Genomic DNA, 69,778 nt, shown 5'->3' on the forward strand with positions numbered 1-69,778 from the left:
TCTGATATGGGTTTGAAGGTTGGATCATCTTCTGATCACAAGGCTACAAGTTCCCTCCTGGGTGGGAGGAAGAGCGCAGAGGTCCTTGCAACTGGGACAATGGTTACATTTTCACTGGTGGTGGATGGGGACTGTGCTGAGGGGTGCGGAGTTTGCTGGTGGAGTTCTGTTGGCTTTGCCAAGAGAACAAAGGAGGACATAGTGACCACAGTGACCATGGGAGTTTAGACGCTAGCTTAGAGCTGCCAATGCTCTGAGAAAGACAGGGCAAGGTAAAGGGAGCAAACACCAATGACAGGCCACACGTGGAAGCTGAGATCAAGGCCATCTGACATCCTTGACAGGACCCAGATGAAGAACAGGAGGAAGCAACGGGCCGCCCAGAGCTGCTGAGCAGAGCTGAGGAGGCTGTGGACCTCAGCAGTCAATCTGCTACGCCATGGTTGGGACCCCAAAAAGAGTAGGATGGGATGCAGGAGTCAAGGCCCCTCGTGCAGTCATGGCCACCAGCTTTTCTGACCCCTGGCCTGAAGAAATGCCAGTTCCTCCTGAAAGATGGGGCTCCCTCCCCACCTTCAACTGGAGGAGTGACCATATATACTGCACTCAGCTGTACCCCACAACCCAGGCTGGCCATCAGAGGACATGCTGGGCCAGCAAGGAAGGACCAGGGCTTCACCCCAGAGGCACTGAGGACCCAGCCAGCACTGACCAGCGAGGGGGCCAGGGGTGCCCTTGAACTGGATCAAATGTGGGAGGAGTACAGGGTTAGCTAACTGCCTACAGAGGGTTGGCAAACAGGATCCCTCTCCTGTTGTTATGGACTGAATTGTGCTCCCCCCTTCTTCCCCCTGCCCAAACACACCCCAGTGTGACTATATTTGGCGACAGAGCCTGTGAGGACGTGACTAAGATAAAAACGAGGTCATAAGGTGGGGCCCTAATGTAATCTATGATGTCTTTATAAGAAGAGATCAGGACACAAAAGAAGAAAGGGAAGGAAGGGAGGGAGGGAGGGAGGGAGAGAGGGAGGGAGGAAAAAAGGAAGAAAGGAAGGAAGGAAAGAAAGAGGTGGCCCTGGGGTTTACTCTCAGGGCCTTGAACTTGCTGGACAAGCACTCTGGCCCCTCGAGCTGTGCCTCTGGTCATTTTTGCTTTAGGTTATTTTTCAGATAGGTTCTTGCATTTTTGCTCAGGGCCAGCCTTAGACATCCATCTTTCTACCTAAGGCCTCTGGAGTAGCTGGGATGACAGGCATACACCATCACTTCTGGCTTGTTTATTGAGATGGGAATCTCACTCACTCCTCCCCCCAGGCTGGCCCCAAACCACAGTCCTGATCTCTGACTCAAGAGTAGCTAGGATTACAGAAATAAACCACCACACATGGGCTGCATTAGTTAGTGACTTTAAGTCAACTAAATGTCAGTGAGGCTCAAGAAATTATTTAGGCTTCCCTTGGTTACACTATGAAGAGCTGGTGGGCTGGGTATTGTGGTAGCCATTTTGGCAAATTTAACCAGAATCCTAGGCCAGAGGCCCAACTCTAGGGACTCCAACATGTCAGGTCCTGCCATCTGCCCCACAGAAAGCAAACAGAGCAATGGTGAAAGGTAGGAAAGGATTTTAACCAACGTGGCTATGTTGGGAAGATGATGGAAACCAGCCCATCTTGGGGTACTGAACCAAGCTTTAAGTTTAAACAGAGGAAGAATGGGGGAGGGGGCGGTGATATGCATAATTAAGCAGTCTCATGAAAGTGTGGTCTAGTTGCTCATTACCTCAGTTCTGGCTCTGCAAATTGCTCCAAAGAAGTTCTTACTGCTTGAGGGGACAATCCAGCTCCCATGAGATGACTGGTCCTGCCAGACTACCATAGGGTCGTCTGTCTGCAAAGCTCTGCCTCAATTCCAAGGTGTCTGCGGGTTTAGGATAGTGACTGGAGATTTCAGGTGCCTTTTCAGGGTCTGCAATAGGACACATTAAAAGCTGACACTAAGATGCCTCAGTTACTCTTATCTCTGTGCCGGGGGAGGGAGGAGTTGGTGAGGTTTTCAGACAGAAGCTGCTTGAGGGATTAACAGCCTATGAAGAGTGCAGCAGGAGTCTGACCCAAAGTTGAAGACAAAGGAGACAGGTGCAAATGGAGGCAGAAATGCCGGGTTTTTATCCTGCTTCTAATTACCTTGGGGGCCCAATCGAGGAGTCAGTGCCTTTCAGCAAAGCGATTTAAGAACCTGTCATTTGAATACCGTAGAGCGGCACTGCTCTACCAAATAAACCCAGCAAAAGCTTATTTTCCCACATGTCACAGTCCACTGGGTTCCTGAAGGTCCTGTGTGATCCTTGGGAAACTCTGTCTACCACTGGGCCCTGTGAGGATCTCAAAGGACCCACCTTCGGGGTGGTAGGTGAGGACACGGGAGAGGCTCAGCTTGGAAGTGCAGCAATGCCCCGCCTACACCCAGATTTGAATGCAAAGGAGGCTGGGAAATGTAGTCCAGCTGTGAATCCAGAAGCAGGACAGGAGAGCACAGATGTTTAATGAGTACTGTCCACATCTGCCTCAGAGGGTCTTGCCTACTGTGGAGGTGCAGAGGGTCCAGGGAGGTGGTCAAGGCAGAGCAAGATGCCAGCTTGCTTGGAGAACGTGTTCTCTGGCTGTGCTTGCTGAGTGAATGGGCAAGTGACCACCACCTTGAATCAGGACCACTCTAATGGCCCACTAAAAATGCCAGTCGGGCCCAGTTGTTGGAATCCCTGGCAGTGAACCCCAGACGATAGACTCCTGCTCTCTGGAGAGGGACAGAGGTGACTCAGGGCATCACTCTCCCCAGCAGGCTGCACCAGTGTGACCTCACCACCTCTACTGGGCAGATGCTCTAGTGGGCACACGAGGTAGACCGTTTTCCCCTCACTTAACTCTCACTACCTTCTAAATCCACGCCTCCTTTATTATCTTCACCAGGCTAAACACCTGCCCACGCGCACCACCCAGGCCCCCAGATCGAATTCTCAAAGTGCCTGTCAATCTCGAGTCCTCCACCAGCTGAGTGAGCTCGGACCCAGCAAGTGCTGTCTCTGAACGCCACTTTCGATGCCTTAAAAAGGACACAACGATTCTAAAACAAGCCACCCGGAGATGAGGGGCTCTCAGGGACGGCTTCCCGGTGGCAGGGGTCCCCAAGCTGCGGGCTGCGCTGAGCTCCGAGCTGCAGCCCGAGTGCCGCAGGCGATGGCACCGCGCGGCGGGAAGCGCACGATCGCACTGCGCGGGACACCGCGACCGGGGACGCCTGGCGGGCTCGGGGTGCAGGTGGCTGAAGGGATGGACAGGGACCGCCCGGAAGCTGGCTATGGGGCAGGACCCAAACGGGAAGAGCTGGCGCCCCTCCCCGCCCGCCGCGCCGGCTCCTCCCGGCCTAGGGGCGGGGCGCACTCGGGACCCGGAAGTCGCCTGTCCCCTCCAGCGGCCGCCTGGAGCGTTGTCCCCCTGGCCGGCATGGGGCCGCTGCGCTGGCTGCCTCTGCTCGGGCAGCTGCTGCTGCTGCAGCCACCGGAGTCCCGGGCCGCCGGCCCCATCCGGGCCTTCGTGGTCCCCCACAGCCACATGGACGTGGGCTGGGTCTACACGGTCCAGGTAGGTGGCCGCGACGCTCCCCGAGTGCGCTGTACCATCGCAGCTTCCTCCTGCGGGGCGGGCGGCGGGGCGTCCCCCCGCAGGGGGAGGGGGGGCGCCGAGGGAGGAGCAGCCAGGTTCAAGTCCCCAGGTTCAGGTGGCCCCTTGGGTTGGTCACTTTCTGTCGTTGGGTCCCTGCGTCCCAAGCTGGGGAGAGAAGTGGGGTCCCTAATGTGGGAGATGACAGGTAACTTATTTTCCAGGTGAGCCTGGCGCGGGAGGGGGTGGGGCTGGCTTCAGAGCACGAGCAGGTCAGGTGACAGCTAGGAGACAGGCTGGTCCCCTATGGGACTGCACTCTGAAGAACAGTTCAGTCCCCTGCACCACCACACGGGACAAGCTTGCTGCTGGACCTGTGGTGACCTCTTGACTCTGCTCAGGACCTTGGGTAAGAGACTTTGCTTCCTAAGCCTCAGTTTCCCCATCTGTAAAATGAGAGCAGTAATTCCTTTCATACAAGTTGACACCTGGATGCTTTGGAAGTAGTGCGTATCAGAGCCCCATCATTGCCAGGGGCTGCTTGGGCAAGAAGTGGCCTGACCAGGGGTAGTAGGCCAGGCCTCAGGGCCCTGGGGGGAAAGGGAGGGAAAAGCCAGCATCACTGTCATCAGTATAAAAAATTCAGTGCCCATCAGGCATGTGGCCCCACACTGGTCACGGCATGCAGTGGTCAGTTGACCCCTAACTGAAGGAGCCAGAGTTATTCCCCACTCTTCTCATCGCACCCTAGCTGTACTGGCCTCCTTGTTCCTCCTCCACCTCCAAGATCCTCGTGTCTCAGGGCCTTTGCACTAGCTGTGCCCTCTGCCCAAAATGCTTTCTTCCCACGTACCTATAGGACTCAGCCCCTCCCTTATATTGGTGACTACTCAAAAGTCACTCTTGGGGTGGCCTTCCCATGGCTACCTCCTCTCCTCTTCTCCCCGTAGGTCACCCCTATGCCACCATCTCAGGGTCCAAGTGTTCTACTCACTGGTTCGTTGGTCATGCATTTTCCACTAGACTGTAAGCTCCCTAGGGAAGGGACTTCTCCCACCTTGTGTACTGACCTTTCCTCCCTGCGCCCTGCAGAAGGCGCTGCAGGATGTTTGTCAAATGAATGATTGAGAGACTGAGAAGAGTGCAGAGAGAAAATCCGTCCTGAGGCCTCTGGGTTGGGGCTGGATATTATTACCCCGGCCTCCTCCAGCTCCTTTTGGAGTGAGGAAAGAAATACCCAAGTCAACGAACAAATTCCTCTGTGATTAGGGAGGGCGGAACTGTACAGAGGATATCAATAAGTAATCATGGTGTTTTAAAGACAGGCTGGAAGAGGATTGGAGGCCAAGTGTTAAATACGGTCCTGGATGTGTTTGGTGGCCTGTGGGGAGGCCACCAACCTGCAGATGGAGACAATTTAAGGGCAGGGGATATGACCAGCCACTGAGGCCCAGAGAGGGTGGATGCCTTTCCTGAGGTCACTCAGGCATGACCGCCTCAGCCTGGCCCTCTGCCCAGTGCCTTGGCTATTTGGTAATGAGTGTTCTTTGCACTGGAGACCCAACTGGGCCGCCCCTGTGGCCCTGTCCCTCAGAGTGCCTTGCCTGTGGCCCCCAGGCCTTCAGGGACCACCTCCTCTCAGTGCCAGCTCTCACTACTCATGTCCCCCTTCATCTAAGCCCAAGAAGGCTCCTTTGAGGGCTGGGAGGTGTGGCTGAAGAAGGCTCCTTTGAGATCATGGAGTTGCACCCCCCTCACTCTTGGACTTGGCCATTCTGACCCACAGACCTTAGGGTCCAGCTGGCACACGTCCTCTAGGAAGCCGACCCGACCCTCTGCCCACGTAGCAGGTCCTGGCTGTTTCCTGCTCTCCCTACCCTGCCGCAGGAGCACATGCCCGCCAAAGTGGGGAGTCTGTGTCCTCTGAGTCCCAGCCTCATCACATGTTCATCACGGAGTGAGCACCCTCAAGTCACGCAGTGGACAGAGATGGAGATGAAAAGGGAAGAGCCCCATGCAGACACGCCCTGGGATGGCAGGACAGGGGACACTTGGTCTCGCCAGATTTTCCCTTTGCTCCTTGGGGCCCAGCCCCCTGGGAGCCCCACGGGCACCAGTGTGACCGTACCCCCTCCCCAGGAGAGCATGCGAGCATATGCGGCCAATGTCTACACCTCCGTGGTGGCTGAGCTGGCCCGTGGGCCGCAGCGTCGCTTCATCGCGGTTGAGCAAGAGTTCTTCCGGCTGTGGTGGGACCACGTCGCCTCAGAGCAGCAGAAACGCCAGGTAACTCACCACCAGGTGACTTGGGAGGACCTGGCAGGAAACTCAATGTGTGGGGGGTGCGGTGGAGGGGGGCTGGCTGTGACCAGGGCTGTGGGAGAAACCAGGAGGCCACAGCCCAGAGACAGGGTATCTTTCATGCTGTTTGGCTGTTGAAAAATTGCCAGCTCTGGAAAGCCAGACGCCCCTTCCAAGAGGCAACAGCGCTGGTACTGATGCCACCTGCTGACACTTGATGCCCACAGGTGCCCTGAATCCTTCCTGGCTCCCTGATTTACACTGCCTGCCTGGCCCTCCGAGCACAGGAGTTGTAGCCTATGATTGGGGTCCCTGTGGTTTAAGGGCAAGACAGCAGCTTACTTCACACCTCAGAGATTCCTGCTCCATGGCAAGGCAGCCTGGTACCTAGCCCTGTCACCATAGGCTGTGACTGGCCTTTGTGAGCTGTGGATTCCATTTCTATAAGCTAGGGTGACCTCCCCCTTTTCAGAGAGGTCATGCCACAGGTGAAGCTGTGACATAAACACCTGACAGACACTATGCTGGGGAGATCTGTTTCCTCCCCAGGAGTCTCCTTTCAGAACAGTTACTGAACGTGAAATTCAGAGAGGTCAAGCAACTTGCTCAAGGTAGTAAATCTACAGAGGCAGAGCGGGAGTCGGCTAGAGTCCTCTGGGAAGGCGTCTCTTAAACCTGCAGCCTGTCAAGTCATGTTGAGGAACCGGATGTTTGGCCACTTGTCATGTGGCAGGCATCGTTACCTAGCTTTATAGAGATGCTCTGGACTCAGAGAGGACAGGCAGCTGGCCCGTGGTCACACAGCTTATGAGTGACAGGTGTGTCTGACTTGGAGCATGCCTCTCCAGGGTGACTGGTGGGTGGGCCACACTTCTTTATATGGACACCACCAAATCCAGTCATCTGTGTCCTACCTGCGGAGAGGAGCAGGCCTGCATGTCTCAGTAAGGACCTGGGTAGGAAACTCCTGTGCCGGAACCTGGAGGCCAGAATTTTGTCTGCTTTGCTCGCTGAGGAATCAACAGTGCCCCATGTGTCTGGGGTGCTGTTAAATGAATAATCTAGAAATTCTACACCTTTAGAACACAAGCCACAAGTTCAGTCTGTGATCAGTACATGGCCTAACACCACCTTCTTGGGCCTCATTTCTTTCCATCTGTCCACTCACTCATTTATTCAAAACCTTTATCCGCTACTCATGAGGCAAACCCACATTGAAGGACAGTTGACAGAGTAACTGACCTGTCATCTTCAAAATTATCTCTCCCATGGGACTGGGGACACAGCTTAAATGGTAGAGCCCCTGCTTTGTAAGCATGAGGCTTTGAGTTCAAACCTCAGTAGTGCCAAAAAAAATTGAAAGAAAAAAAGACAGGTAGAGGAATTGTTCCAAGTTAACAGATCCAAAAGAGAGGTCAGAGTTTAATGCAATACATGATCCTAGGTTGACTCCTGCACCAGGAAAAGGAAGTTAGTGGATTATTTGCATCACATCTGTGGTTTAGATAGTAGTGTTGTATTGCTGTTAAATTTCCCGGTTTTGCTAGTGATGCTATGGTTACAGTTGTCACATGGAGACAGAGACTGTTAAGGCACAATAGGTCAAAAATGTCAACAGTGCTTGAATCTAAGAAAGGAGGTATGGAAGTTCTTCCTACTGTTCTTGCAGTAGGAAGCGCGAAGTTATCTCAAAATCAAAAATTTATTTCTGGATATAGACCGATCTAGACTTCATCTATGAGCCATGGGCCAGGTGAGCCGTGGTCCACAGCATAGACCAGGACAGTGTTCCGCTTTTATGGAATAAGCCAGGGTGAGGAGATTCACGGAGGCCCCATGAGGCGCTGCAGGCTTGGCCCTGACAAACTTGACACTTGTGACCTGTCTTCTCTCTGCCCACCGTGTCCAGGTCTGCCGACTCCTGGATGAAGGACGCCTGGAATTTGTTCTTGGAGGCCAGGTCATGCATGACGAGGCTGTGACCCATCTTGATGACCAAATATTACAGCTCACAGGTTTGCCACTGTGATAGTTACTTTTATTATTACTGTGACCCGATAACTTCGATAACTTAGAAAACCAGCGTAAGGGAGGAACGGTTGAGTTCGGCTCACGGTTTCAGAGATTTCCGTCCACTGCCCTTGGCTCTATTGATTCTGGACTCATGGTGAGGCAGAACATCATGGCTACAAGAGGTGGTAGAAGAGGAAGCTGTTTACTTCATGATGAACGGGAAGCAGAGAGAGAGAGAGAGAAAGAGAATAAGGACAAGATACTCCCAAGGACCTGCCCCCAGTGGGTGGCCTGCTTCTTCCAGCTAGGCCTTACCTCCTAAAGTTTCTAGAGCCTCCCAAAATAGCACCACCAGCTGGTGACCAAATGTTCAGCGCACTGTGGGGGACATTTTGTATTCAAACCATAACATTCCTCTCCTGAGCCTCAAAGACTCATGGCCATCTCATAACACAAAATGCATTTAGTCCATCTCCGAGAGTTCCCATGGTCTTAACAGTTCCAACATTGTCCAAAAGCCCAAGTTCAAAGACGCCCAAGACTCAAGGCAACTCTTTGCTGTGAGCTCCTGTAAAAATAAAAAAGCAAGTACATAGTTCCAACATAAAATGGCACAGGACAAACATTCCTATTCCAAAAGGGGGAAATGGGGACATAGAAAGAATGGATGGGACCACAGGAAGAGCAAAACCGAGCAGGACAAACATTAAATCCTGTCGCTCTGTGTCTGGTGTCTGGGACAGGTGGTTGTGTGACATGAGCTCCAACAGACAGGGGCAGCCCCACCCCTTTGGCCTTGCCATTTGCAGCCCACGTGGCCTCTCTCTGGGCTGGCTTCACTTACCACCTGCAACTTTCCCTGGCAGATATTGCACACTCCTGGCACCTCCAACATCCTAGGGTCTCCACTGAGGTTTGGACTTCACTCTCACTCTTCATGCATCATCCTCTCAGGGACTTCCTGCAGGGACTCTGACTCTGCCACACAGTGCCTGGCCTCTTAGACTTTCCTTTGAAATCTGGGTGGAAGCCTCCATGGCTCCTGTAACTCTTGTGTTCTTCATGTCTGCAAAACCAGCATGGCAGGAATAATGTCATGGTGTGCTGCCAGCAAGAGCAGTAGCTGGGCTTCCGTGGAGCATGGCTGCAGCAGACTCTCAGTGCCTGGGTGACTGAGCATGGGGAAATGAATCCTGCAGAATTCCTAGGCTACCCTTTATGAGTAGGATGCCTTAGTTGCTCTGTCTTCTCAAGGGAAAGTCTTTCAAATGAGTTTACTCTTTCATACCCTTGACACCCAAAGCCTGGGATTGGTGGGGTATGGCCAATTGCTGAGATGCCCTCAAGGCATCTTTCCTATTGTCCTTGGCTTGCTTTTTTTTTTCAATACTAGAGTTTGAACTCAGGGCTTCATGCTTGCTTTCTACCACTTGAGCCAGGCCTCCAGCCTGGAGGGAGGGTCTTACTTTTTGCCCAGGCTGGCCTGGACTGCAATTCTCCTATTTTGTGCTTCCCTCCTTCACTAAGATGACAGGTATACACAACCATGTCCAACTTTTTTCTATAGAGATGAAGTCTCACAAACATTTTTGGCCCAGACTGGCCTGACATCACATCCTCCAGATCAAGCCTCCCATATATGTTGGGATGACGGACACACACCATCATGCCCAACTATTGTTTGAGATGAGGTCTAGCTAACTTTTTGCTGGCCTCGAACTGTGATCCTCTTGATCTCAGCCTCCCCAGTAGTTAGGTTTATGGGTATGAGAGAGTGGCATCCAGCCCTTGGCATCTTTTTAAGGCCACTAATCTCTAAAGAGACCATGCCTTCCTAGCCCCAACTTCACACTGGCTTTTCTGACCACCACAAGTTTTTCTTTTTTCTTTTTTGGTGGGACTGTAGTTTGAATTCAAGGCTTTGCACTTGCAAAGCTGCTGAGCCACACCTCTGGTCTGTCAATTTTTCAAGTCTTTCTCCTCTGCTTTTTGCTTCCACTTGTCATGATAAACCTGGATAAAAGCAGCCAGCAACAACCGTACTACAGCTATGCTGTCTTAAATTTTCCTCCACCGAATTAGTTCTTACTTAAATTCAGCCTCACTCAAATTCTATGATGCGAGCAAAATGTAGACAAATTCTGTGTGGCATGAATGGCCTCTACTGCAGGTCCAAGAGTCCTTGTTTCCATCTGAAGTCTCCTAAGCATAGTCTTTATCCCTCATTCCTGTCGGCACTCTGGTCTTCTGAGCTCCTGCCAGAATCATCCACTAAGCTCTGCTCACCACATCCTAGGATTTCTCTGGCCTGCTTCCCCAAACTCTTCCAAATTCCTCCTCAAACCAGTTCCAAAGGCTAAAGAACCACACAGTTTTAATCCCAGCCACAGTCTCAATTCTCTCTTACCAGTTTTCTGTACAGTTACTTTTCTCATCTCTATAACAAAATACCTGTGAGAACAGCCCAAGGGAGGAAAGATTTATGTTTGTTCGTGATTTCTGAGGGTCGGTTCATGGTCGCTTGGATAGAACATCATGGCAGTGGGAGGGTGTGGAGAAGGGATTCTCCCCTCATCGTGGACACGAAGTAGAGAAAGAGAGAGACAGGAAGGGGCTGGGGACAGTGTACCCCCTAGGACCTATCCCCAGTGACCGACTTTCTCCAGCTAGGTCCCACCTCCTAATGTTTCCAGGACCTCCCAAAATAGTGTCACCAACAGGGGGCCGAGCATTGAACCCATGAGCATGTGGGGGATATGTCCTATTCAAATCATAATAGCACCGGCCAGACACCCGGGACCCTACGGTTGAGTAGGAGCCTAACCCTCATGCTCCGGGCTTTGCCTGCCTCTCTTGGTGAGGAACCGTGGCCAGGTGAAACAGTGATCTGCGAGGGTCCTACTCATGCCTGGCTGAGTCACGTGGCCTGGTGAGTCCCACCGTGACCCTGGGCGAGGGATGTAACATTGTGGCTCGGTTTCCTCATTGGTAAGATGAGCTCGATTGTAATACGTACCTCCAAGGGTTGTTGGGAGGATTAAATTGCGGTAATCCAAACAAAGGACTTCAGGGTGTGCAGGTCCCTAAGAAGCGTTCAGTAAACGTTAGCTGTCTTCACCACCACCACATCCATCACCATTATCACCATCTTAATTACCGTCTTCATCACCACTACCACCATCCACAGTGGCCGTGGGGCACTTCACTCACCGTTTCACAAGCCGTGTCTCACCCAGTCCCAATGGCAGGCTGCCGAGGAGGCATTCAGGTCCTCGCTCATTTGCACACGTAGCAGCTGAGACCCAGAGGAGTGAAGTGACTCTCTCAAGGGCCAGAGTGAGGACTCAGATGCAGAAGCTCCAGCAGGAGCCTCAGTTTCCCTCTTTGTAAAACATCAAGGTGGCACAGGACAGGGTTTAAGGTTGTTCACACCCTCACCCTTTCCCTTGTTCATCTGGCATCTTCCTGTGTCTATTTCTCTTGAACTTATTTCTGGAAATCACATATCCTTGAACTTGGCCTTCCATCTAGAAGCTGGTATGGGACGCATAACCTTTTCCTTCTCAGGACCTCACATCTCTTTTCTAGTTCTTCTGACAGAGCCCCTACTGTGTGCCCAGAGCTCCTCCTGCACTCCCTGTGTGCCTCCTGCACACCCAAAGGTGGGCCTACTTCCGTGACAGATGTCACTAGGCTAGAGCGTGAGCCCCTTGCCATAGCCCCCAGCTGCACTCTCTGCCTCCCAAGCCCATGCTCCCCCCACCCCGCCCCTGCCAACTTGAGTCAGGTGTTCCGGTGGCCTCACACCCTAGTCTTCTTGCTGGCTGCACTCCTTCAATAAGAGGGAAGATACATTTCATGATTGGGGAAGATTCTGCAGTTGCAGACCACGCTGGGCCATTGGGCGGCTCTGCTCCACAGTGACTCAGGGATCCTGGCAATTTCATCTTACTGCTTTGCCATCCCCTAGAGTGTCACCCACCCTCCTTGTCAATGGAACTGCCTTGTCCTCTGAGTTGTCATTCTAGTAAGGCAGGAGAAGGGCAGGCACTTCCTTGCCTGCACGTCAGCTGGAAGTGGGCTTCGAAGTCCAGTCCCACTGAGGCCCTGAGCCTCTTGGGGAAACAGCAGTAATTTAAGCAGTTTTGAACCACTGAACCCTTTGATTTCAGGGTCACCATTAGCCTTTTATTGTTAATGGCATCCCCAAGTTCCACAGCAGAACAGAATCAGTACTTTGTCGAAGTTCACGTAGAAATCCTCAACTATGTGTATGTAGAAACGGAGATGCAGCTTGAGGACAGTGCTCAGTGAATGAGCCAGACAGACGGGACAAATACTGCAGGAGTCCACTTATAGGTGGCCCCTAGAGCAGCCAGATCAATGGAGATAGAGTGTAGAATGGTGGGCAGGTGCCAGGGGCTGGGGATTGGTGTTCGTGGGAACAGAGTTTCAATTTTGCAACATGGAAAGAGCTAGAGATGGATGATGGTGGCCACACAATGTGTGTGCATTTAACGCCTCTGAACTCTGCATTTAGAACCCATATGCTGTGTGTGCAGTCAACGCCCTCAGCCCTGCCAACCTGCATGACACACTTGGCCTGGTGGCTGGCATTGCAGCCTGTTGGATGGCAGGGGTGCCCTGGGTGAGTGGGCTTAAGAGTGACGGGGTGTGGGCTCATCTCACCAGCCCCAGTAAGGTGATGCTCTCTTTGCAGAGGGACACGGATTTCTCTATGAAACATTTGGGATCCGGCCGCAGTTCTCCTGGCACGTTGACCCATTTGGCGCATCTGCCACAACCCCCACTCTCTTTGCCCTGGCAGGCTTCAACGCCCACCTCATCTCCAGGATTGACTACAACCTGAAAGACGCGATGCAGGAGGCCCAGGTGTGTCATGTGCCTCACCTGCTGTTCCCCTCCAGATGTCGCTTCCTCCCTCTGTTGTTCAAGGCATCTTACAGGGCCACTGCCATGTGCCAGACCATGCAGGGCTTTGTGGCAGCTGCCTGGCCCCAGCCTTGTTCTGGCTGCTCCCTCCAGGGATGTCTTCCCCTCCTGCACAGCTCCCCTTGCCTCTTACACAGCTGTAGGCCCAGCCTGGCCCCTTCCTGCTCGGAGGCCCCTTCCTGACCTTCAGGCCTGGGGTTGTACCAGCTCCTCCCTTGGGTCCTCCCTCCATGGGGACTACAGCAGAGCTGTGCTTGGAAACAGAGCTGGCAGACTAGAGGGACAGGCAGGGCGTGTGCAGCTGGGGACCTCGGCACAGGCATCATAGCTCTTCAGGGGTGGGCAGCTGACACGGGAGTGAAATGTTCATAGCGGGTGGCTCCTTTGCATGTTAGAAAGACACCAGTCCACTTGTCCTGCATCTCGAACACTCCATCCACTGTGAAAGGTGGCGTATCATTTGCTGGGGCTGTAGACGCAAAGCCCCACACCTGGGGCTTAGGCAGCACACCTGTGCTGTCTCAGCTCTGGAGGCGGTACGTCTGCAGGTGGCCATTCTTCCCCGTGTCTCCACTATGTGTGTCTATGTCCACATTCCCCTTGTAAGACCCACCCAAATGACTCTTATAACACAGTCATCTCTCTTATACCCACGCTCCTTATAGGAGGGTCACATGCTCAGGTATTGGCAGTAAGGACTTCTTTTTGGAGCCTCCTATTCGATCCGTAGTCAATAGGAATACCCATTTTAAACACAGGGACACTAAGGCCCCAAAGGTTGGTGTCTTGTCACTCTCTAGAGCAATGAGAGAGCTGCCCACGGGAGCTGCACAGAGCTGGATTTGGTGCCATGGGCAGGAGGAACATCTTTAGAGATACCTACGAAGTAGGGACTATTAAGCCACCCAGAATCCTGAGCACACTGTCCCTGTGGGCTGATTTCACCTGCAAATGGCCCTACAAATGTGGGTATGGTTTCCCCATTTCTCACTCAGAAACCAAGTCACCGAGCATCCCCAAGGCAGAGCTAGGATTTTATACACACCTTATAACCCCAACCAAACCCTCCTAACCATTGGAACTATTCAAAATAGCTCATGAGAGCTAATGAGGCCCCCACGCCCCTGAGTTTCCAAGCAGAGTTAGAATGGACCTGTAAGGGGCCTTGGCAGAGAAAAACACACTGAGGAGCCCTGTGGTGACTGAGCAGCTCCTGGAAGGCTCCTGGAGCCACCACAGGGTTTTGGGGGTGCCTGGAAGAACCCAGGGGAGGAGGCAGCAGAGGGGAGCCTTGTCTTTGAGCCCTGAGAGAGGGCAGGCGCAGAGCACAGTGGGACTGGGGGGGAGCCAGGACATTGGTCTTGCCCTTGTCCCTCATTGGTTCCCTCTGGGTTTGCAGGGGCTGCAGTTTGTGTGGCGAGGGTCCCCATCCCTGTCAGCTCAGCAGGAAATCTTCACGCACGTCATGGACCAGTACAGCTACTGCACCCCCTCCCATATTCCCTTTTCCAACAGGTGTGTGCCTCCTGGGGACCTTATGCATTTCCTCGTCTTTGAGCCTCCCTAGCAGAGTGGGTGTTGTTATTAAGCCCATTGTGCTGATGAGGAAACAGGCTCAGAGAGGGTTAGTGACCAGCTCAAGGTCACCCAGCTGGTCAGTAGGAAGTGTAGGATTTGACTGAGTTCTTTTTTGACTCCAAATTGTCTCTTCTTATGAGTCCCTGTCCTTGTAAGATTATTGAAAGGGATTTTACATGGTGTCCCCAGAAATATCCAGATCTGATCCTGAGAGGTCCCTGCCTGCTCTGGGCCTCAGCTGTCCCCATCTGCAAGGCGAGGAAATTGAACCAGCTGATTTTCACAGGTCATCAGCCACGCCCCCCCCTTCACCCTGCCCCACCTTGTCCTTCTTACCTGCCCTCCAGGGTACTGTGGAGCTTTTTCACCCTCCAACTCCTCCATGACCCTTTTAGTTCTGTTTTCTGTGAGCTATCATGACCAGCTGGCTCCCTGCCTCTGGCCATGTGTCCTGGGGAGAACTAGTTCCCAGGCGAAGGGTGCTGGCTTATGAAATCATGGTGTGGCCTGGCTTCATTGCGAGAGTTAGCCCCTGCCTACTCTGTCCCCTCCGGTCCTCGCCCCCATCCAGCACAGTGCAGAAAGTGGTTGAAGTGGGAGGAAGAGAGGACCACACCACAGAAGCCTGGAGTGAATCACAGCCCTCACAGTTCTGCAGAGCCATTTGACTGCCTGCTGTTTTCCTGTGTGAGGGCCGGGTCCCCAGTCCTAATAGCAGGAGGTGGTGAACACTCAGCCTAGCAATGGACAGGTGAGCTTCCCAGCCCCGGGGAGGAAGATCCCAGGCACCATGGAGTCAGGCCATGGAGTTGCCCTGAGCCACCCTGGTTTCCAGGTGTCTGAATACTTTTCCTGGTCAACAGACACAGGGAGGTGAGACCTGCAAGGCGGAGGACCAGGTGACTGGGTTGGCATGGCTGGTAGGGGAATTACCCAGGCAGGACCTTTCCCACTGGGTGGGGGCTGTCTGAGATGGGAACTCACAGGTGGGCACAGGTTCTAAAATGTCAGGCAACACATGAAATTTCAGTCAATCTCTTCCTAGAGGGATTCAGGTACAGACACACAGGGCATCAGCTGTGTGGAACTAGGACCAAGAACCCCAGGGGTGGAGTGGGTGAGAACCCCAAGTCCTGGCTTGCTTTCACAGCCCTTACCTGGGGCCTGGCCCTGTTCCCTGTGTCACCTCAGAAGCTCTCAGAGCAACCTCTAGTGGAGTCGCTGAAGTGTCCCATCTCACAGATGAAGACACTGAGGCAAGGCAACCCCCCCACCCAGAGTTCACAACTGGCAAAAGTGGCAAAGCCCAAGCCTCCACATCATGGCAACAGCCAGTCTGCAGTCTCTAAAGTTGGATAGGCCTGGGTTCAAATCCCAGCTCTGCCCTTTGTACCTGTGTCCTTGGGCAGGAAGAGAGCAGGCAAGGGAGAGGGGAGAAGGACGGGCATCAGGTGGGGGACTCATTGAATGCCATTGCCATTTGTCAGGCCTTCCCTGAGCCAGGCACTGTTTCTAGTTGTGTTTTCCACAATTGTTTTGGCAGTACTGGGATTGAACTCAGGGCCTTGCACTTGCTAGGTAGGCACTCTCCTACTTGAGCCATGATTCCCAGCCCTTTTTGCTTTACAGGATCTGGCACTTTTTGCTTAGCTGGCCTGGACCTTGATCTTCCTACCTATGCTTCCTGCATAGCTGGGACTACAGCTGGCACTACACCCAGTTTGTTGGTTGAGATGGGGTCTTGCTAACTTTTGGCCCAGGCTAGCCTTGAACCTCAACCCTCTCACTCTCCATCTCCTGAGTAGCTGGGATTGCAAGCATGAGCCACTATGCCTGTCTACAGATTATTTTCGTTTAACCCTCATAACCACTTGCCACACAACGCATCCATGAGAGGCCAAGGCTTGGCAACGTTAGATGTGACCATGCTGGGAGGTGTCCCAGGATGGAGAACTGCAGGCAGCAGTCCCATGACTGCCTCCTGATGCAGCATGGCCTGAGAAATGACCACCCCACAGGGCCCTCCAGACCCAGAGGCAAAGGGGAGCCCGCTAATATTCAGCTGTCCTGATTTAAATCTGATGTTTGTTCTTTGTAGATTTTTGTTTTTTTAAGTATTGCATTAAAGTATTATTTATCTTGACTACTGAGATTTGGGGTACACCCTTAACTTTGTGCCTAGGGTGACTCCTCACCTGGTCCCAGTCAGGGTCTGCTGGCAAGGAGGTGGCTGCACAGGCAAGTGAACAAGCAGCCAGGCTGTGGTAGTGGGGAAGCTGAGGTTGCTGGCACCACGTGGGTGGCGTTGCTGTGTCTAAGGTCCCGCAGGCAAATCCCACAACTGGCCTGAGTCATCTTCACAGGTTCCTCCCCCGTCTGCTCTCCTGCAGGTCCGGGTTTTACTGGAATGGTGTGGCTGTCTTCCCGGAACCACCCCCGGATGGTGTGTACCCCAACATGAGCGAGCCTGTCACCCCTGCCACCATCAACTTCTACGCTGAGACCCTGGTGGCCAATGTGAAACAACGGGCTGCGTGGTTCCGAACACCCCACGTCCTCTGGCCCTGGGTACGGTGCACATCAGACCTAAGAGTCCTCTACCCAACCAGGGCCTGCCGTGTGCCAGGAACACTGCCCCAGGACCACCCTGCACTATGGCCAGCTCTGACCAGGCCATGTCCAATCGGCTCCATCTTCCCCCTCTGCAGAGCCCTGGGCCTCGCCCTCTCCCAGCCTCTCCCCCACTGGGATCTACCCCAGCCTCTGCAGTCGACAGACAACCATCAGCCATGCCGGCCCCTCCTTGCACCCACACACCTCACTTTTCTCCCTGTTTGGAGCTGAGGCCTGGGCTGGAACTTGGCTCCTGCTATGCCTCTGCATATATCAGTTTCCTCATCTGTGAAATGGGATTGGTGGTGGCTCCTGCCATGTAGGCTTGCCCTGTGGTTCAGACACAGCACCATCTCATCATTATCACTAACCTTTACTGAGTACCCACAGGGTAGCAGGCACTATTGTGGGATATGTTTGTCTCGTCCATCTAGTTGGCACCATTGGGCCTGGGAGGCAGGCATTGCTGGTATCCCATTATGCAGCTGAGAGAACTGAGGCCCAGAGAGGTTAAGGAATTGTCCTGGAGCCACACAGAGCATTTAGGGAAAGGTGGAATTTGTGTTCAGACCCAGTCAGGGGCCCCGTACCCTGAAACCCACAACTGCCTTTTTGAAGGAGCCTAAGGTCAGTAAGTGTTAGTCACCCTTATGAGCACTGTCAATAATTATCATACGATCACAACAAACCATACTGATAGGTAGCAATACCAAGGGCCTTACGAGATGCCCAGGGTTGACAGGGACCCTCACTGGCTCAAGGAGAGTGGATTCTGTCAGTGGGGCTGTGATGAGCCCGCCCTGCGGGGCCAGGGCTCAGCCCCCAGAGGTACCAGCTGTTGCTCCCGCACCCCGGCCTGCAGGGATGTGACAAGCAGTTCTTCAATGCCTCGGTGCAGTTCGCCAACATGGACCCCCTGCTGGACCACATCAACAGCCACTCTGCCGAGCTCGGGGTCTTGGTGCAGTACGCCACGCTGGGTGAATACTTCCGCACCCTGCACACCCTCAATGTCACCTGGAGCGTCCGTGACCACCACGACTTCCTGCCCTATTCGTCAGGTATGAGACTGGGGGACTGGGTTGCCACTTGGTGCCAGGGACAGCTAGACCCCCACCCACCTCAGCATGGGCTCCACACCTGCAGACTCATCCCCACCTGCTCAGCCCACCTAGACATCCTGGCTGCTGCACACATGGCTGGTTCCCACCGGAGTCAGCCTCTTAGAGTGCCCACCTCTGCACCTTTCCACCCACAGTGCCCCCTCCTGGGGGCCTCATCTGCCTGATGCCTGTGTCCTCTGGCCCAGAACTGGGCTGACCTCAGATAGCACAGCCTAACAGCCCCTCCTCTCTGTCTGGCTGTGTGGTCATGAACCCTTCCTGCCACATAATGAGGACATTAATGGTGCCTTATCTATAGGGTTATTGTAAAAATTAAATGAGACAAGGAAAGTTCTTCATCCCAGTGCAGCAAATGGAGCTGTAATTATGGTGTCATTGCTGGCCCACCACGCTACCCAGTCACTGCGCTGAAGGCTACTTCAGGGCCTTCAAGGTGCAAGGAGCCCAGTACCAGCACCCCTGCCCTGTTCTGTGCACGCGCCCTGCTGGAGCTCCTGCAGGCCAGGCTCCTCTGCCTAGCTTTAAGCAGAGAGCCTTGGCAAGTGGAAAGTGCCCTCCCATCCCCCTCCCTGGCCCTGCCTCAGGCCGGTCATTGGAGAATGGTGTTAGAAAACCATTGAACGCTCTTTAAAATCCTTGTTGCAGAGCTGGGGATGTAGTTCAGTGGTAGGGCACTTGCCCTGGGTTCCATCCTCAGTGCAGGAAAAAAAAAGTTTGTTTCACAGCCCTTGAAGGACCACGTGACCCTGCTCTGCCTTTGTATAGATACGGAAGCCAAGGCAGGGTAGATGGGATGGTGGCTGGGACACCATGAACAGGACAGCTGAGAAAACCAGAAGGCAGCCCTGCCTGTAACAAGGTTTACCCAGCAGCAGCAGTGGTGCTCTGGTTGGCGTTTGGAAGGGAGGCAGGGAAGGTGCACTCCTGGGTTACCAGTCAGCTGGCTTGGGGTCTTTTTGCTGCACCCAGATCGTGGGTAGGCAAGAAGCTCCTCCAGTGCTGCTAGTCCCTTGAGTGTCCAAGGCCAAGGAGGCAGGACTGGCAGACCCAGAAGCTTACAGCTGCAAGCCCTGGGAGCTAAAGGCCCATTGCCCTAGACTTTGGAAAGCAGGGACTTGTGGCTTTCGGCACACAGGTTACAGGCTCATTGCTCCAGGCTTTAACCTGCAGTGCCCTTCACACTTTACAGCTATTGTAAGCCTCAGCTTCTAGAAGCAGTGAGCAACAGGCAGCACCTTCTGTGTGTCACAGCTCTCTAACAGGCCTGCAGTGCTGGGACTGTCACCCTGCAGCCACAAATGTTACAGTGTCAGGCTGCCAGGATTACAGCTCCAGGGCCTAGAACATCTAGTACCCTTGGCCCTTCAGGCTTGACAGTGACCAAGGCCTAGTTTCTCTTCTCTGACATTCTATCGCTCTTCTATCTCGCTTTAGCCCCAGCTCTCTGCTTTTTCTCACCTTCTTTCTACCTTCACAATCTCTCAGTGTCTCTGCTGGACAGTCCCTGTCCCCATTGTATCCACAGTGACCACTCTCTGAAACTCCAGCTGTCCTCACTTTTGCTGCCACTACCACTCTCTGCTTACTGCTTCTGCTCAGCCTGCTCTATTGATGACAGAGATAAAAAGTCGGCAAGAAATGACTCTTCATGGCCCAATGTTGCAACACCAGGGGGCAACACAGGAGGGTGTCACTGGGTGAATCGAAAAGTGAACTGAACCACCTGCTTGTATAGCCAGAGAGGGAGGTGTGGCAAAAGCGTTTGCGCCAATCACTCCACCATCCGTCCTGCAAATGAAGGACTGTGTTTGCACGAATTACACACCTTCCACTGGCCTACAGGGGAAGTGTTCCCTTTGACCTGTGTAAAAATGGCTGCAGGGTCATCTAGAATTCACTGGGGCCTGTGATAGCAGAAGGTCAGCACAAGCTGTCTGAAACAGTCATGAAGTTGTACTTTGGCACCAAGCAGCTACGGTTGTAGTGTGGCTTCCTCAAGGAGTATGTGGAGTGTTCAAAGCAGCCAGACTAGGGCTGGAGGCATTGCTAAAGTGGTAGAGCATCTGTCTAGCAAGCCTGAAGCCCTGAGTTCAAACCCCAGTACTGCTTTTTTTAAAAAAGCAGCCAGACTGCCCTTATATCTAGCCAGCTGCCAAAAAGTGGCTGCTGCACTGACAGTTTCTGCTCGAGACAGCTGGGCGCCAGGGAGGGTACAACAGCAGTCAACTTAGGGAGTTTATTTAAGGGAAAATAAACATTGAAAGGGTGCTTGCAATAAAGACTCCCCATTAACATTAATAGTGATTTAAGAGTTCTGACAATGCTTAGCTCCTGCCCCGGTGCCCCAGGGAGAGGTAGGTGTCTGATTTGTCTCACTGTGGCTCTCACAACCTGATAGTGGAAAGGAAACCAAGGCTTGAGGGGGCATCTGCTCGCTAAGCACTAACCATCACGTGGTCAGGACACCTACAGCAAGACCTGTCCAGGGCCTGCCCCTGCTCTGCACATCTGGCTTGGGTGTCACAGCTTCTCCCCACCTGGTTTCATCAGTGAAGAGGTTCTCAAAGAATTACAGGAGATGCCCAGGAAATGGCTCTGCAGTGGTCATTTCCCTACTCCCATTTCCTCCCAAAGAGATGCCACAGATGAACTCTGGATGTAGGGGCCTGGACTGCGCTGACACCTGTGACCCAGCTTAGTTCTTCCCCTCAGGGCTACCATCTATCAGTCTGAATGGAGAGGATGGGTGGAGATGTACTGTTCTCAGGCCCCTTTGGTTTGTACCATGCTGCTCACAGGCACCGCACACTTGGGAAGGGTGGGAGCAAAGATGTGGGAATGACTACAGTCAAGGTGGGAGACGATATGTCACATGTGCATGGTGACAGTCTGGTTGGAGTACATCGTGTGGGTGCGGTTAGATGATGAAGTGGCAGGTAGTAGGCGGGCATGGTGCCATGATTAGAGCTTAGGGGGTACACTTGACTGACTTGGAGTCCTGCCCCAGCATTCACTTAGTTTGGTGGTGGAACTGTGGAAGCCTATCTATTTGACCCCACAATCTGTGGCCTTTCCTCTGGGCCACAGTTACCAGACAGGGTCCTGAGGGGGAAGAACAGAAAACAGGTGCATAGGCTAGACCTGGAAGGAACAAGGAGGCAGAAATAAGAACCTGAGTGCCATCTTCTGAGACACAGAGCCACACCGCCTCCCTCCCCAGCCCTGCTCTCATCCTCCTCCTCTTTGTCCTGCGTCCCCAAGGCAGCTACCTAGGATTGCTCAGTTCCTACTGCCACTCTCTCCCATCCATCTTCTCTGGGCTTTCGGAGAGCCCCTGCCAAAATGCACGCCTGTCCCAATTCCCTGCGGCCCGCAGAGTGACACTCAGGCTGTTGTTGGCTGCATGCTGCCCACCTGAACCCTTATCTCACTCTGCTCCCTCTCTGAGCTTCCCCAGCCCCTTTGCTCACACAGCCACCCAGGTTTCCCAGGTATGCCCTGGGATTTCTTGTCTCTGGTCAAGATACTGCAGCACCCACCTTGTCCCCACCCTGATACTCCTGGGAAGTTCCTGGTCTGGCTCAGAAGGAGCCTTGGACTGTGAGCCATAAGTCCTGGGGTTACTGCCTGCCTGGCCTGCCTCTCTGGATAACCCAGGCTGACCCTGCCCCAGTCTGGCCTCAGTGTCCTCATCAATTCCAGGGCTGGAGTTTAGAAGGCTCCATGGAGCAAGGAGTCTCCGACCCACTGTCTCCCCTTTTCTCCCAGAACCACTGCAGGCCTGGACGGGCTTCTACACATCCCGCAGTGTGCTCAAGGGGATGGCGCGGCAAGCCAGTGCTCTTTTGTATGCTGGGGAGTCCATGTTCACACGCTACCTGTGGCCGGTCCCTCAAGGCACTCTGGACCCTGCCTGGGCCTTGCAGCAGCTCCAGCAACTCCGCTGGGCTGTCTCCGAGGTAATGTCCCACTCCTCAGCTTCCTGTGCCGTGGGATTCCTACCTACATCCTAGCTCCTCCTCCTGGACCCTTGGCTCTAGAGAGCCCTCTTTACAGAGGAGAAAACTCAGGTTCCCTCTAATCACAAGACCAGTGCACGGTGAAACGAGGCTAAGGCTGGGCCCAGGGTCTCCTGGTATCCAGCCGGTGGCTTCCTTAAATTCTGTAGCTGACTTTTACCAAGAAGTAGAGTGGCATTAGTGTCAGAGGTCCTGCCCAGATCCAATCTGGCTTATCTGTGGGACTGCAGGCACCTGACTTTCCCTCTCTGAGCCCTAAGTTCCTCCCTCCTGCCTGTACACCCACTGAGAAGGATGGTGGGGCAACGAATGTGCCAATATATATAATCCAAATTACTCATCAACTTCCCTGTCCATTTGGCCCCCACTGGACAGACAGGGAAACTGAGATCCAAGAGGCCTTATAATTTGTCACCCATCCAAAAATGACCAGGCCAGCCAGGCCATTTTTACAGTTACCTGAAGGGAATTGCTTGCAGGACTTGTCATCCTGTTGGAAAAGAACAGGCCGACTTTAAAGTCTATCAAGGCAGGGGGCCAAGGTGGCCCCTTTCCCCTTCTGTGAAGGGAGATAAGCCACTCTGCCCCGATGCAGAGGAGAATAGATGTCACGCTGTACAGAGCACCCTGGAACCATCCAGCCACACGCATGGCAAGATAGGTCGTGGAGTGGAAGCTGGGTTCTTGCCACAAATCTGATTTGTGTGCAAGATGGAGGGACTCAGGCAGGGTCAGGATGAGCTGGGAAAGTGCTTCAGTCTGTCCTGCCTCAGTTTCCTCTTCTGTAAAGTGGGAGGGTGCCTCCTCCACTGGCATGAGATCTAGCACCCTGTAAGGGCCTTGCAGGGTCAGGTCCTGATTCCCTTCTTCCTTGACTCAGGTCCAGCACCATGATGCTGTCACTGGGACTGAGTCCCCCAAGGTGAGTGACATGTACATGGAGCACCTGGCCACAGGGATGCTGGGTGTGCACAAACTTATGGCCTCCATCGTCCTGGAGGGACTTGGGCCTTCAGTGGGCAAGCAGCACAAAGCACCAGCAGCCAACTCAGGTAAGCCAGACCCGTGTGGGGAGGCCAAGGCCCGGTTCTGAAAAGAGAGTCTAGGGCCTGGACAACTGGAGCCTCACGCTCATCCCACTGCCCAGTGGACCCCTCACCTGTGGCATGGCCTTGGCAGTGATCCTGTGCTCTGAGCCTCCATTCCCCGAGGAAATAAGGAATGGTTGGTGTTAACAGGCAGAGAGAGAATGAACTGCAAATGAGTTTTGAGCATTTACTAAGCTGCAAATACTCCCCATGGAGGAGTTAGTGTAATGCCTTGCAGAATCTACATGCTAGAGGGGCTGTCACTGTCCTCATTTTAGAGCTGAGAAAACACTCAGCGGGGTTATGTCTTAGCTCTGTGTTACCAGGTAGGAAGGAGCAGAGTGAGGGTTTGAGCCCATCACCCTGTGCTGCCTTACCAGGCAGAGAAGATGTCTGTGTCCTCCTCAGGGGCCCAGCCCCCATCCTGGCTCCCAGCATTTCCTCCTGAGCTTAGCTGGCCTTCAGATAGTCTCCAGCCATGGACAAACCTTTTTGTCTGTGAGACTTCACATGTAGAGCGTGAGAGGGTTTAAAGCTGGGGAAATCCTGGGTAGATGGGTGAGGACAAATTGGTCTCCTTAGGAATGCATGAGATTTTCCCACACACAAGATCCTTAGGTCCATCTCCCCACTCTACCTCAGCCTGTACACTGGTCGTCTTGTACTTCCTGCTGTCCCCCCTCCAGACTTCCCACTGTCCCTGGGCTGTGCTCTCACCTGTGCTGCCCTTGCTCTCTGCCTCATCTGTGTGTAACCCTCTCCAACTGCAGACTCTGGAAGGCCTCTGGGGACCAGGACTGGAACAAATAGGCCCCCACCCCCAGGACACCAGTCTGGTAGGCTGTGATGTCACTGCTGGGCAGGGCAGTAGATGGGCTGCAGTTCCCATGTGATGCTCATGTCATCCCACAAGCACACAGGGAGCTTCCCGGAGCAGGGAAGAGGTAGAGATCAGGAAAGGCAGCCCAGGTAACAGGAGCAGCCCTGGTGGAGGAGGGAAGCTGGAAAGGGGTCCATGAGCTGACGGCACACAAGATGGTGAATGGAACAGAAAATAGGACTCAAATGCCAGGGCAGGCAGTTGGACTTGAACCTCCAGGCTCCAAAATTTGTCTAGTTGCTCACAATGCCAAGCACTCAAAGCTTTGGCCTTAGAAGCTATGCTGACTTAGGCAAGTGACTGTACCTCTCTGGGCCTCAGTTTCTTTATCAGTAAAGTGGACTGGCGGGGATAGATGTGTGAGGGGCAAAGAGAACCTCAGCTATCCAGAGGGCATGGTAGGCTCCCTTCTGTCCCCCCTGCTCAGAACCTGCACTGAGGAAAATGCAGACGGCTACATGTTTGAGCAGCACGTTTGTCTGCCTGCACTCCACCCCGCTCCTGGCCTCTCTGGGGACTCTACAGGACTTGCCTCACCTGCCTCAGTTTCCCTATCCCAAAGGGTACCCAGAGGTGTCGGGTGAATCAGGTGGCAGCAAGTGAAACCTGTTCTCTGTGTAGGCACAAAGCCTGCAGGGTACTTTGCCTCTGTCTACAACCCACTGACCTGGACAGTCACCACTATCGTCACCCTGACTGTTACCTTCCCCAGAGTCAGCATCACAGATGAGTTGGGTCATCCCGTGCCTGCACAGGTAAGGGCTTGAAATTCTGCTGAAGGGACATTTGTGTTTGTCAGTGTTTCCACTTCTGCATGTGCAAAGGCCATAGGGAGTCTTCCTTTAATGGAGGTGCTGATGTTGGGTGGAGTCCAGGCTGCCTCTCTGCACCCTCCAGACATCCAGCCTGAGTTGGACAGTCTGTTGCCATCCTTTCCACTGCCTGGAGCCAGCTGGGGTTCCAGAAGACACTGGAGTGTCACTCAGACCACCACTGACTCATATCGCTCAGCAAACACTCCCAACGCCCATTCTGGGCTAGCTTCGAACTGCGATCCTCCTGATCTCTCTCTCCTGAATAGCTAGGATTACAGGCATGAGCCACTGGCACCCGGTTAGGACACATTTTTAAACAGGACAGGCCAGGTGGCATCCATGCAGGACCAGCAGATAGAGAACAAAATGTCTGTGTGCTGCGGCCAAGGCTGTTGGGAAGGCGAGTACAGCATCCTGCTTGCTGGGAGCGCACCCAGAAAGCTCCCCAAGAGGCTCAGAATCAGCGTGGTTTAGCTAGGGAGCCAGGTGGAGTGTTACCAAGCCCAAGTTCACTTACTCAACACACGAAAAGGGGCCCAGTGACTAAAGGACAAGTTATTGGGACAAAGAAAAAAACAGCCATAGTGGCAGCAGAGGAAGGAGACAGTATACAGTACCCCAAATAAAACAGGCTTCCCTTAAGCTGAGCTCCACACCCCTTTATTCTCAGGCAAGGGAGGGAGGGGTCTAAGCTAGGGAAGAGTCCACAACTAGAGACTTCTGGGTGCCACGCCATGGCGTGGAATGGGATGCTGTGAATTGTGGTAGTGCATATGTAATCATGTAATCATGTAATCATGGTACCTCTGTGAATCTTAAAATATCCTACTTACTCTTACCTTGGTGTCTCCAGCCATGAAGCAGAGTCAGTCTTTACTGCTAGTTCCAGAAAACGCTCCTTAGGTGACTAACATGTCCATAAGCAGAATTGAGTAGAAACCTGACCCAGAGGTGAGGTAGCAAAGGAGGTGGACACAGCACGGAGGCAGAAATGCCAGGCTGTCTGCCTGCATCAGTCACTGTCACACACTTCCTCAGGCCCAAGGAGCAACCAGTACCTTCAGCAAATGGGTGGCCTAACATCCCTGAACATAAGCTCAGTGACCATCATCAATGTGAAGACAACAGCAGACCTAGTGGTGGCTGACGCTCCACCACTCAGCTATGTGAGGCCAGAATTATCAGTGCTGAGGATTGAACCCAGGGCCTCACACATGCAGGACAAAAGATCTACCACTGAGCCACATCCTCAGCTCCAGAATTAGTGCCTTTTAAAGTCAACTAAAAGCCAATGAACTAGAGGATTTGTTTAGGCTTTCTAGGTCTTGGATTTAGCCAAATGTGCCCTACGACCTCTTCTGATGCCTCCCTTAGTCACACATCTCGGAGCTTGGCAGAGGCCAGGAGGGCTAACCTGAAAACGCCCTAATAGGTAGACATTAGGGGACAGGAGAGTTGCCCCAGGGTTGCCCCTACTGGTTGGCAAAGTCAGGGAGGCAGGGACAGCAGGGAAGTTGAGAAGGAAGGACAGCTGGGGACCAGGGCCTGAGGAGCAGACGGGATAGAGGATGGAGGCAGGGAAGAGGCTGCTCCCTGCAGCCCTGGAGGCTGCCTGGATCTTGAAAGTTTCATTCTAGTTGCTGAAGTAGATGAATCAGTGAGGATGCTGGGCCTGAGCCAGAGGGGCTGTGGCAGCTGACACCAGGTGGAGACCAAAGGGAAGGGAGAGCAAGAGGCTGAGAGTTCTCAGGAGGCCAGCGGGTGGGTGTTGGTGATAGTAGCAAGGGTCTGGTGGGGATGGAAGGACTGATACCAACTGGGAAAGGCTGGGGGGATGCAGGCCTGGGTAGGGTGGACAGCCTGATGGAGATATCTGATAGGGAGCTGTATTTGGTATTTGTGGGCCTCAGGTTCCATAAAAGGTCAGAGGTTAAGATGGGATTTGGGAGTCACCATGTTAGGCAGATGAAGGAGTTGGAGGTATACCCTGAATTAGAAGCTAGTCATCTTCAGGCCATTGAAGGATTCCCCAGGGGCTAATGTATTTTATGAGAACCCCAGAAGAGAAAGCTAAAACTGTGAAGGATGCAGAGGGAATGCAGCCACAGTCCAGGAGATAGAAGAATGCCCTGCCTCAGCAGGTGGTGAGCACCCCATCGCGGAAGGGGTCGCGGAAGGGGTGAAACTCAGATAACCTGTGGTCTTCCCACCCTGAAATCCACCTCTTCTCCATCCTTCTGGCCTCACAGATCCAGAGCTCTGCCAAGCACCCCTTTGCATATGACCTGCTCGTTCTGACCACAATCTCAGGCCTCAGTTACCAGTACTACAGCATCAGACCCATCATAGAGGCCCAAGAGGGCACTCAGGAGCCAGCCGCTGCCATGGCCAACACACTCCAGTTTGGCCACAGGCCAAGGAGACGCAGCAACCAGGGTGGCAGGCGCCTGGTGCCCGTGATGAATGACTGCTACACTGTGCTGTTCGACCAGGACACCAACCTGATGTTCAGCATACAGGAGAGGTGAGGTACAGCCATTGCTGGCTCTGAGGGGGAGGTGTGCCTGGGGCCTGGACACATCAGTGTCTTCCTTCACTCAGCTGCCTGAGGGAAGGACCAGATGGTGCAAAATCCCATCCCATTCTTGTGATTTTTAATTCAGGCATAAAGGGTCTAGACCAGTGCAAAAAAAGATTTTCTCTCTCCTGGGCGGTTCATCTGTAGACAAAGGTGCCATTAAGGGACTCACCCTGGGGGAAAATATTCATGTTATCTACTTCTTTAAACATAGGATCTCTATTTAGCAAATAGTCATGCCATCTTTAAAACAGGAAAGGACCTTCAGAATTCTTACCTGCCCACTCACTCACCATCCATCCATCCATTCACCCATCAGTGCACCCACCCACCCACCCACCCATCCATCACCTGCCCATACATGCATTCATTCATGTATTCATTCATTTAGCAACGTTTGTAGACAGCATCGAGAGCAACTGACCCCAGGAAAAGCAGCCCAGCTGGTCTGGGATCACCTTGTCCTTCCTGAAGCCACATCCAGTACCTCAGTCAGAACACCCGTTTTGTTTCCTGCCATGATCTCACATCAGAGGGGCCTATGTGGCAGCACACAATAAGGGAACAGAAACAGGGGAAGGGAGGCAAAGGAGAAAGGGAAGGGGAAGTAACATTTGTGTTAGGCTGAGCAGAACTCCTGTCAATGTCACTGTCACCAGCTCTGTGCCTACAGAGCACCTGGACTTCCCTCTGAGTGGGTCCCAGTCCACTGATCCTTCCTGAGGCAGTGAGCAGCAGCATGCAAGCTGTACAGGGGGTGCAGAAGTGGAGCGAGGCCCCAGCAGGTCTGAGTCCCCTGCCCCAGCCATGCTGGGAAAGGTGGGGTCTACACACTGCTCTCTTCCTCTCTCATGTCCAGCATCCCCTCTGCAACCTGCTGCACTCCTTCCCTTCCACCATCCCACAGATGCCACATGCCTCAGCCACATCCCACCCTAGCACTGTCCAGTTCCAAAGCACATGCAATACTTCCTGTGCCTAGACCTCTTTCTCTCTTGCTTTTGAATTCCAATGATAGCAGGAGTGTTTCTTATTAGGTTCCAAGCCCACAGGGTGACCCTGTAGGAACAGTGTTTGCCCCACACACTGGGCAGACAGAGGGTCTGTGGGAACCAGGAGGGGCCCTAGCCTCCAACAGAGGTGAAAGGCTAGAGGAGAAGGTGTGTAGAGCTTGGGTCAAGGGAAGAGACATGGAGACAGTTGCTCCATAGAAAGGACCTAGCTGTGCAGAGGCCAAGGTGTGTGGTGTGCACAAACACAGACCACAAGCCATTTACCCTCATGTCACAACGCTGTTAAAATGGTCACATACCACACAATTCACCCATCTAACTCATGCCCTTCAGTGGCTTTTAGTATCTTCACAAAGTTATGCAACCATTTCCACGTCCTTTTCTAAACACTTTTTATCACCTCCCCCCCCCAAAAAAAAAAAAACACCTGCAATTTAGCATCTGAGTCCCCTTTTGTGCCTGACCCCAAGGCCCTGGCAAACACCAGTGTGCTGTCTGTCTGTATGGATTGCCATGCAAATGAAACACAGGGCCATCTGCATCTGGCTCCTTCCACTTGTCATTGTTTCAAGGTTGTGGCAGGATGTGACACATTTCCTTTTTGGCATACATGAGCCACATTTTGTCTAGTTCTTTAGTTGGTGGACATGGGGTAGTTCCACTTTTTGGCTACTCTCAATAATGCTGAGCAAGGCATGGTGGCTCACACCAGTGATCCTGGCTACTCAGGAGGCCTGCCAGGTAAAAGCAGTGAGACCCCATCTCAACCAAGAAAAGTTGGGTGTGGGGGCACATGCTTATCATCCCAGCTATGCAGGAAGCATAAATAGGATTCCAGTCCAGGCTGGCCTGGGCATAAAAGCAAGACCCTATTCAGAAAATAATGAAAGCAAAAAGGGTTAGGAGTGTGCTTCAAATGGCAGAGCTATTGCCTAGCAAGTCCAAGGCCTTGAGTTCAATCCCCAATATCACCACCACCCAAAAAAAAAAAAAAAATACTGTGCTCTGAACATTCACACACATCCCTTGTCTTGGGTGTGTCCCTGGGAGGGATCTCGCCAAGCCATACAACGTGTTTAACCGTTGGAGACAGCTGCACTGTTTTAAACTCCCTCCAGCAGTGCACGAGGGTTCCCGTGTCCCCACAACCTCACCTCTTGTTTCCCAACTTTCCAATTATAGCGGGTAGGAGATGCTGTCTCACTGTGGCTTGGATGTGAATTTCCCTGGTAACCAGTGGCAGGGAGCATATCGTCATGTGTTTATTAGCCATTTGCGTATCTTCTCTGCCCATTCCTAAATTGGGTTGCCATTTTATTATTGATTTGCAAGAGCTCGCTATATGTTCTAAGCATGGTCCCTTGCCAGATTTGTGATTTGCCAATCCTTTCTCCCATTCTTGGGTTGCCTTTTCCTCTCTCCATGGCCCCAGGGGAGCATTTTGAAAGGAAGGTGGGTGTAGGGGGGCTGGGGCCAGAGGGAAAAGGCCTTTTTGTGCCAGGCAAATGAAAACATTCTTCTCTCGCCTCTTCGTCAGGGGCTCAGCAGGACCCTTCTCAGATGCCTCCTCTTTCTGCCCTTCCTCGGATTCCTTCCCTGCCCAACCTCAATCCCACAGAAATCCCCAAAGTGGGGGAGTTTCAGGTCTCCTTCCTCGCTCGCACAGCAAGGCCACACCCAGATACAAATAAGAAATGCAAGCACGTCACTTGCTCGGGCCACATGCATACTTACAGCTAAAACCTGCATCCAGAAAGCTCTAGGACCCCTGCCTGCTCTTCCCACGTCCCCCAGCCTACCCAAACATCCTAAGGGAGCATGGAATTTGGAGTTGGGGCTGAATTTGAGTCCTGGCTTGAGCACTTCCCAGATGTGCCATTTTGGGCGAACTTCAGCCAGTCTGCAGCCTCTGTTCCTAGTGAAATGGATTCATATTTTATGTCTCCAGGGGGTCAAGAGAATTTAACCATGTGAAGGAAGTGAGGGTCCTGGCATGTGACATGGGGTCAGCAAGAGTCACCATCCTGCTTGACATTGCTTGTCTCAGGGTGGTGGTGTTCAGGGATGTTACTGGCCCCCAGGATAGCTGCGCGCCTCCATGGGCAGCCTCCCTCCCTCTCCTTTGTGACCCCAGAGATGTGGACAGAATCTCAGCTCCCATGCAAAGCTCTCTTGGCTCTGAGTGGGGTCCGAAGGGCTTTGACTTAGCCTCGTTGCTCATCCTGACTCCCTCAGGCTCTCTCAGGGCATTTTCTTCACGACTAGTTCACACTTGGTTCCAGACCAACTGAATTGTATCCATGAGACTTGTCCAGGACGATAATGGTATTCCCTCTCCTTGTGGCTGCAGACAGAGTAACCGCACAGTACGTGTGGCCCAGGAATTCCTGGAGTACCACGTCAATGGGGATGTGAAACAGGGCCCCATTTCTGACAACTACCTGTTTGCACCCAACGAGACAGCAGAGCCCACGTGGGACACTGTGAGGATGGAGATCGTGGTGGGAAAGCTGGCGACTGAGATCCGGCAGTACTTCTACAGGTGCTTCCCCAGGACCCACAGGGCACGGGCAGGGTGATGAGTGAGCGAGTCTCTGGTTTTGCTCCAGGTCCCTTGCTCCTGGGCCCGGCCCTGGCACATAGCTGTTGCTTGAGAAAAATATGAAAGAATTGCTCTGACTTCTGCAGATGCTTTTTGTGTGTGCGTGTGCTGCTTGTGTTCTCAGCTGAGTTCAGAGCACATAAAAGGGGCTCCTGTTAATGGCTGAGGCCTAGCACAGCAACTCCACAGTATCAGGGATCCAGGCTGTGTCCTCATCCATCATAGAAGGCTCTCATGGCTTTGCCTCCCACTGTCCTCTTCTCCAGAAACGCAACAGCCCAGGCTTACACCTACGCCATCTACTCCCGGCTGGCCCACGTGCCTCAGGGCCCCCACGGGGAGCTGCTTTGCCACCGGATAGAGCAGGAGTACCAAGTGGGCCCCTTGGAGCTGAACCGTGAGGCCATCCTGAGGACCAGCAGTGATCTAAACAGCCAGCAGGTCCTCTACTCGGACAACAACGGCTACCAGATGCAGCAGCGGCCCTTCCAGGCCTTCAGGAACAACACCATCGCCCGGGTACGCGGTGACAGCTGTGTGCTGCACCCTTGAGAGCGCTTTCCCTGGTCTCTTTAAGCACCACCTCAGAGCAGTAGAAAGGCCTCTGGACAGTGTTGTTTTAAAGCCCGCTGGTCACAGGTCTGTCTTTGCAGGGTGGTCACACAGGCTCTGAGTCAGACTGGTGTCTGGGTCCTGGTGCTGCCACACAGGAGAGACCTTATTTTAACCTCAGTTTTCCCTTCTGTAAACAAGTGCTTTGTCAAAAGGTGGCGCTGAGGATTGATGTAATGAAGTGTGTTGAGCATCCTGTGGCTGGGGAACAGTAGAGTGGGAGCTGAGCCACTCATGGTGGGTCACCATAGTAGGTCTCCATGGTCAGGGTCCTGCCTAACATGTCACTGTGCCTAGAGGGGCTGGTGGTGGCCCCCTCAGCTCAGGCCTCTGCCAACCACTGGGTGACGTTTGTGTCTTCAGAATTACTACCCCATGGTGCAGTCTGCCTTCATCGAGGATGGAAGAAGCAGACTGGTGCTGCTGTCAGAGCGAGCACACGGTGTCTCCAGCCAAGGGAACGGGCAGGTGGAGGTAGGAGAAGCATGGTCTTTCCCACTAAGGCCCTGCATGGCTGCCCATGGCATGGCCTCGCAGACAACCCCTTCCTACAGGTCATGCTCCATCGGCGACTGTGGAACAACCTGGCCTGGGACCTCAACTACAACCTCACGCTGAATGACACCTCGATTGTCCACCCCGTGCTCTGGCTTCTGCTGGGACCCAAAACACTCACCACTGCCCTGCGCCCCAGGAGCGGCCTCGCGCTGCAGCATAGGCCAGTTGTGCTGCTCAGAGAGCTGGCCAGTCCAGAGCCACCTGGTCAAGGTACGCATCACCACTGCGCAGGAGACTCGAGCCATCTGGGCAGGAAGGGACCTGGGGGACTGAGGGCAAACACTTACTCTGCTGGTAAGGACAGAGCTGAGGCTTGCACCTGCTCCAGTCCACACCTCTTCCCTGAGTCTTCTCCATTTTCCTTCCTGGTGTGTCTTTTTCTTTCTTAAGATAGCACTATATCACCAGGTTGCTTCAGGTCTGGAGGCCCGGCATTTAAAAGACTGGTTTTGTCTGAATCTGGGTCACTCGGCAAGGCTGCCTCTGCTCCGCGGTCTGTCTGCACAGCTTATGCTTCGGCTCCCATAGACGTCTTTAGATTAGCAGCTGTGTTCTGCACCTTAGTTAAAATAAAAGAGCATGAGAAACATTCAACAGAGGTCACATGTAGAGATAGATAGTACCTTGGAGCAGCCTTTGAAGAAATAAGGACCTAAATATAACTTGATGTCATTCTCATAGTCCTTGAACTGTGCTCTCTTCCTACCCCACTGGTAGAGGCTTTGATTAGAATATGTTTTTAAAGTTCTCCAGCTTCTGTTTTAGAGCCAGAACCTTCTCAAGGCGTCAGTAGCAGGTGCTTCACTCAGTCATCCAGCAAGCCTATAGTGTGCCACACACTGTAGGTATATAAGCACAGTCCCTGTCCTGTGGAAGTTCTCAGGCAGGAGTGGGGACATGCATTTGGGGGCAGGGGGAGTGTAGTGGGGAGGGTCTGGTATTTGTGTTTGGAGCAGCATGAGACCTCAAGCTGGAGGAGACCAGGAACGAGCTCCAGGGACATCAGTGAGGGTTCTCTGCAGGGCAGCTGGCTGGGCAGAGCCTAGGGAAGCTTATTAATTAAGGAGGAATGGAACAAGAGGCCTGGGCAGCTCAGGAGCAAGTATTCAGGGCCATGCCTCCCAGGGTGCCACTGACCTGACTGTGGTCCCACCAGTGTCCATGCTGTACATTCCTGGGAAGGGCATATGGCTGGCCTAACCAGGTCAGGCCAGACGTTGGCTCCTAAATCAGCCAGCAGTCCCTTCCTCGTGACTGGGGGTTTCTACTACAGAGGGAGATGCCGTATGTCTGAGAAGCTCCACCCTGCCTACCCCAATCTAGTGTCTGTTAGTGTAAGTGAGAGAAACCCAACTTGGATTAGCTGAGTCTCAGGAGAACTTATTCTGAGGTCCCCATAACTGCAGGTTTGTGGCTGGGCCTCCAGGTCTGGAACCCTGCCTATCTGACCACAGGTCCCTCCTCCTCCTCCCCCTCGCTGAGATGTGGCTGGGCAAGCCCCAGAGCTGCTCTTGGAGAACAGTTGTCTCCCCACCTGTGTCAGTCAGCTTTCTGCCTATCGCTGTCACAAAACACCTGAGATAATTCACTTAAAAAGAGGTATCAAGGGATGGCGGAGTGGCTCAAGTAGTAGAGTGCCTGCCTTGCAAGCGTGAGGCCCTGAGTTCAAACCTCAGTACCACCACCACAAAAAAAAAAAAAGACATTTCAGTCCATGGTCACAGGCCTTGTTGCTTTTTGGTGGCACAAAAGATTATAGTGGTGCCATGATGTAGGAGGTCTGTTCACCTCATGGTGGCCAGAAACCAAAGAGAGAGACAGAAAGGGACTGGACTCCTAATGTCCCCTCCAAGGGCATGCCCCAATGACCTCACTTTCTTCTACTAGGCCCACCTCCTAAAGGTTATGTCACCTCCCAGTAGCACCAGATGGTGGGAACCAAGACATTAGCAAATGGACCTTTGAGGGGATATTCAAGATCCGAAACACCACCCAAAGGGACTGAGACTCAAACTCTCCAGTCTCAAGTGCGGCTGTCCCAGGGAGGGATTCTGGTTGGTCCTGCTTGGGTCGGGTGGGTCATGCCTGGGCCAGTTGTGTGGTCTGGAGCATTATGAGGGGGTCGTAGCTCTAGCTAAGAGGAGGTGGAAAGAGTCGGGACAGAGACACCTCTGAGTGCACTGAGATGACAGAATAAGGGAGGAGCTTTCACCCCTGACCTAGAATAGAAAAAGGGCTGTGTGCACTGCTGTGTGAGCTCAGACATCCTCTGTCCCTCTCTGGCCTTGGTCATCTCATCAGGAGCTTGAAATGGCAAATGAGGAGGTGCAGTGTCCCTCCAGCTCTTAATCTCTGTGAACTCAGCAGCTGGGCATGAAGGAACAGCAACCAGGGAAGGACCTGCATGAGCAAAGGCCAGGGTGTGGGACCAGCATCTTTGGGCTGACAGGGCTGTGGGCTGCATATCTGGAGAGGTAGAAATGGCTGGAAGGGTCAAGGGACACCATGTAGAGAGTTCCCAGTGCAAGTGGCAGAGTTGTCCCACAACGCCCACGTTGCTGTGTCCATCTGCCCTGCAGGGACTTCCTCGGAGCCTCCAGGACTCCGGCAGCAGGTGGCCGTGACACTGCCACCAAATCTGCACCTGCAGATCCTGAGTGTCCCTGGCTGGAGCTACAACACCAACCACACCGAGCACATGCGACATCTTCGGCAAGGTGAGGCGTGGTCCAGACTCTCCTTCCTTCCTCCCTCCCTTCCAGAGTCGGCCGGGCCTCCAGTCCCTCACCAGGCAAAGAGGGCTCACCCTGGACTTGCCACGGCTCTGTGAGATCCCCTGGTCCCCTCATCTGGCAAGTGGGGAGACCAAGAGGAATGGCAAATGACCAGAGTCACTCAGCCATCTGGGGCAAGGTGGGTCCAGGCTGGAGTCTCAGCCCAGAACCAACCTCACCTCTCCGAATGGATGCCTCCCAGTCCCCAGACTATGGGCCACATCTTGCCCAACCCTCCAGGCCACACCATGGTCCTGTTGCTTCCAGGAGTCTTCCTAAAGCCCCTGAGCACACCAGGTCTTGCTGGGCCCCAGAGCCAGGCAGTCCAGCCGTGAGGAGCTTCCATTCATTCATTCAGTAAATGCCCCTTGGGCCAGCCCTAGGGAAGGAGGCAAGGTCCCTGATTTCTCTGCACTCTTACCTTTTGACAGTGGCAAGAGGGAAGCCCCTAGCAAGCCATCAGGGAGGGCTTCCCCAAGTTGGTGACACCTGCCAGGAACTGATGAATCCTGTTGCTGAAACTCCATCTGTACCATCTCTGCCCCGGTACACTGTGAGCAGCTCAAGGGTAGGGGCCAACTGGCCTCAACCATCTTCATGTCCCCAGGGCTCCACCTAGGACTGGCACTCTTCAAAGATAGCTTAGAAAGAGTCTACAGACTCTTAATTAAAGAGGAAAGGGGAGAGGAATCAGCCCCAAATTCAGAGTCAACACAGAGGGAAGACACAAGGAAATCAGCTACTGCAGGCTCACTAACCTTTGTCACTGATGAAGCTCAGAAGCTGTGACTTGTAGCCCAGTGGCCTCCTCATGCTGCCCCCCAGCATTTCCAACTCCCCCACCTGTCCCAGAAGACACAGGTTGGGGGGGCCTCCTGCAGCTGCAGAGCCCTTCTGTGCATGGCCCAGCGTGACAGAGATGCACTTCCTGTGGGCGGCTCGCTCCCATAGAAAGGGAAGGTTAGGGTCTGACCCACCACATCCCATGCTGCTGGTAAGAAAGCTCCTCCTTCCTGGACAGAGGTAGGTCCAGGGTGAAGGAACATCTAGAACCTGCTGCCTCAGACCTGCAACTGCCTCATGGGGTGGACTCCTGTAGCATCTGCCATCCAGGGCAGGTGACAGGCAGGAGCCCCACCTGACTCTGGACTCCAACCTGACACCACTGCTCTAGGAACATGTAAAAGTGATTTTACAAACCTCACTGCTTCCATGGGCTCGGGCAGCCATTCCTATGGGCCTGTCTGAAAAACAGCAGTCTCGTAACCCCACAGTGAGCTTTTCAAAACCATGACGCTGAGTTTTGCCCCAGAGTTTGATTCCACAGCTGGAGGGTGGATCTGCAGAGCTGGGGCTCTGTGATCCAGGGTTTAGCCTCTTTCTATGGCTTTGGACTCCAAGCCTTGTCTTTCTCATCTGTAAAACGGGAGACAGCTGTGAGCCTTACTGTAGAGAGGATGGCAAATGAGACCATTTTATCAGTCAGTATGGCCAGGTAATGCTTCAGTAACAAAGAGCCCCAGACTCTCACCATCTTTGTATAGCATGAATTCATTCCTCCCTCATGCTATGTCCTACAGGGTTTGCAGGAAGGCCCTTCTCACTGTGCCCAGCAGGCCCCCTGCTGTGGAAATTGTAATGCAACACCTGCCTCCTCCTCACCAAGGTGGGAAGCAGCTTCTGCCCAGAAACCAAACATCACATCTGCTGTCTTGCATTGGCCATAGCAGTCACGTGATCACATGGAACTCCAGAGGGGACAGGAGGAAAAGACTGGGGTACTTGAAGACAGGCTCAAGTACCTTGATGACCACAGCAAGATCAAGGACATTGGCATTGGCCCCTGTGTGGCAGGCTGGAGGCCTGGAGTGGGCCTGACCTGCTCTAGACCTTCCCTGTGCTACACACCAGCCACAGGACCCCAGGCCTTGCTTCCTTGGATGTTGAGTGGTGGGCTGCGTCCACTGCCCTGTGGGGAAGTTGAGGATATAGAATGCAGTTCAGAGTGTACAGCCCTGGAGCCTTGAGCTTGGTTGATGGGGGTCCTCACTGCTACCTTCTGTCCCCAAAGGCCACCAAGGGAAGGCCCAGGCAGACTTGCATCGTGTCCTGCTGCGGCTCCACCACCTGTATGAGGCAGGGGAGGACCCAGTCCTGTCCCAGCCAGTGACGGTGAATCTCAAGGTAAAGTGCCCCGACCCCCTGCAGAGGCTGTGCTGGGGAAGTGAGCCCCAAGTCTGAAGACCCCACTTGAGCACTTGAGGAGTCACCTCAGCCAGAGGACACATCACATAGGGCGAGTTCACAAATGAGCCCTATTGGCACTCCAGCCTCTTGCCCTCCTTTCTTTCTTTCATTTTTTTAGTACTGGGGTTTGAACTCAGAGCTTATACCCTGAGCCACTCCACCAGCCCTTTTTTGTGATGGGTTTTTTTCTCAAAATAGGGTCACGTGAACTATTTGCTCAGGCTGGCTTCGAATTGCGATCTTCCTGATCTCTGCCTTCTGAGTAGCTAGGGTTACAGGTATGAGCCACCGGCACCTGGCTCTCTCCCTCCTTTCTTCGAGGTCTTCTGGGTTTGCTGGTTCAAACCACAGGTCTGCATCTGATTTCCTTCTTGCTTCTGCTGTGAAACCTTTTAATCAACACAGACATCATAAGTGCAATCAGAAAACAAAACCAATTCTCCGCAGACTTCCTTTAAAGGGTGACTTAGAATCAGATGATCCAAGGTCTGCATCCAGGTCATTCCTTGGACGATTCGGGCTCCCCCAAGACTCTGGGCCTCAGTTTCCTCACCTGTAAAGCTGGGGGAGGCAGAGGGCGTTGCTCAAAAGGCTGGTGCAATTACCCGTGCATCCCACCTGACACTTGCCTGTGCTGGGACCTGGACCCACTCCTCCCCAGAGTCACATGGGGAGGGACATACCCAGCCTCAGTTTCCTCATCTGTGAATGGGCTGATGATCCCACCCCATCCTTGCAGATGAAGTGAGGAGGTGTGTTAGGCACCAAGGCAGAGCACAGGGCCCAGGACACAGAGTTGGTGGCATGGCCATCCCTGCTGCTATTTGGTTCTCTGTACTGCTCAGCGCTGGGGCATCGTGGGGCCTAGCCGCACCTCTGCTCTTGTCTCTGCAGGCCGTGCTGCAGGGGCTGGGGTCTGTGGTGGCTGTGGAGGAGCGCTCGCTCACGGGGACCTGGGACGTGCACACACTGCAGCGCTGGAGCTGGAAGACAAAGCCTGGCCACACAAGAGGTTTGCAACCCCTGCCTCCACCCCTGCTGGGGGTCCCAGCCAGACTCAGAGCCCTTCTGGCGGTGCAGCCTTGGGTGACCACTGCTCCCTGCGTGACGTGCAGCCCTCCATAGTCCGCTCGAGTAGGTTAGGAAAAGCTCTGGGTCAGTCTCCACCCTCCAGACCTTCACACAGACAGGCGCCTGTGTGTGCATGCATGTGTGTGTGCATTTGTGTGTGTGCACGTGTGCACAGGCAGGTGCACACCCTGCCCTGAGCAAGAGCCCAAGTTCGATACCACACTACACACACCCATTCACCCCAGTGTGCCCAGGCAGCCTCAGGCCCCCAGTCTGCCATATCCATCCCTCCACCTTGGAAAGCCTGTTCCTCACCTGCTGGTGACTCCTCCTCAGCTTCCCTGAGGCATCCCTCTTTGTCCACTGCACACCACACAGCATGGTGCCAGGTGTGCAGCCATGGGGAATGGGAGGAAGGCCTCCCTCCCAAGGATAAAGCCCAAGCCCCAGCTGTGACTGAGGTAAAGAGAGCAGGTGAGGTAATGGACAGGGTTCTCCAGATGGTCCTGAGTGCAGCACCCCTGGGGAATCAGCCCCAACATTACTCTTCACTGTAGCCCCAGGGGAGATAGAATGCGAGGCCCACTTGTAGCAGGGGGCCTGGCAGGAGGGACAGCCAAGGACAATCGCCACCTGTAGATAGCTGCCATCTCATGGGGGGTGGCTAAGAGGAGGCAACTGGCTGCTCAGACTACCTGTGCTCCCTAGGCCGCCCCATGTCCCCCTCAAGGCCACGAGGAGGCTCCACCATCACTGTCCACCCCAAGGAAATCCGGACATTCTTCATTCACTTCCGACAGCAGTGAGCCACTGGCCCAGGGTTGTGTGGGACATCATGTGATAGGACAAATGCAAGGAAAAGCCATGAAGAGAGATGGGGGAAGGGGTGGGGAGTGAACTGCTAATCCAACAGGCTGATGGCAAGAGGCAGCCACGTGTGGGGTCCCCTCATTTTTAAATAAAAAATTATTTAAAGTCTGGATTCTTCTGTCCTGTGTTCAAGCCAGCCCTCCTTGCCTCTTGCATAAATGATATTTTTGTTCTTTCTCTTTTTCTTTTTTGGTTTTTAAAAAAGCTGTATTTTTTTTTTTTTGGCAGTATTGGGGTTTGAACTCAGGACTTTGCACTTGCTAGGCAGGCAGGCACTCTACCACTTGAACCATGCCTGCAACCCAAAAATAACCTTTATTTTTAAAAAGTTAATGTGTATATTGTGGAAAAGTGAAGACTACCAACAGCAAAATCATCCCATTACTAGCAGCTTCCAGCTGGAGGTGTCCTTGAGGTCCTGTGTGCACACAGCGTGTAATTTTATGTCATCAGCACTTACAAATTAAAAACCCCAAAGCTCTGTGAGCATTTTGATAACCAAGAACACACTTCACTCACTCAGTCTGCCATCCTGCCTTTCTTAGGGACAAAAACCTAGAGGTATTGGCAGTTATGGTTCAGTACTGCATCACTTCATGCTCGGCTTAAGATGAGGCATGTGTTATTGAGAGTTCATGGGCACAGGTGTGGCTCAAACCCTGAGTTCAAATCCCAGTACCGCCAAAGAGAGTTCATTGTCACATCTGTGCTACTAACATGTCAGCAAGAAGTGTGTGCCACAGAATTACGTCATGTACTCCTGTACTGCAGTCAAAGGGGACATCGACAGGGCTGTGGTGTGGCTCAGTGGCAGAGCCTGGCCTGGCATGTGAGAGGCCCTGGGTTCCAACCCCAGCATTGAAAAAAACAAAGTAAATCTGAGTGCTTGTACACCTCTCCCACGTGCTTCCTCCTGCCCTCCATGCCGTGTGGCGAACAAATCCTGACACACTGCTGAGGTGGCATAACTGTCCACATCCAAAATGCACCTTTTCTACCGATAATAACTACAAAATAGCTAGAAATCGGCAAGTCCGCTCGGTCAACTTCCCATCATACATGCCTGGCCAGCTCGGGGGGTCTATGACGCGTAGGTGTTTCAAAATAGGGACTAAACCTTGGCCACAATACACACAGGGGCTTAGTCCAAAATGCACGTGAAAGTCCATGGTCATTCTCTGAAACCAGCTGTGAGACATGGGTGCTGGTGAGCCCTTCCCGCTCCTTCCTCTGCATCCTCTTCTCCATCCCAACGACCCAGTGCAGCACCCATGGCAGCGGAACCCAGTGAACCACTATGCCTGGGAACTAGAGAAGGCTGAACACGCTGTCCCAGCAGACAGTCCTTCCTAAGCAACTAGCAGAAGGTGAAATTTGGTAACCTGATAGCAGACATGTTCTCTGCTTTGCCCAGTCAGGATCTGGGCCAGATTTGCTGGGCAAGCAATAGACCACCTTGTAGCATGCACAGGGCACAGTGGGGAGCAGGTGACCAGTGACGTGGGTGTACGGTGTGGGTGGGGTGCAAGGGGGCATTTGGAACCCTATAGAGCACTGGGCTGCACGGGGGCTTGGTTTCCATAGCATGAGGGCTATTTTAAAATTATCCCCAGGCCAGGGCTGCAAGGCTGTTTGTAGAAACTCCATATCTGACAGAAGTCCTCCCCCACCAGGCCAGAAATGCTGGGAGAGCCGCTTCCTCTAGAGTGTCCCTTGGGCATCTGCCACTGACAAGAGTGAGAAGAATAGGTCAAATGAGAAAACCCACCCACGGCAGACAGAGCAGTTGCTAAAATCCAAAATCCACTTGTTATTAAAAAAAAAAATCAAACTACCCTGCTTAATGGTAACCATAATCCTAACAAAAATCCCAACAGGTTTATTATGGGACTTGACAAGTGTAGAAGTGTTTGAAAAGTGTGTGTGTTGGTCTGCTCAGCAATAGACTGAGGGCTTATAAACAACACACATTTATTTCTCACAGTTCTGGAACCTGGGAAGGCCAAGGTCAAGGTGCTGGCAGGTTCACCATGTGCAGAGGGTCTGTTTCCAGTTTTCTAGGCAACACCCTCTCACTGTGTTCTCTCGTGGTGGAAGGAGTGAGACAGCTCTGCAGAGCCTGCAGGGTCCCCTAATCCCATCCGGAGGGCTCCATCTGCAGAACCTGGTCACCTCCCACAGGCCTCACCTAGGAGGTTAGGATTCAACATATGAATTTGGGGGACACACACATTTACACCATAGCAAAAAGGGACCCCAGAACTCAACCGGTACACCTGTGGTGGACTACCTCACAGAGAGAGGGGTCCTGGGACAACTGCTTGTTCAACTGCAGCAAGAAGAAACCTGCCCCTCTCCCACAATGTACACCAACCTGCCTTGGAGGAGGTCCCAGTGCCCAATATGCACACAGAAATGTGCTGGACCTCACTAGAAATCAGTCTATGCAAACTGAACCACAGTAAGACATTGGTTCACAATTGCCGCAGCTGTTACTTTCAAAATTAAAAATATGTGCTGGCAGGTAGTCACAGAAGCTCTCGTACACTTGAAGTGTGAGAATGAGCTGAAGGAGACATTTGGGAAACAGTTTTGCGTTGTCTTCTAAAGTTAAAGATATGCACGCAGCATACCCCACAATTCTGTTCCAGGCGTCTCACTTAGAACAAAATCACATGCATGTGCACAAGGATATATAAGGTTGTTCCTATAGTGCTGCTCATGAGAGCTGTAAATTAGAAACCCAGAGGTCCACCACAGGGCCTGGTGCATTGCTAATGCCACAGAGCAGTGGGCTCAGGGGTGGCCCGCACTTGGGAGCTTGTTAGAAATACAAATTCTCACTGGGCACCAGTGGCTCACGCCTGTAATCCTAGCTACTCAGGAGGCAGAGAGCAGGAGGATCACAGTTCAAAGCCAGCCTAGGCAAATAGTTCATGAGACCCTACCTTGAAAATACCTAACACAAAAAGGGCTGGTGCAGTGGCTCAAGGTGTAAGCCCTGAGTTCAAGCCCTGGTACACCCCCACCAAAAAAAACGAAATACAAATTCTCAGGCCTATCACTGATCAAATGAATCAGAACCTCAGCACCAGGTTTGGGGTGGGGCTGTTTTTTTTTAACAAGGTCATTGGGATATGCTGATGCACACTCAAATTTGAGAAGCTCTGCCACAAAGCATCCAAAAAGAGAGTCCTTTCTGAGGACTAATAGATAGAAGAGTCTTGATCCATAGAAGATAGAAGATAGATAGATAGATAGATAGATAGATAGATAGATAGATAGATAGATAGATGGATAATAGAGAGATAAACAATACAGATATGAGGTAGATAAGCAGAAGATAGATAGACAGGTAATAGATAATTGATGCATAGAGAGATGATAGGTGATGCATGATAGATTTTAGATAGATACATAGATAGAAACAGATATGTAGATGATAGATGGTAGGTGAATAATAGACAAAAGGTAGATTGATAGATATATATTCAGCAAAAGAAACAAGATAAAAATGAAAAAAATATGATTCCATTTATATAAAGCTCAAAAAGGGGAAACTATATTCTTTCTGTTGTTGTTTGGGGGTTTTTTTGGTGAAACTGGGGTTGAACTCAGAGATCATGCTTGCAAACAAGCACTCTACTGCTTGAGCCACACCTCCAGTCCATTTTGCTCTGGTTATTTTGGAGATGGGGTCTTAGGAACTATTTGTGCAGGCTGGCCTTGAACCATGAGCTGCCTAATCTCAGCTTCCCAAGATGCTAGGATACAGGTGTGAGCCACCAGCCTGGTTTATATCACGTTCTCTATAATTGCATTGATAGCTGATTCAGAAACACTAGAGCAAGCAAAGAAATGACTAATCAAAATCACAAGAGTAATCACCTCTGAGGAGAAGGAGGGCTGGAGTAAAAAGGGACACACTTGAATTTCTGGGGTATTGGTATGGTTTCACTTCCTGGCCTGGTTGCTGGTTACATGTGAGTTTCTTTTGAAATTATTCAGAGGTGGGGTGGCTGGGAACAGCAGCATCTGCTGCAGGTGACTCGAGGCAGGAGGTAGGGTAAAAAACTAAAATAAAGGGGGAGAGGGGAATGAGAATATGATGGAGGGGTGAACTTGTTCGAAGTATGTATGAGATTATCACAAGGAAGCGCTCTCGTACTATTAGTGTGTGCTAATTCAAAAATAAATTTAAATAATAAAGTAATGCATAGACAAAACTATAATTTATATAGAATCCATATACGTAATTAGATATAATCTCTCTATTCATATTCTCATATATATGATACACAGCAAATGTTGAATTTTCATATCTGCACAAAATGAATAATTCTCACATAAGAATATGAATCATGTCATATGTTATTTTCACAGAAAATATTAAAAATTTTTAGTGTCAAGCTCAGTGATAGAGCTCTTGCCTAGCATGCTTGAGACCCTGGATTTAATCCCCAGCAACACACACAAAAGAAGTTACATGCTGGAAGCATGACTCAAGCAGTACAGCACCTGCCCAGCAAGCATGAGGTCCTGAGTTCAAATCCCAGTACCACTGTTGCAGAAGGGCTCAGACAGAGACAGAGAGGGCACCAAAGTTTTCGGGAAGCAAGTTTATTAAGCAAGCCGGCAGCAACTCAGCAAATTTGAATCCAAAGGCTGAGCCCTGAGAGCAAAGGGGCAGTGTACAGAAATGGAGTGGGGGGTGCGACTTGCCCCATCCATAATCAGTGTTATTTCGTTGGCTGTTTTAACCTCTGGGGCGAGGTGACCCATCTCTGGTCTCCAGGTAACATTCCCCAGATCCGGTTTTCCTTTGTTTCACTGTAGCACTCTTTATCTCTCTTTCCCCTCCCTGCCTTCCTGCCACATTCCTCCCCTTTGATGCATGGACCCACTTCTGAGTCAAAGGGCATCATTTTGATAAAGACCAAAGTACCCAGGGCGGGGAGAGGGGGGGAGGATTAGGCAGGGGTAGTATCACGCATGCTCTTAAGACAAGGAACGTTGTCCCTATTAAGGTCTTGAACCCACCTAGGGTTGAGAACCAGCCCCAAATAGGTCACTGGGACTCCATCCCCTCCAGGTCTGCACAGGGACGTGGGCAAGCTTTTTCATCTTGTAGGTAATCTCTTCAGTTACCTTTCCCTCATCATCAATCCGTAAACAGCAGTCACTCAGATTGAATTTTCCACGTACTCCACCCTCCAAGGCTAGCAAGTAATCCAGAGTCAAATGGTTTTGGTAGATGGTGTTGCATACTTCAGCTTGTTGTTTGGCTAATATGTTGAGGGCTTTAGCTGATTCGTTAGTTATAATCTCAACCACTGCCTGAAGCCCAGTGATGTGGCTGAGCATATAGCTTGGGGTGCGACAGTCCCAGGAGCCGTCCTGGACCATAACATTCAATGATCTGCTCCGGAGGCCATTCAACGTCCTTCCAATTCCCTATTTGTAGGGCATCTCGCTTTTTCCTGTTTACCCTTTCCTCATAAACGGAGACTCCTAATTTTTCACCTTGTCTGAGGGGGAGCAAGAAGAAAGAAGGCTGGATGGCGCCCAGCACACAGGATCCGAACCAGTCATTGGGAAGGATTGTGTAGGCTCAGTCCCCACAGATCCAGTGCAGCGCCTTAGGCACCCGCTACTCTGTGTCCACGCTCACATTATTCCAGGCTATTGCAAGTTTAGGGAAGTTAGCCAGTGGGTGAGGCTGGGGCTCCAGGTGACTGGCGGCCCCCACCACTGAGTCTCCTGAGTAGCGTCATTGTGAAATTTTTGTCCCAAGCAGACCAAGTCCCCTACTGAGGTGGAGAATTGGCCTTTTGGATGGGAGATACAGTAATTCTCAATAATAGAGGTTTTTAGGAGGCGAATGCTCTCTCTGTGGCCAGGTAGAGCAGTTTTATTAAAGGGCTGCTGTGAGTTTAGCTCTTTTGCCTCCCATGGCCAATGGTCTCTCATATTTGTTTCTCCACAAACATAACACGACGTCACATTTAGAGTTTGTGCTATGGACTCAGGTAGTGAGAGGAACAGGTTTTTGGTTGTAACTGAGATGGGAAATTCACTTTGTATCTCCTCATAAAAGCAATGAAAGGCCTGGTGTGAAGAGCTCTCATGAGTGGTCGTGAGAAGTTGAAAATGCAGCAAAGTGGACAGCACAGCAGACACTATTATCTTCTGTTACTCTGCAGCACCGACTTCGACATTTTGCTTGCGTGTCACTTGTTTGCAGCCTATAGATTGGTGTGTCCACTTAATACAAGAAAATGGAAACTGAACATCCAGAGGAGACCTTCCCCAACACTGAAACCAGTGGTGAATTTGGTAAACGCCCTGCAGAAGATAGGGAAGAGGAACAAGCTTTCAGAGGATCTAGAAACACTGATGAGATGGTTGAAGTACGCATTCTGCTTCAGAGCAAGAATGCTGGGGCAGTGGTTGGAAAAGGAGGGAATATTAAGGCTTTTCATACAGACTACAATTCCAGTGTTTCAGTACCAGACAGCAGTGGCCCTGAGTGCATATGGAGCATCAGTGCTGATATTAAAACAACTGGAAAAATTCTGAAGAAAATCATCCCTGCCTTGGAAGAGGGACTGCAGTTGCCATCACCCACTGCAACCAGCCAGCTCCCGCTCGAATCTGATGCTGTGGAATGCTTAAATTACCAGCACTATATATAAAGGAAGCGACTTTGACTGCGAGTTGATACTGTTGATTCATCAGAGTCTGGCAGGAGGGATTATTGGGGTCAGAGGTGCTAAAATCAAAGAACTTCAAGAGAACACTCAGACAACAATCGAGCTTTTCCAGGAGTGCTGTCCTCTGTCCACTGACAGAGTTGTTCTTATTGGAGGAAAGCCTGATAGAGTTGTAGAGTGCATAAAGATCACCCTTGATTTATATCGGAGTCTCCCATCAAAGGGCATGCACAGCCTTATGATCCCTACTTTCATGATGAAACCTAGGATTGTGGTGGTTTTACAATGATGTTTGATGACCACGTGGACGTCCTGTGGGAATTCCCATGCGAGGAAGAGGTGGTTTTGACAGACTGCCTCCTGGTCAGGGTGGACTCCCTCTAGAAGAGATTATGATGATATGAGCCCTCATTGAGGTCCTCCTCCTCCTCCTCCTCCTCCTCCTCCTCCTCCTCGTCGAGGTGGCCGGGGTGGTAGCAGAGCTCAAATCTTCCTCTTCCACCACCACCACCACCTAGAGGAGGAGATCTAATGGCCTATAACAGAAGAGGAAGACCCGGAGACCGCTATGATGGCATGGTTGGTTTCAGTGCTGATGAAACTTGGGACTCCGCCATAGGCACATGGAGCCCATCAGAATGACAGATGGCTTATGAACCACAGGGTGGCTCCGGATATGATTATTCCCATGCAGGAGGTCGTGGCTTATGTGGTGATCTTGGCGGACCAATTATTTCTACACAAGTAACTATTCCCAAAGATTTGGCTGGATCTATTATTGGCAAAGGTAGTCAGCGGATTAAACAAATTAATCATGATTCGGGAGCTTCGATCAAAATCGATGAGCCTTTAGAAGGATGGGACGATGGGATCATTACCATCGCAGGACCAGATACAGAATGCACAGTATTTGCCGCAGAACAGTGTGAAGCAGTATTCTGGAAAGTTTTTCTAAGACTAGTGAAGAACTGAAGGAGTCCTCCATCTTTTTTTTTTTTTTAATCTGCTTCTGCTTAAAAAGCCAACGTTCCTCTGCTTCATAGGTGTTCTGCATTTGAGGTGTAGTGAAATCTTTGCCGTTCACCGATGTAATGTTTTAGTTCTTACAAACAGGGTTGGGGGGAGGGCATGCAAACACTAACATTGAAATTTTGAAACAGCAGCAGAGTGAGTGGATTTTATTTTTTGTTCATTGTTGGTGGTTTTAAAAAAATCCCCCCATGTAATTATTGTGAACACCTTGCTTTGTGGTCACTGTAAACATTTGTGGGGGGGGGGCAGGGAGGAAAGTAACAATAGTTCACATGTCTCTGGCATTTGTTCAGAGCCATGTGCAGAATGTAATGCTCTTTTGTAAGAAATGTTTTATGATTTTTAGAATAAATTTAGTGAACCTAAAAAAAAAAAGAAAAAGAAAATGCAGCAAAGTACCAGGGTCTGTTCCCTCTCCATTGATTAAAATGCCAAACTTTTTCCCAACTTCCCAGCCCGTTTCACCGAGGTTGAAAATAGTGAAATTTACAGCGTTATGGTCACCAAGAGTGCAGTTGGGGGGTTCTTCCCTTTTTTGCAAAAGAATGGCAGTTCCACGTAAGGTGTGGACCTCCCCTTTTAGCCAAGTTGCCCACCTTTCACAACCCCAATAAGATCAGTAGAGCTGTTCATAGGACGCACAACCAGATGTTTCACTGTCATCTTTTGGGCATGTATACTTGTCATTTAACCTGTAGGTCCTTTCCCAGGCTAGCCCTCCACAGTTGCCCCAAGGCCCGTTGTTTTAGCTATTGCGGCACACACATCACAGTTTATGGACACAGGTTTGCTGGGGTCATTAACCTGGGTGCAGTTAACGAGCTTCCCACTGCTGGTGAACCTTTGGGCCTCTAGCCATTTCTCTCCAGGACGACAGATGAGGTTAAAACAGATACACTGACCATCGTGAGAGCACACTGAGCAGGTGGTATGGTTGTGAGTGCATGACCCAACAATAGTGCCTGCACAGGAATAATAAGCATGGAAAACCAGTGTTTTGGTAACAGCACTCCCCACTCTACTCATGTAGAGTCACAGTCCAAATCCTGGGGGTCCCCAAGTAGAGAGCTGACCAAGATTAGCAAGAAGAATACACAGAACAGACTCATCCTCAAAGGTGAGATGGGCGACTCCTCAAGCTTCTGCAGCATCTGGAGTGTCTGGAGCAGGGCTGACGTCTCGTCATCCATGTTTTCTTGTTGTCTCCTGGGAAGCAGGGTCCTGTGGGAGAAGGGCACAGGTGTTCCAGAGGGTGATCTTGTATGGCGAGGCTGGGTCAGGGCTGCACTTCCACTCGAGGGAAGCTGGCTTCACTTGGCTATGGTGGATCCATGGAACAATCTCTGCTACTTGAACTGTGGTGGGGGTGGACAAAACAACAACAAAAGGGCCCCTCCAGTGGGGCTTTTGTGGTGGAACATTCCATTCCTTTACCAAACAGCATCCCCTGGTTTATAAGGTGTGTGGGAGTTGTCAGGCTAACAGGAAGTCTCTCTATGACCCAGTCATTGATTTTTGAGAGAGTCAACCCAAGGGCCAGTATCTGTTGTCTCAGGGTGAGGTCACCCATTTCCTTCAGGCCCTTGCCCAAAAAAGAATTTCAAAAGGGAAGAGACCCATCTGTTTGGTGGGGCTTGACGTAATCCTGAGTAAGCCTATAGGCAGTAATTGATCCCATTGTAGGTGAGTCTCCTGGCATAGTTTTTCCAATTGCAATTTTAGAGTCTTGTTCATACATTCTACTTTCCCCGAACTCTGGGGGTGGTAGGACATGTGCAGCTTCCAAGTTAATCCTAAACCCTTAGCCACCTACTGTACCACCTCAGCCACAAAGGCTGGCCCATTGTCTGACCCAATAGAAACAAGGGATGATTTCCTTTAACAGAAACCTGACCACTTCTTAGGCTTTTTCAGTCTGAGTGGGGAAGGCTTCCAGCCAGCCTTAGAAGATGCAAACAAACACCAGCAAATATTTACATCTTGCCCCTTGTTGGGGATTATTTCTGGAACACAGACTGCACCTTTCACATACTGTCTTACTTACGCTGGAGAGGTTGGGGACACAAAAAATGCTGGGCCAATTTTCTGGTAGAAAATTTCCTCCTTCAGTCTCAAACCAAGCCTGTTCTTGTGAAGTATACCATGGATCCCATTCAGATAAGGGGCACGGGAACAAGGCAGCTGCCAGTGAGGCTGAGGTTTGCCCTCCTGTGAGGACTACTTGCTTGACTTCCCTGTCAGATTTTTGGTTTCCCCAAACAGCTGTTGTCTCCCCCTTCTGGTGCCCTCAGCAGTGCATGACTGCTACTCACTCAGGGGCCCATACAGCTTCTAGGCTTCTAGCAATTCCAGAGTTTCTTGTCCATACTTAACACTTTCTCCTCTAAGTTAATGAACCCTCTTTCTTTATGTAGGGCTCCATGGACATGAACGGTAGTAAAGGCACACTTAGAGTCTGTATAGATGTTTACCCACACTCCTGCAGTGAGCTCGAGTGCCCACGTGAGAGCAATGAGCTCAGCCTTTTGTGCAGAGGCTCCACCTGGGAGTGGCCCTGCTTCAATGACAGTGTCCAGAGTCACTACTGCATATTCGGCAAAATGTGTGCCATCCCAGACAAAGCTGCTGTCATCCATGAAACACTCAATGTCCAGATGACGAATGGGCTGTCGGTCAGGTCTGGCCAGCTGAAGAACACTTCATCCAAAACCTCTAAACAGTCATGCTCTGGGGCCTGAATCAACCGGTAACAGGGTGGCCGGCTTTAGTCTTAACCACCTCTAGATGGACATGTTGGTTTCACATGACAGACTTTGATATCTGACCATTTGGGAGTTTGTTAACTGATAATTTCCTTTATATTCCAAAAGAGTCAAAACAGAGTTGGGAACTCAGGCTGTGAGTTCTTCTCCCAAAGTAAGTTTGTCTGCTTCAGCCACCAAGACGGCAGTGGCTGCCAGGGTGCACAGACAGAGCAGCCAGCCTCAGGAAACCACGTCAAGTTGCTTTGATAAATAGGCCACTGGGCTGTGCCAGGAACCTAGCAGCTGGGTCAAGACTCCCACAGCTGTCCCCAGTCTCTCATGTACGTATAGGAAGAAGGGCTTCGTCACATGTGGCAAGCCTAGAGCAGTGACATTTGTGAATGCCCTCTTAATTTCTTTAAAGGCCTTTTCTTGCTCCTCTCCCCATACAATGGGTTCCCATTCTCCCCACTTTGTGGCTTCATAAAGGGGTTTGCCAAGAGAGAGTAATTGGGGATCCAGATCCAGCAGAAACCTGTAGCTCCTAGAAATTCTCTCATCTGTCAATCAGTCTTAGGAATCGGAGTGGAGCAGACAGCCTGTTTCCTCCCAGGCCCAGTCTATGTTGTCCTTGTGACAGATGAAGCCCAAGGTATTTGACAGTATCCTGGCACATCTGAGCTTTCTTTTGGGAAACCTTATATCCTGCCTTCCACAAAAGGGAGAGAAGGAGGTGAGTTCCTTCCATACAATCCTCCTGAGTTGGTCCAGCCAACAGAAGATCCCTGAGGAGCGCTCCAGAAATGTTGCAGGAGGCTCAGACAGAGAGAGAGAGGGCACCAAAGCTTTCAGGAAGCAAGTTTATTAAGCAGGCCAGCAGCAACTCAACAGACTCGAGTCCAAAGGCTGAGTCCCGAGAACAAAGGGGGTTTTCCTTATGTACCACTTACAGCAGGTTACAGAGAAGGGGGAAGGGTACAGCTTGTCACATGCATGGTCACATGCTTTTCATTGGACACTCTAATCTCTGGGGCGAGGTGACCCTTTTCTGGTCTCACCCCAGGTCACATTCCACAGATCCGGTTTTTCTTTGTTTCACTGTAGCACTTATCAATCTCTCTTCCCCCTCCCTACCTTCCTGCCACACCACCAAAAAAAAAAAAAAAGAGCAAAAATGTGAAAAATATAAATATGAAGAAAGATAAAACTAATCCAAACTCATACCTTATATTTCACAGCTCTTTCTGTCTAATCTGGACTGTCCAAACCTAGCCCAAACTGGCTGAACAATTTGGGGATGTTTCTGATTGTGAGAGAGATGGCCAGCTGTCCATGATAAAAACTAGCTGTAGCTGGCAACAGTCTTACAGCCGGGACCCTTCCTGGTCCCTCCCAGCCAAAGGAAGCCCGGGAATCCTGCTCACCAGGCAATGAGAGCAATGAGAGGGACTGCCACTAAGCTTTAGGGTATTGTGAATACAGCAATAGATAATTGATATGTATAACTTCTTTTAAATCATATCTTTTATCATTACATCATCTCCTTTTATTTTTTAACTTAAAATTCTACTTTGTTCCTTAATTCTCGTATTTTTATTGCCACTTTGGCATAGATGTGGTTTTGGTAAGTAACACATACTTTGATTTTAGTTTTTGACTCCATCTGCCAGCTTCTATCTTCTCAGGGAAGTTAGTATGTCCGCGGATAAATTTTATTTCTTCTCTTTTCTGTTTCTCTGTAAGTGAAAGGTGTTGTCTTTCATTTCCCCTTTTCATTTTAATGGTCCACACTGCTTTCCTTTTTCTTTTTGTTGTTTTGTTTTTGGTGGCCCTGGGGTTTGCTGTACTAGCTAGGTCAGCACACTCTACCACCTGAGCTAGTCCATGTTCCCACCCCCCCTTTTGTTGATGGGACTGAGGTTTGAACTCAGGGCTTCATGCTTGCAAAGCAGGTGCTCTACCACTTGAGCCACAGCTCCAGCTCCCCACCCCAGCCCTTTTTTGCTTTGGTTATTTTTCAGATAGGGTCTCACATTTTGCCCTTCGATCCTCCTAGTTCATGCCTCCTACATAGCTTGTTTGTTGAGCTGGCCTCAAACCAAGATCCTCCCAATCTCTGCCTCCCAAGTAGCTGAGATTATAGGTATGAGCCACTGTGCCAGTCTACTTTGATAATCTTTAAAGAATTTCCTCAAAAGGAAGAAAAACTATTTCAGACAGAAACTTTGTAATGCACCAAAGAGATGGAGGCTGAGTAGAGACTATAGAGAGACAAATCTTGACAAATTTGATTAGTATAAAACAGAACTCCAGCTCTTAAGAGTGCAATTAAGTTAGAAATCAGAAAAGCATAAACAACTCATGTGCTCGGAAATTTAAAAAGCAGTTTTAATAATTTATGGGGGCGGAGTGCGGCTCAGGTGGTGGAGACCTGGGTGCAACCAGAGGCCAGGTGCTCATGGAGCAGGGCATAAAACGTGAGGCCAGGCACGTCTTTGTTTTTGTGTTACTAGTTTCTGTTCTCACCTTTATTACCTCCTTCTTTCTATATCTTTTGTTTTATTCCGTTTGAATTAAGTGAAACTCCACTCACTAATGCTTTTGTTTCTTACACAGCATTTAAGATCTTAAATTCTCATCAGGTGTAACTTCAACTGCAGCACCCAAGTTTTGATGCTTACATTTTCATAATTACTTAGGTGGTGTACTTTTAATTGCAATTTGACATTTTTTTTCCGATACAGGGTCTCACTAGGTAGCCCAGGCTGGCTTCAAACCGAGAAGCCGTCCAGGGGCGGGATACCCCTGGGTGCCCACTCGCCATGCAAGTCACTAGACCAACCGAGCTCTAGTAACAGAGGGGCAGAAGGAGGGGCGGGCCGGAGGCTCGCGGGGCCTGCGTGTCTGCGTGCGCGCTCTGGCGGCGGCGTTCGCCACGCCCCCTTCCTGGTCGTGCGCGTGTCCGTACCACTCGGCGCGACCGTAAAGAGAGACACGGCTGTGTGTCGTGAAAGGAGCCGCAACGCGCAGAGCCGTGATTGACGGCCGGGACACCATTTTATTCGTGGCTTCTCTGCGCGTAAGTCGCTTTTTCTCCGCGGCTTCTCTAAGGCGCCTCGTTAAAAAGGGGGGAAAAGTTTTTCAAGACGGTCGCGGAGCTTGGTCGCGCAGCGCCGCGAGTGCCCGTTTTGTATCCCGCAGGCGTCGACCGCGCGGTTGCGAAGCGGCGGGAGATGCGGCCCCTGGACGTGGTGGAGCTGGCGGAGCCCGAGGAGGTGGAGGTGCTGGAGCCCGAGGAGGACTTCGAGCAGTTCCTGCTGCCGGTCATCAGCGAGATGCGCGAGGACATGGCGTCGCTGACGCGCGCGCGCGGGCGGCCGTGCGGGGCCGGGCGGAGCGGCGGCAAGCTGTGGGAGATGGACAATACGCTCATCCAGACGAAGACGCAGGTGGAGGCCTCGGAGGAGAGCGCCCTGAACCACCTGCAGAGCGCGGACGGCGGCGCCGCGGCCGCCAGGGCCGCCAGGGCCGAGAGGGCCGAGGAGAAGGCGCGGGAGGCGGCCAAGATGGCCGAGATGCTGGTGGCGCTGGTGCGGCGGATAGAGAAGGGCGAGTCGTCGTGAGGGGCGCGGTAAGCGGGCCGGGCGGGCGGGGACGGCGGGGTGGCGGGCGGCGGCGTCCCCGGAAGTCCCGTGCGACCCCGCCGTGACCGTGTCCCCCCCCCCCACGCTGTGCCACAGGTCCCCAGCCCGCGGCTTCCGGTCGAGCGCCGCAGATGGCCGACACCCCGAGAAGCTGAAACCCGAGAGCCTTTTGTCCCCCGTCCCCCGTCTGCCCCGTCCCGTCCTCGCTCACACTACGTTCCTGCTACGGTCTGCGGCCGACGACCTCGATCGATCAGGGGTGCTGGGGGTTGGAGGTTTGGTTTGGTCGATTTGGAAAATGAATGCTCTCACCTACAGGAATTAGGGCCCAGATTGTAAGCCCCTGCGGCAGTCACGTTTGTTCCCCGGCTTCGGGGGTCCTTGCTCAATTTCGAGGTGCTCTGCTCTTTCCTGGGTGACCCCGGTGGCGCCCCGGACTGTGGGTCTGTGTGACGCGGGACCGGAGTTGCTGCGCTCGCTCTGGAAGAAGGAAGACGAATGACTCTGCACGGTGCTGAAGAAGGGACCCGACTGCGCCTGGGAATCGGATGGGCCTGACCTGCAGGACTGATGCCTCGGAAAGAGGGATAGAGGGTGTTTGTGTTTGTATTTGGGGACTTTAATTTCTGTGTGAGACCAAAGGAGGAGAGATGTATTTTGTTCAAAATTTAAATTTTATGTGAAACGCTATCTGATGTAACCTGTCTGATGACTTTGTTGGGACAACCTGACTCAGCTCTGTTTGACATGGAACATAGACTAGATGAGACCTTGGTATTCTGTACAGTTGGTGTAACACCCCCACGCCTCTCAGGGGACTCTGGGCATAAAGTTAAAAGATACTTGCAATGGCCCTTCATGGGCCGGGAAGGAAAACGTGTAACTGTCGGCAGTGGACCCTATGCTGGGCGGGGAAGAGGCGTCTTCAAGATTCATAATGTCCAGCTATAAGTTTATTTGAGTAGCAGATCTGATAAGTATTTGAGGTCAAAACCCTACCATGTTTGAAAAAAAACTTACCATGTTAATAAAAGTATTCATTTGCTTGAAAAGATAAAAATCTAGAAAGTTATTAAGAAATTGGTGAATTTTTTTTTTTTTATCATTAGTTTGGGCAGTACTGGTATTTGAACTCTGCCTCAAGCTTGGTAAGCAAGTGCTCTATCCCTTGTGCTATGCTCTCAGCCCTAGGAAGATTTATTTAAGAACGAAGTCTGTCTCCTTGACTATTCTAGTTGTTAAACAGAAGTGAACATCTGGGCCAACAGGAACCTTAAGCTCTGAGTGAGAACGCACATGTGCCTCCTCTTACCCTGTGGTCCAGGCCTCTGCTGGCTGAAGGCCAAAGCACCTCCAGCCTTTCAACTTAATTCATACTAGTTTCTACTCCTTGCACTAGGAATACAAAGAAAATACAATTGTAGTGGGGCGGACCAACATGCAGACAGTATGGTGATGCACCAACAAAGGGCTATTGGCTGTCGATGGGAAGTGCCTCCCTCTGCTGAACAGAGCTGTCTTGACCTGTCAAGCCCCCTTTCCTGGGTAACCCCCATCCAGAGACCATCTCATTCCAGTTATGACCAGCGCAAAAGGCACGGCAGCTTCAGAGCTCCCTGTGTCATCTGCTGAGGTTTTTGTTAGGACTGCAACACAGCCTCCCTTCTCCCTCTGCCCAGTGCTGTGTTCCTCCCTTCCACAGATTTGATCCTGAAAGAACTTAGGCCAGTTCTAGTTTCCGTCTTAGGGACTGCTTCCTGGGGAGCTGGGTTGGTAGACAGAAATTAAAACAATAGAAAGGTGTGTGTCAAAAGTTGTAACATAGAAACCATGTCTACAAGAACATTGATGGGGAGGGCTGTAAAAGCATTCCAGAGCAAGTAATTGGTGAACATGGCCTTGGAGGATGAGCAGTTTCCAAGATGTCAATGTCAGGAAGAATGGGAAAAATGCCAGCAATTCAGAATTTGCTTTGTTGTGTTTCAGAAGTGGGGAGAAACATGGTGTTGCATTAGGTAGTTGATTTTTAAAATAGGTAATACTTCAAAACAAGTGACACAAAATTCAAAATAAATCATTCCTCTCTCCCCTGCTTCCCAGTTCCCCTCCTAGGAGACAACCAATTTGGTACAACCATTTATTGGTTTAACCTTACAGATAGTGTAAATGTTTGAACGTAAATGTAAAACTTTCCCCAACTTTTTCTTTAAACAAAGGCGGTAGTGCACTGTGTAACCTGTTAATGTCTTTTTTTCACCCTCACCCGAAAATACAGCTTGAAAGTCTTTCCTTATCTAAATGTCCAAGTCTGCATTTTAGGACTGCATAGTATTCATTGTACATGTACTTACATGCACCAGAGTTTGAAAAGCATCCTAAATTCTTCCCAGTAACTCCTTAAGTTTCTGTCTTCCTTACAGTTCTTGTCAATTGCAGCACAGCCCCAATTCCCAATTGGCCCAGTTCCTGAAGTCTGTCCCGGCTTGCTAGCAATGGAAGCACTCTTACGTGGCTGTATAACATTGAGTTGCCTCTGGCTGGGGTGCCCTAACTTTACTACAGACCCGTATGTCCAATGATCCTCTTACCTTTCTGGCTGCAGATGTCAGGTAATGGACAGCTGTGTGCAGAAAGGCCTATTGCAGTTCTTCAACAGGTTCTCAATTTTGCAGAGGCCACCTCATGCTAGGGCCTGTCTGTGGTATTGGAGTGTGTGTATTAGGTGTCAGAAGAACGCATGCGGGCTTTCTTCTCACCTAACCTGGAAGGTCAGGAAAGGCATCCCAGAGGAGTGTAGCAGAAGCTCTGATGAGAGATGGAGGCAGCATCCAGTGAGTGTCCCAACGCGCTGGCCCCATGCTTGCTCAGAATCAGACCGAGGAGACCACGAAGAACTACAAAGGCTTCTGCATCTGGGTGTTTGATCAGTTGAGATGACACCTTGGAAGAAAGCAGGCTTGATTCTAAGGGACGTCAGGAAAGAACAGCAACAGCACTGGGAGGAGTGTTAACAAATGTCTGACCACTGAAGAGTTCTGAACCTTACTGAAGATAAAACTGGGCGCCAGGCTGCCACAGAACACAGGGCTGGAAGAGAGGAAACCCAGCCTCCCCTCCTGCTCGCGGTGAGCATGGGTTAACAGGTTTGTCTGTGACTTCTAGAACTACAGCTTCCTGGAATGGAGTATTGTAGGTTCGTAACTGCTATTCACACAAATTCCAATCCTGTAACTGGAGGCACACAGGATTACACTTCCTGGCCCTTTTGCGTTTAAGTAGGACCATGTGACCAGTTCTGGCCAATGAACTGCAAAGGAAAGTGACACTTGCTGTAATCAAGCTAGAACCTCCAGGTGACCCTGCCAGAGTGCCCGCTCATCTGGCACAAGGACTAGCAACACTGGATGTGGTGGTTGGTCATCAGCTGTACCGTTTTGGTTAGCATCATTCCCTGCCAATGTACAGTGGACATGTAGCACAAAGGGGGAAAACCAGTACTTCAAAGCTGAGATCTGAGGATTGTGCGATAATGAACATAATATAGACTAAGGTGACCAATACAGAAGCTTTTCTCCTTTCCTGCTTCTTCAGAAAAGGCCTTCTTTCTGACTGAGAGCTATGTCTTCACTCATCTCATCCTTAAAACCAGCTCAGAGGCATTGTCCAGTAAGCCATCTCCTGTCCCATCACTTTCTCCTGCCCTCTAATAACTCCAAGGCAGTGAAGCCCAAATTCAAATCCCTGCCCTGCCATGCTGCCCTATCCAGAGAGGAGATAAATATGGAGTGTCGTGGGTTTCCACCTTTCTTCCAGAGAAAGGTAGGATTTGTTATCATGGTTAACACTGGAGTGAGGTAGACCCACTAAAGCCATCAGGGCTTGTTTCAGTCACTGCCCCCAGTATGTTAGAATAATGCCCTGTAGCTCCAATTCCTTCCTCCTTTTCAAACTCTAACCCATAGTTCACAAAATCCATCAAGCTAGTCTCCAACTCATCGATACTCCTTGCCTCAACATTTCCTTACCAACCCCAACAGCTGAAATTAGACTGTCCCAGGCCCTTGCTGATGATGGTCCCTAGCAGCACTCAGCTGTAGGACAACTAGGCTCATCAGGGCAGTTTTTGCTAGAGAGAAGTGAAGAAAGAAGAAAGTGGGTGTGGGGGATAGAAGTTGGAGTTTTGGCAAGGACAAATTTCAGTAATGGATCGTGCACTACAAATAGGTGAGTGGGGAAATGAGAGCATGGAGAAAGTAGCTGTTGAAGTGAATTGAGAGGTCAGGGAGATTTAAGAAAATTCATTAATGACTTTAGTGGGAATGTCATCTTCTGGGAGACGGATGTGGTCAAAGAGAATTGTGGAGATGACACAGGTTTGAGGTGATCACGAGCCCCAAGTGAGCCTTGGGGTGAGTGACCAGGGTTGTAGAGGAGTTTCTGGGGTATGAGGAAGGCAGGTGTGGGGCTGGGGTCTGAATGAGCTTGGAACTGGGTAACGGCAGGACTCGGCCTAGGGCTAGGTGCCAGCTGCAGTGGATGATGGGAAGGGGCAGGGGAGACTGAAAGGTGGCAGGTGAGGAGAGGAAGAGGACAGTCAGTGGTCATCAAGTACTCCAAGGAGCGCCACTTTGCATGAGAGCAGGGACGGAGTGTGGAACTCCAGCTCCCAAACGCCCCATGAAGGACGTGGGGAAATGAGTGGCTTTCCCTCTGCAGGCATGGGGAGGGGGAGTGTCACTATTCTCTGGGGACCCCTTCGGGTGAAGGTGGGTTGGAAAGCAGGCGCTTCTGGAAGAAAGTCAGGTTCCTGCTGGCAGCGGCTCATCAGATCCATAGACAAGAGTGGGCTTGGGGGAGGGGAAGAATGGAGAGCAATTGCAAACTTGGCCAAAGAATAGCACCACAGGCTGAGCTCTACTTGGTCATCAATGGGAGAGACAGCAGCAACTCGAGTGTAAATTTAATACTGCATTGAGCCCCTTTGAGAGTGATGGACATGGGCTTGGCATTACCACTATGGAAGAGCCAGAGGTGTGGCAGCCCGAGGTTGTCACTCAACCAAGCTTCCTGTAGTAGCTTGCATGAAAGAGATCTGACACTCCCTGCAGTGTCACTTCTGGCCTCACAGAATTGAGGGAATAACCAGAGATTGCTTAGGGATTAGTATAATTAATTTGGTAGTCAATTCTGAGTCAGAAGAGAATTCTAAAGTAGGACAGAGTAGGGCATGCTGAGAAGAAAAAGTTGGTAAAGTGCCAGGTGCCACACAAAACCCAGGAGGAAGATGAAACAGCTATGCCCAGCAGTCAAGGAATTGGGACATCTTGGTGACCAAGATTTGACCTCTCCCTCAAAATCACTAGAGATAAATAACGATGAGCATAGGAAGAATTCGTGTGCCAATATGAGTGCTCCATCAATAGGAAAACAGACATACAACACTGCAAATAGGGGCTGGGGTGGTGCTCAAGTGGTAGAGCACTTGCCTAGCAAGTACAAGCCCCAAATTCAATCCCCAGTACTACCAAAAAAAAAAAAAAAAAAAAAGACTGGAAATAGGCTGGTGGCATGGCTCAAGTGATAGAATGCCTGCCTAGCAAGCGTGGGACACTGAACTCAAACCCTAGTACTGCCAAAAAAAAATTAAAAACTGCAAATAGAAGAGCTAACATCCATAGAAACAGACTTAATCCAGGAGACAAAAGAAAACTTTAGAGGTGTGCTCAGTATCCAGAGAGATAGCAGAGGAAGTCAGAAACTTAAAAAATTACCATGTAGGTATCTTAGAAATTAAAATTTCAATAGAGGATCTGAATAGTGCAATGGGCATACTCAAATATTGAACATTCTAGAAAATAAAATAGCAGAATTTTATAAGGTACAATAGCAGTCACCAAGCAGATGATCAGTAAAGAAAGGCTAAAAGGATAGATTCAGAAGCTCCAACATCCAGTTGATAGGATTTCCAGAAATAGATAACAAAGAGAACATAAGTAAGGAAGTCATTGAAGAAAACTTTCCAGAGCTAAAGGATTTAAGACTTGAGATCGTAGTATAATTGGTGAAAATAGGCTTACACATCTTGGTGAAGTTTGGAATACTAGTGATAATCAGAAAACCATAAAGGCTTTTAGAGAAAAGCAATAACCTACAGAGGAACGGATTCAAGTTGATAGCAGACTTACCGTTGGGTACCTTGGATGCTAGAAGCCAATATAACATCTACAAGGCTGTCCATCTAAAATCCTGTGTCCAACCAAATTGGCATTTGATTATGAGGGCAAAACAACAGGATTTTTTTGAAATTGAAGGATCTGGGAAATTCATTTCTTGTGTACCCTCTTTAGAGATTTACGGGAGGGGAATGGAGGCATGACTCAAAGACTACCTGCTTTGCAAGCATGAAGCCCACAGTTCAAACTCGACCTACAAAAACAAAACAAACAAAAGAATTACTGGAGAATATACTTTAGCAATCTAGGGTGCTTTCTTCCCACAAAAACACACATCCAAAAATCAACAAGTAAAATTGGAAAATGAAACATCACATCTCTGCTCAGAAGGATATACAGCTAGCAGTTTTATTTGGGGATGAGGAGAAGGGAATATTATCACATACAAGCTGGTCATGTTAAAGGGTATATTTAAAATTTTAAATGATAATCATCCTAGCTTGCAGAGGAGTAAGCGTTCTATAGTACTGAGGGGAGGGAGGAATCTTGTATTTTACTACAGATGAGAAAAATAATAGGGAAAGGAGAGCAAGATGAGTTAGAACAAGAAACATTGCAAAGGCTGAATGCATCAGGAGAAGGAAGTTTCATAAATTTTATCATTTATCATGATGTGAATCTTTACGTTAAAACTTTTTCCTTTGGAAAGAATCCCCAGTACCTCAAAAGGAAGAGAAATAAGGAAGGAAGGGGGAAAAAGAATTGCCCCAAACACAGCCCCACAAAACAGCACAGCACTATTGCCGCCATTCTGAAGAGCAGAAGCACAGGTAGGCTTACTGGGTTTCTCCACTTGGGTCTCAGGCCAAAATCAAGGTGTTAGCTGGCTAGCAGGAGGCCGCAGGAAGAAACTGAGTGCCGGATCCTTCAGGTGGCTGGCAGAATCCATTTAGTCCCTTGTGGCTGTAGGACTGAGGTGCCGGTTCTCTTGCTGGTGTCAGCTGGGGACCACTTTGGCTCCTAGAGGCCACACTCTTGTCCCAGGCTGGACACCTGCATCTCAGGACCAGCAGTGGTTTATCAAACCCTTCTCGGGTTTGTTCCAAATCTCTCTCTCTCTCTCTCTCTCTCTCTCTCTCTCTCTCTCTCTCTCTCTCTCTCTCTCTCGTTTGCTGGATGAAACAGGCTTATTTTCCATAAGACCCCTAAGTTTAACGACATACTCCCTTTACTTTACTCATGGTTACAAAACTCAGCATTGGTAATCAGAAGTTCCAGGGGGCCATGGCAGCCAGCCTCGTGCAGCTGTCACCTCATGTGCCCAGTCTCCGGGACAGCCGTGATGTCAGGGTCTGAATCCCTCCGGATTCCGGGGATCCCGGCGCTTCCTGTGCGGAGAAGTCGCCTGCGCCTCGGTGTCGCGGCCTCCGCCCGCCCACGCGACCCCAGCGACGAGGGGACGAGCGCCATCGCGCCTGCTGCTCGGGCTGCCAGGGGGCCGGCGGGGTGGGGGTTGGACAGTGTGGGACGAACACTGGAAGCGTGGACGCCCTGAGCTCTTTTCGGGCCACACGACGTGCCGACGCGCCGGGCGTGGGCCGGTTTAATCCAGGCTCTGGCTTCAGAATTCACCGCGTGACGACTTTCCTCACTTGGGTGGTACTTGAGGTTGGCCACTGGTGGACTTTGGTCATTTGGGAAGGAGGCCTGGCTGCCTAGATAGGTGGAAACCATCTTCTCAGTCTGTCTGCACGTCCCCTGTTTTCCCTTCTGGGTTTTTGCCACAGTAAACTCTTAAATTCCCAGTGCCATCCTGTGGGAAGAAGACTTCATTCTTAAATTTTCAGGGGCGGTGCTTTATTGACCGTGTCCTCAATTTGGAAAAGGCAGCTTTTAATTAAGCGTTCCTACATAAAAGAATATGGCCCAGCACGTAAGCTGCTCCGTGGTCATAGTTGTGTGGGAATCAGCTTAGGTGGGGTCTTTTCTGTGAAAGGATTTACTCAGTAACCACCACTGTTACAAATGTCAGTCTCACTAACTCGCTTCCCATACAGTGCCTTCACGGACTGCTTAATGTGACAAAAGTTTCTATTAAGAACGAAGGGTTGTCATCCTCAGCGGGGCAAGAATTCTGTTAGATGCCCTGGTTCCAGAGCTGATAACCTAAACAGTTATTGCTTCTCTGAACTTTTAAGCCCCTCCCGATGTCCTCTTTCCAATTAGCCAACCATGCAGACCGTGAGTCCAAAACCTGCCCGATCCAAGGGAGGGGCAGCATTGCACTAGAGACAAAACCCCAGTGGACTCCTGGCAGGGTGTGCTTGCTCTTTGTCTGTGGTGTGCCCTTCTGCAGAAGTATATTTTGCCTTGCCTGTTGACTTCTGAATTGCGGTGTCTCTCTCTTGTGACACCCAATATCTTAAAGATATTTCTAACATTTGTTACTGTGATTTCATTGTACTTTTAAAGTTTGGAAGTTCTCCAACCACAGCTATGGTGTGACTACTTGGCTAAAACTGGGAAGACCCAGATGCTTCCTAGGTGTGGAGAGAGGTACTTTGTGAATTCAGGGGCTCAGATCAAGAGAGGAAAGCTGTTTTTTGTTTGTGTGTTTTGTTTTCCAAAAATGTAATTTTCTGGGCACGTTAACTGGGCACACACCATGTCATCTGTCTGGTGGGTAACTGGGAATGGGGACAAGTTGTACTACATGTATTGCTGACTTTAAGAAATAGCTCTGCTACAATACAGTGGTGCCTTCCAGAGTCCTGTTGTGCTGGGGAAGGAAGTGTGGGCTGGCCACAGTGGGCCTTGCTGATGGTCAGAAGGCTCTGTCCAGGCTTGGTCCTTGGACCAGACTTCACAGGGTTGAGCTCCAGCCTTTGCCTGAAGAACAAATACTGGTTTTAGAGTGTTCATGCAAATGATCACAGCCCTTGATTTAGCCAGGAAAGGTGAGGAGAATCAGTTGTTTTTTTCAGAAGGAAATGTCTTTGCCAAAGGCAGAGGAGAGAGAGCAAATCTCAGGGCAGGACGGGGCCTCCTGAAAACTGGGCTAGCCTAGCTTCAGATACCTGACATTCAGAGCTCGATGTTTAAGAAAGCCTTTCCAGACTCTGTGACAGGCTCCAGGATCTCTCGGAGACAGTTCTGTCATTGTGTTGCAGTGTCTGTGGATGCTGAGGCTACAGCAGGGGACAGAATGCTTGTTATGACCCAGTCTGATACTCATGAGATGCTTAGATCAGTGCCTGATCTAAGCACTGATCAGTAAATAAATAAACAAACAAATAACTCCTGGGTGAGGGAAGCAGAAAAAGGTTGTATCTGAGTGATAGTTTCTAAGGAAAGAACAGAACGGGGCAGTGGAAGATGAGGTGCTGTTTTATATAGCATGGTCAGGTGACATGTCTGATGTGACATTTGAGTGAAGGCAGATGTGTGGAACATACACAGGGTATCTAGGTAAACGAATATTCCAGGCAGGGGGACCAACCAGGGTCAGCATGAGACCCAACTGGTAAGAGAGAGGGTGGGGATGTCCACGTCAGCAGAAGCAGTCTCTGTACTGCTGGTGGCATGGGAAGGTCCAGGGTTTGCACAGAGTGACAGCAGCCAGGGAGGCTTAGGCTGCTGCTCTGAGACCTGGGGGGCAATGATGAGGGCCCGGGCTCCCTCGGGGAGCAGCAAAGCAGGTGCCTTGGGCAGGGATAAGTGCAGCCTGTACTGGGAAGGTAGTGCTGAGGCCCCGGTGTGGGCAGGAGCCTGTTCTGTGAGGATTCCGAGGCTCATGGCCTGAAGCAGGAATTTGCAGTGGCTGTAACATTCATCAAACAGAATGCCACTTTTGAAAATTAAAGGTGGCTTTATAAATAATTAGTCTGGGCCAGGAGCCTATAATCCTAGCTACTTGGGAGGCTGAGATTGGGAGGGTCTCAGTTCAAGGCCAGCCTGGACAAATAGTTCACTAGATTCCCATTTCCAAAATAACCAGAACAAAATGGACTGGAGGTGTGACTCAACCAGTAGGGTGCCTGTTTTGCAAGCAGGAAGCCCTAAGTACAAACCCCAGTCCCCCCAAAATAATGATAATAATAATAATAATAATTAGTTTAAAGACAGGGACACCCTGTTTGTGTTTGGTGGGGACAGAGAGAGAAAGCTTTCAGACCAGGTGTCTTGCTCTGGGCCAGAAGCATGAGCACAGCTAACCCAATAGCCTCCCAGCCAGAGGGGATAGAGAAGAAACAGGCTGGGGGTACAGATGGCCCGAAGAGCCCAAAGAGCGGGCAGACATGTAGCATGACGAGGTGTGCAGAGGACCTGGAGGCAGTGGTAGGGCGGGGTCATAATTGTGCAGGTCTCAGCATGTCTTAGGGTGGGGGGCTGAACTTGACCAAGTGCCCTCCTGTCCTACTTCTCTATCTAGACCCTGTGTGCTGGCTCTGAGGTGTCCCTGCAGGTGCTGGAGAGTCCCTGGTGCCTTATGTGAATTTCGGAATGGTGGAAATGCATCTTAATTTTTCAAGTGAAATACCAAGCGGTCAAAGAAGCCAAGCCCCACGGCTGCATCTGGTTCTGCCTAGCCCCTAGAGCAGCACTATTCCAAGCCAAACCGAACCTGGACTGGACGCTGCAGTGTTGTTGGATGGGGCCAAGGCGCTTAGGGTAAGGATGGGCTGAAAGCCTTGAAGAAGTAGCATGGCGGAGAGCTGTGGGAAGACTGGAGCAGGCCACAGCACTAGTGTTGGTGGAGAGGCCAGGATGGAAAGTTGGAGGGAAACGGTCATCTGCCCTGCCCCCCTGGTGGGCATGCCTTGCTGGTTCTTCAGGTGGCGCCACCTGGACTACAGTTGGCCCCTTCAGTCCCCTGTGCCAAGTCCACGACTCCCTCTTCACTCCATGAAACTCAAAGGGGCCAGCTTCCACTGGAGTCAGTCAGCTAAGCTTCCCCCATTTCTCTGATGCCTACAACCAGAGGTATGCCAGAGCTGACCTTCCACTTCCAGAACATTCCAATCCCAGCCCACATGCCTCCCCACCCCCCTTCTCTCCCTGAACAAAAGCTCTGAACTGTTGAGTGCTCAGCTTTCCTCCCCCCTCACAGCTAGTCCCAAAGTTCAGTCCATCCCAAGTGGACCAGGCTTGTCACCCACCCCTCCACAGCCCTTCTTCTCTCAGGTTCTGCATCAGATCATAGTGGGTTAATGAATGGTGGTCCATGGGCCCTTTCCCCAGGACGTCCTGGAGACAGCATCCTGAAAAAGAGGTAGAGTTGTTTTGTCCCCTACAGCTGTACCCACACCCAGCCCCATGCAGCCCTCTGTGGACAGTGGAGAGCTCACTGCAAGCCCTGAGGGTCACCCAGCAGGCACAGTCCTGGGCCCAGGGTCATGTCACCTGTCAGTGGAGCTTGCAGAGGCTGACTTTGCTGTGTCTCTCCTCTTCCCACCAAGGGAAGCTCTTGATGTGGCTACATCCCCTGCCCCAGGATCAGAATGCAGGCAGAGGAGGGACTCAGGTCCTTTCAGTGCCCGTCTGGAGGGTACATAGCTGCACTCCCCGAGGAGGAATGTTCTATGTGCTACTGAGACCCTGAAGGCCCATGCAGCCCACCCTCACCCCACACTCCCCCTTTCCCAAGACAGTGACGGGAGGGGATGCTTCAGCCCACCCCCCAAGACGCCTCAGTGCTGGGAGCAGAAGAGGAGAGCACTAGATAAAAGCATGCTGGCTAAGTCCGGTGTGATGACCGCTCCTATGACCTCGGCCACTCAGGAGGTGGAAGCAGGAGGACCTCAAGTTCAAGGCCAGCATGGTCCACATAGCAAGACCCCGGTTCAATAAACAAAATAAAAGCAAAAGTGCTGGGTGGGGCCAAGGGTAGAACACTCACCTAGCGTTTGCAAGGCCCTGGGTTCAATTCCCAGAGTATCGAAAGCAAAAAAAATTTGGCTCCCCAGGACCTTGCAGTCCCGCGGAGGGCAGGGCCCTGGGCAGCTTTCTTTTCACAGGCTGGTTCTGGCCTTGGGACACGTGGGAGTAGGAGAAGGGCTGCTTTCTGTATCTCTGAGTCTGGGAGAAGACCAGACTTTTCGGAATCTCACTCTCCCATCCATAAAATAGGTGACAGTCCTGTCTGTGCTCCTCCCAATCCAGCAAGAGAGCTGACTGACGGAAGAAAATGTTGCTCTAGGAGTCAGGTGGCAAATGGCACAAGGTCTCTGTCACGGCTCCTCAGCCTCAGAAGTCCCTTAACACAGTTCACCCCGGAGGTGGAGGAGCGGAGAAAGCAACACACGGTCTCACTACCTGTAGGGGAACCATCTCTCAGTGCAGGGAGGCGCCAGGCGTGGGAAAACGCACTGCACACTGACCCCAGAAGAGACACTCCTGTGCCAGTTGGAGGGAGATAGGACGCTCAGCGGGGCGGCCTGTGGCTGGAGCTCTAGAGGGGAGCCGTGGGACGATGGACACGGTGGTAGCTGGTTTTAAATAAACCTTCGCTCTGTACACCTGAGGGAACATTCTTGCTGTGAAGCTATTATCAAATTCAAGTTCGGAAGCTCGGCCGCACCAACAGCAGTGCCCGAGAGACGAGGCCTGGGAAGAAGAAAGGCTTCATTCAGTCGCTGAAGAGTGGAGAAGAGGGGGCTTTGCTCACAAGCCAGCTTCTCCTCCCAGGGGCTGAGGGACTGCGGGTGCAGCACAGGGATAGCGAGGGCTCGTGGAGGGGAGGAACACGCGTGTCTTTTCTGGGAGTAAGCGGAGATCTTGCAGGAACTCAGGTGCCACCTCTTTCCCTCGGGTCTGGTGTTTCTGGTCACGGTGGCTGGGAGGTGTCTTTAGCCTTGAATGGGGAGGACAGACTAGCAAGTCTAGGTCAAGGGAGCCCTGTGTTGTATTTCTGAACAAAACACTTCCAAGTGATCAATGGGTCTACATGCAGAGCTACTCAGCCTACTCAGGCTCTGACCCAAAGGTCAAGGCAGCAAAGGGACAGACCCAACATGAAGGCAGAGATGCCAGCCTTCTCATCCCACTCGTCACCATGGCATCTGCAGGCTCAAGTGAGGACACAGTGTCGTCAGCAGAAGCGACCTTCACATCCCTGAAGGGTAACCCAGGGAATAACCCACGTGGGAGAGGAGTTATGGGGAAGAAGCTGGAAGGCTCTTTAGGGTTTTGCTCAGTGACAAAGACATTTCATTCCTTCTCACCTAGAGTGCCAAGATTCTGGCCCTCGCCTTGGCTGCCCCCCAGCCCTGGGCTGGAGGTCACTCCTGGCTTGTGTTTGTGGAGCTCTAGGAACTGGTGGGGCAGTGCTGTGGGGTCAGGGCCAGTGAAGGGGGAGGCCACCACCAAGGAGTCCAGGAAAGGAAACTGAACACCTCACTGGTGCTGGAGTGGAAACTTGTTTATAAGACTTGGGTGAAACACAACGTGCCAGCAGTGGGACGCAGTTCCCAGGAGCCTGGAGAGGAAGAACGTGTGCGAGTGTTTGCTGCCACACGGTGTGGGTACCTAGGAGCCAGGGTGACCACTATTCTGAAGGCACACTAGCAGCTGCCCACCGCGCTGCTGGCGTGAGACAGGGCCGGGATTTTCCATTTCATCGTGGCTTCTGCTCTGATTCCCAAACCCACTTAGGAGACGTTTATTTGTTAATGCTAACAGAAGTTATTTGGGTAGGAAGAAGGGAGCCAGGTGGCTTTTGCTCTTTACACTTCCCAGTATTTAACAACTTAATAAAAGTAACATAAAAAATTTCAATAAAGATTAAAGGTGAAATGTAGAACAGTCTTCAAAGCATTCAGTCCCACTGGGTAGTCCCATTTCTGCGGTCTGTTGAAAGAAGGTGCTCAGCAGTGGAGGGGCGCCTTCTGCTACCCCCAGAAACCAAATGGCCACCCAGTTGTTGTCCAGGTGGGTGACGATCACAGCAGCTGAGGACAGATGTCCTGTGTACCTGATTCACGGTCTTCACAACTGCCCCACAGTGGGTGCCAGGGGTCCCTTCAGGGATCATTGCCATCTTCGGTGAGGGCCTAAGGAAATCTCCTTTTAAAGCTAGGGACTTTCCCCTCAGGGCTTTCTTATGCAGGTCCTTGACTTCAGTTTCAGTATAAGAGTTCCTGTGGTGTGCAGTGGCTACAGACAGCAGCCTCCTCGGTGCATGCAGCCCGTGGCTTGCCCTAAGGGACCTTGGAGACAGCTTTCCAGTGTGTTCAAGTCTCTGATCTCACACTATCCCCAATCTAGGCTCTAGACAGGTATGCGGGGTACCTTTGGGAAGCCCCAGGGCACAGTGGCCAGGGTTCACACAGGCCAGGTAATCATGTCCATCCACACCAAGCTGCAGAATAAGGAACATGTGATTGAGGCCCTGTGCAGGGCCAAGTTCAAGTTCCCTGGCTGCCAGAGATCCACATCTCAAAGAAGAGGGGCTTAAGTTATGGAAACAGCCAAGATGCCCCACCACTGACGAATGGATTAAGAAAATGTGGTATCTATACACAATGGAATTTTATGCAGCCATGAAGAAGAACAAAATGTTATCATTCGCTGGTAAATGGATGGAATTGGAGAACATCATTCTGAGTGAGGTTAGCCTGGCCCAAAAGACCAAAAATCGTATGTTCTCCCTCATATGTGGACATTAGATCAAGGGCAAACACAACAAGGGGATTGGACTTTGAGCACATGATAAAAGCGAGAGCACACAAGGGAGGGGTGAGGATAGGTAAGACACCTAAAAAATTAGCTAGCATTTGTTGCCCTTAACGCAGAGAAACTAAAGCAGATACCTTAAAAGCAACTGAGGCCAATAGGAAAAGGGGACCAGGAACTAGAGAAAAGGTGAGATCAAAAAGAATTAACCTAGAAGGTAACACCCACGCACAGGAAATCAATGTGAGTCAACTCCCTGTATAGCTATCCTTATGTCAACCAGCAAAAACCCTTGTTCCTTCCTATTATTGCTTATACTCTCTCTACAACAAAATTAGAAATAAGGGCAAAATAGTTTCTGCTGGGTATTGAGGGGGTGGGGGGGAGAGGGAGGGGGCGGAGTGGGTGGTAAGGGAGGGGGTGGGGGCAGGGGGGAGAATGACCCACGCCTTGTATGCACATAGGAATAATAAAAGAAAAAAAAAAAAGAAGAGGGGCTTTACCAAGTCTAATGGAGATGAACTTGAACACATGGTAGCTAAGAAGCAGCTCATCCCTCATGGCTGTGAGGTCAAATATACCCCTAATCGTGGTCCCCTAGACAAGTAGCAGAAAAAAAAAAAAAACAAAAAAACAAGTAGCAGACCCTGCAGTCATAAGGGCCGTCCCCTTAATCACCATCACCTTAATCACACTCAACAAGAAGTCATCCTGTCCACCTAAGGGAAAAAAAATAGAATTTCCAGACAAGTCACAAAGGTAAGAAAACTGGCAGAGATATATTGAGCAAGCGAGCAGAAAGGAAAAGGGAGTTCTAACAGGTAAAACAGGGCTGGTGGAGTGGCTCAGGTGGTAAGAGCGCCTGCCTGCAAAAAAACCATAGGTGCTCGGAGGGAGACCCTCGATGCTGGCTGTGCCGGGAGTTTACAGTGAGAAGGCGGGTGGTGGGGACTCGGTTCAGTGCTAAGATAAGCACTTTTCTTTACTCTGAGCACCTGGTATACTTTACTTACCCTGTTGTCACACTGTTTTGACGTTATCAGTCAGGCATTTGGGTTACTGTTCCATAGATATCTGTTTCCCTTGAACATCTCTGTAAACAAGGGATGGGTTTCGCCAGATGCTTCCTTCAAGACAGCTGTTTACCCTTAAGATAAATATTTTCCTTTGTAAACACTTCTACAATCAAATGTTTTGCTCCCAGGACAAGTGTCTTTCTTTGAGATAGCCTTACTTGGTTCCCAGCATGTAGTACTCTTTCGGGCAGTCGGGCAAGGCCAGAGGGAGGGAGGTTTTTTCTTACTCTGTTGCAGTTTAGTGAGGGAGTTTGAAGCTTACAGCAAAGATAGCAGTATTTGAATTCCTGGCTCCTGTTTCCCAGGCCTCCTTTTCCTGATATATCCTGCCTCAGGATGGGATGCCTGGGAAGAGA

The 69,778-nt window shown here is 51.2% G+C and overlaps 2 protein-coding genes and 2 pseudogenes across 7 annotated transcripts; all 4 read left to right on the forward strand.

Moving 5' to 3' along the window:
- The first annotated feature begins 3,431 nt into the window (after positions 1-3,431).
- Positions 3,432-39,468, forward strand: Man2b2 (mannosidase alpha class 2B member 2). 6 transcript variants are annotated; one of them, XM_020165341.2, is made up of 19 exons: positions 3,432-3,640; positions 5,798-5,944; positions 7,869-7,974; positions 12,693-12,865; positions 14,325-14,440; positions 16,894-17,071; positions 17,979-18,177; positions 22,009-22,199; positions 23,140-23,311; positions 24,849-24,982; positions 27,292-27,566; positions 30,984-31,175; positions 31,502-31,754; positions 32,211-32,321; positions 32,402-32,615; positions 34,985-35,122; positions 37,251-37,363; positions 38,321-38,438; positions 39,206-39,468. In XM_020165341.2, exons 1-19 carry the CDS (start codon positions 3,503-3,505, stop codon positions 39,301-39,303), a joined length of 3,066 nt encoding a protein of 1,021 aa, XP_020020930.1. In that variant the 5' UTR covers positions 3,432-3,502; the 3' UTR covers positions 39,304-39,468. The 6 variants fall into 6 exon arrangements, with proteins under 6 accessions (XP_020020930.1, XP_020020937.1, XP_073898769.1 ...); XM_020165348.2 differs by having other exon boundaries at positions 12,801-12,865; XM_074042667.1 differs by lacking the exons at positions 3,432-3,640; positions 5,798-5,944; positions 7,869-7,974; positions 12,693-12,865; positions 14,325-14,440 and adding exons at positions 14,728-15,254; positions 15,339-15,402 and having other exon boundaries at positions 39,206-39,466.
- Positions 39,469-45,645: 6,177 nt separating this feature from the next.
- On the forward strand, positions 45,646-47,077 carry LOC109687300 (heterogeneous nuclear ribonucleoprotein K pseudogene; annotated as a pseudogene).
- A 5,791-nt stretch (positions 47,078-52,868) lies between these two features.
- Positions 52,869-54,560, forward strand: LOC109687289 (MORF4 family-associated protein 1). The gene is made up of 2 exons (XM_020165124.2): positions 52,869-53,487; positions 53,597-54,560. Exon 1 carries the CDS (start codon positions 53,090-53,092, stop codon positions 53,477-53,479), a length of 390 nt encoding a protein of 129 aa, XP_020020713.1. The 5' UTR covers positions 52,869-53,089; the 3' UTR covers positions 53,480-53,487; positions 53,597-54,560.
- A 13,214-nt stretch (positions 54,561-67,774) lies between these two features.
- LOC141411225 (small nucleolar RNA SNORA70) lies at positions 67,775-67,893 on the forward strand (annotated as a pseudogene).
- The last annotated feature ends 1,885 nt before the right edge of the window (positions 67,894-69,778 follow it).

The sequence above is a fragment of the Castor canadensis genome, chromosome 9 (assembly GCF_047511655.1).
Source record: "Castor canadensis chromosome 9, mCasCan1.hap1v2, whole genome shotgun sequence".
Taxonomy (NCBI): Eukaryota; Metazoa; Chordata; class Mammalia; order Rodentia; family Castoridae; genus Castor; species Castor canadensis.

Coding starts and splice junctions, on each gene's coding strand:
- Man2b2 (XM_020165341.2), top strand. CDS start 3,503: ATGGGGCCGCTGCGCTGGCTGCCTCTGCTCGGGCAGCTGCTGCTGCTG. Junction 18,178..22,008: donor CTTCCTGCCCTATTCGTCAG/GTATGAGACTGG, acceptor CTTTTCTCCCAG/AACCACTGCAGGCCTGGACG. Junction 24,983..27,291: donor GTCATCCCGTGCCTGCACAG/GTAAGGGCTTGA, acceptor CTGGCCTCACAG/ATCCAGAGCTCTGCCAAGCA.
- LOC109687289 (XM_020165124.2), top strand. CDS start 53,090: ATGCGGCCCCTGGACGTGGTGGAGCTGGCGGAGCCCGAGGAGGTGGAG.